The 64,541-nt window shown below is 28.1% G+C and overlaps 2 protein-coding genes, 2 long non-coding RNA genes and 1 other non-coding gene across 5 annotated transcripts; 1 reads left to right on the forward strand and 4 right to left on the reverse strand.

Annotated features, from left to right (window-relative positions):
- Window positions 1-30,269: 30,269 nt before the first annotated feature.
- Window positions 30,270-30,363, forward strand: Trnai-uau (transfer RNA isoleucine (anticodon UAU)). The gene is made up of 2 exons: window positions 30,270-30,307; window positions 30,328-30,363. It is a non-coding gene; the product is annotated as a tRNA-Ile (tRNA).
- An 8,632-nt stretch (window positions 30,364-38,995) lies between these two features.
- On the reverse strand, window positions 38,996-43,149 carry LOC129907876 (uncharacterized). Its single transcript, XR_008771194.1, has 3 exons — window positions 43,030-43,149; window positions 39,226-39,378; window positions 38,996-39,150 (listed from the first exon to the last, which is right to left on the reverse strand). It is a non-coding gene; the product is annotated as an uncharacterized LOC129907876 (long non-coding RNA).
- Window positions 43,150-44,228: 1,079 nt separating this feature from the next.
- Window positions 44,229-45,756, reverse strand: LOC129907875 (uncharacterized). Its single transcript, XR_008771193.1, has 4 exons — window positions 45,665-45,756; window positions 44,809-44,961; window positions 44,567-44,740; window positions 44,229-44,502 (listed from the first exon to the last, which is right to left on the reverse strand). It is a non-coding gene; the product is annotated as an uncharacterized LOC129907875 (long non-coding RNA).
- Window positions 45,757-53,470: 7,714 nt separating this feature from the next.
- LOC129911178 (uncharacterized) lies at window positions 53,471-54,475 on the reverse strand. Its single transcript, XM_055988890.1, has 4 exons — window positions 54,416-54,475; window positions 53,985-54,137; window positions 53,751-53,921; window positions 53,471-53,680 (listed from the first exon to the last, which is right to left on the reverse strand). The coding sequence occupies exons 1-4, from the start codon at window positions 54,473-54,475 to the stop codon at window positions 53,510-53,512; spliced, it is 555 nt and encodes a 184-aa protein (XP_055844865.1). The 3' UTR covers window positions 53,471-53,509.
- A 4,400-nt stretch (window positions 54,476-58,875) lies between these two features.
- Window positions 58,876-59,703, reverse strand: LOC129907825 (uncharacterized). Its single transcript, XM_055984203.1, has 4 exons — window positions 59,615-59,703; window positions 59,400-59,555; window positions 59,157-59,324; window positions 58,876-59,087 (listed from the first exon to the last, which is right to left on the reverse strand). The coding sequence occupies exons 1-4, from the start codon at window positions 59,696-59,698 to the stop codon at window positions 58,914-58,916; spliced, it is 582 nt and encodes a 193-aa protein (XP_055840178.1). The 5' UTR covers window positions 59,699-59,703; the 3' UTR covers window positions 58,876-58,913.
- Between the last annotated feature and the right edge of the window lie 4,838 nt (window positions 59,704-64,541).

The following is a 64,541-nucleotide window of genomic DNA, read 5'->3' on the forward strand; positions in this document are numbered from 1 at the left end:
TATATTCTCAGCTAGCCGATAGTGGTATAATCCGGTTTTTCGATTTTTTTCAAAATTCCGAGAAAATCGCGTTTGAAAGTTGGGGTAAAATTTTTTTTTGAAAAATCCCCGAATCTTTGAACGCTCCTGGAAGCTAAACCGCTTGAGATCAATTTTTGGGAGTGATGCCAAATGATAGCTTGTGTAATGGGCCTGCGCTTTGCACATTGTCAGATTTTTAAAAAATCGCCTTCCATGTTAAACCGCCACATCATGCCTATTTTTTCAGAATCGTGCCTATTTTTTTTTTACTTTTAAGTTCTCCCGGTTTGAGAACGCGTGGACCTACAGGAATGAGAGTTGTACCCAAATGTAGGTTAGAGTCCCCGTTACCTTTTGGCATCAAAAAATTTTTTTCATTTTTTTCAAAATTTTGAGATATAGGCGTTGGAAGTTGGGGCGCTCACTTTCAGCTCAGCTCACTTTCAGCTCAGCTGAAATGAGCTAAGCTATGGTACCTAGCTCAAATTTGAGCTGAGCTGTGAGCTGAGCTGAAATGTGAGTTTTTTGCAACCCTGGCACCTTGCTACATGGAAATTAAAACATGCAACTTGCCACATGTAACTTGCCACATGCAACTTGCCACACGCAACTTGCCACATACAACTTGCCACATGCAACTTGCCACATGAAACATGTAATTTGCAACGTGTTGTGTGTTTTATGTTTGCCGTACTGCGGCGTACTGCATTTTTAAATACTAAAGTACTGCCTACTCTAAAGGTGAAACGACAGCCCTGCTACCCAGGGTGATCGCGTCATAATCCCTTTGACATTCTTGTCAAAAAGTAAATTTTCATACCCACCCTCCCATAAGAAGTATAACTTCAAAAAAAAAAAAAAATAGTTTTTAATTAAATAAAAAATCTGTCAAAAGAAATTTTCAATAGTTTATAAGAATTAAATTCTTAAGGAGTGTTATCTTATGAGTCATCGTATTTTCATATTTTGATTTCTACCTATCTATAGCAAAACATTTGATTAAGATAAGAAATTTACAATAACTTTGAAATCAACATAGAAATCAACATTTTACCTATACTACGACACGATTTAGCAAATTTCCAAAGTTTAACATTAAATATTTCATCATCCAAAAAGCCTAATAATGACAACACACAACAATAATAAATATACCATCATCACTTTCACTTCTATAATTCAATCTACAACACGAAAATATTTTTGTTTACTTACCTTAATATCAATAATAAACAAACAAATTCCCCACTCTTCCAAATCATGATATTTTTATTTTGTCTATATAGGTATTAAAATAAAGTAAGGGTAAGTATTTTAACAAACATTTTTAACCTGATGCGTCTTCTAATCAAATGAATTTTTTTTTTTTAAATAAATTTATAATCAGGCGAGACATCAAAATATTTACTCAATACAAAATATTCAATGGAAACAATTCAAGGATAACATTTTGAACTCTATAACCAAAGAGGTGAAGTACTTTCGTACACATATTTGCCATATACCTATCGACGAATTTTCTTAGAAATTTCAAAAAAAAAAAAAAAAATAGATATAATGGCTTATGGCAAGTTAGGTAAACATTTAGATCTCAAAAACGTATTTACAAAGAAAAATAAAATTTTTAAATAATCCATTTATGTATAAATTTTGAAATTTGTATATTTTCGAGGTCAGTTTAAAAGCAAAAAAAGAAAAAAAAAATGCTTCGTCATTTTTAAATTTGCCCCGAATTTGCTAAAAGTGGACTTATCTTTTAGCAACAAAGTTGAAGGTATTTACAGTAAAAATACTGATAACCAGGAGTCAGCAATATAAATAATTATTATTACACATTTTATTACGATTTCTTATCTCAAAAAACCATTTCACCAACTTTTTTTGATAACAGAAAAATTATTTAAAAAAAAAAGTATATTACGACAGGAAGATAATGCATTTTCAAATATTTGTGAAAATCAAAATAATAAATCAAAAACAATATAAAAACAAAAAAACTTACACCTGCATCAATTTCATCATGGCATCGCTGCCGCCAGCAATTTTTTTTTGTTGTTGTTCTGTGATCAATCATTGATTGCGGTTCAATGGCCTTTTTGATGGCCGAACAAAACCGAAAATTGATTGCCATCTTACCTATAATTATATCGAACGATATCGATATAAATGCACTACAAAAAACATCGCACTACACTTCACTACCTAGCCTATACCAATTCCAATACCTACCTTGTCATTATGTTGATTATTTTTTGTAGATACGACGAGTACGAGAATACGCAGTGCAAAAACCTTACTCAATGTCAATGTCATTACGAACTTCGAGCGAAACTGCTCTCTCTTTCTCTCTTTTAGATTTTGACGTGTTAGCGGTAAACAAAACGAAAATCGATTTTAACGGAATGTGAAATTTACGTACTAGAGGTAGGTAGGCATGTTTTAAAAACAAGATTGAAAACAAAAATAAAAAAAAATAAACCTCTTCCCCCTCAAAAAAAAAAACACCCTTTTGTATATCTCAAAAATTGAGAGAATTATTAAGATTGAAATGTTTATTTATTTTTGGTATAGAAATAAATTCAGATACAGATTTATATACGAACTTGTTTAATCAATTAACGCAATACCATTTTTGCTACAGGTTAATGGCTTATCAGATGATTGTTCAATACATTTTTTTTTTGTTTTATTTTTTGTTCGATAAAGTTAAAAAAGATAAGGCCTTGTTTTGCATATAACTTGTAGGAAGTTAAATTAAACGTTACAAGACAATTATGAGAAAGGAAAAGCTTGAAAATTGATATTTCGAGCGAATGTTTTAAAAGAATGAAACTAGGAATATAATGAACATTATACATGCATTTTTTACAATTTTTTTTTTGTAGTTTCAAGTAACATTATTTAGTTATGTTGGTTTCAAGGGCGGATCCAGGATTTTTTTCTGGGGGGGGGGCACAAGAGACGGATTGGCAAAAAATCAGCAATAACAGTTAGAAATAAAGTGAAGTATCATACGACTGACTGACAAGCAGCGAATTTTAACGACGCATAGTGCGGTATTTTAGTCTAAAACCTGGCCAAAAATATTTGGGCACATTTTCCACATCAAATAGGTACCAAATGACAAAAAAAATATTCGGAAGGAAAGATTTGCATTTTCATACTACAGTAAAAGCCACTTAAGTGCTTACCCACTTCCCTCCCAATTAGCCGGGAGAAAAAAAAATATTAAAAATCATAAAATGCACGTATAACCCTGTGCTATAACTTTTCTTAAAGTTAGTTATTTATTTTATTTTTTGAGTCAAGTTGTTTCATTAAATAGTTTTTGAGAAATTAAGTTTTAAAGATGAAATGATAATTGATTTTGTATAAAATTTTGCAATATTATGGACATATTTAATACCATTTTTTAATGACCTCGTAGTTTTTAGTCAAATATTAAAGACTTCATTCTAATAAAAAATATTAAAGTTCCTAAGATTAAAAAAAAAACTGAAACATAGGTAGGTACTTTTTTTCTGGGAAACCCAGTTTTGTTGTTTTTATTTGCAATGATTTTTTTTATATCTCAAGAATATTGTGTTCAAATTGTATTTTAGCCAAATTGACCAAGTTATGAGTATTTTAATACTTCGCTTACGAACGTTTTAGTCCAGGGTTCAAAACTTTAAATCGTTCTCCCCACAACTAATGTTTTCAAGTCGGTGCCCTTTACATACAATTCATACCTTAATTCTTTGATGCCGGGTACAAATGGTCAAAAAAGTCAAGTCAAAGTCAAAAAAATCGATTTTCGGATTTTTATTGGACTTCAGTCAGTTTTTTTTTCTCTTTCGTTTGGTCCTATCGCCATAGCTCTAGCATATCTCCTTCCGTTAAAAATGATTCGGTACAAAGGGTTGAAGTCAAAATTTTTTTAAATTGTATGGTACTAAGGGAGTAAGTTGACTTAACTCCTTTGTTTTTGCATTCATTTTAAATTTGATCCTAAAGCGTTAAGTCAAGAGGAAGAAAAAAAAAACGAAAAGCGATTTTTCTACTGTTTTATATTATTTCAAAAAGATTTTTCACATTTGGTAATTAATCACATTAATATTTCCAACTTTCTTTTATAAATTAAACCTTGTTATCAATGTAAACAAAGATTTTTCATGACTTAACACCTTTGGACCAAGTTTATTTTTGAAGACTAAATGGCTCTAAAGTGTTAAGTCAACACAATTTTTTTTTAAAAGGTCATTTTCTGGTCAACAGCATATGGATATTAAAATAGATCTTATAAATGCGTTATTACTTTTTTAAAATAATAATATTCAGATTTACAAACAAAAATTGAAACTTCAATTTCATTTTCCTCAAAACTACATTTTCTGACTTAACACCTTAGTACACGGCGCCAAAGAATTGTCGATGTCCATATCCATTTTCACCGGAATCACTTTGAAGTTAAAAAAAAAAAACACTTAAAAATTCACTTTTTTTTAAATCGAAAAAAAAAATTCGTGTTTACCCAACAAATAGTGGTGAGGTGGATCAACAAACAATAAAATTCGCATTTTCAGCCAGAAATAGACAAGAGTTTCACTCAAGTTGTTTCTGTTATTATTTCATATATTTTAACAACTCTTATAATTTGATTTGCTTTAAGTATGAACCAGTTCTGGGGGGGGCACGTGCCTCCGTGCCCCCATCCTGAATCCGCCGGTGGTTGGTTTAGTAGTTTGTTGATAAATTGCCAAAAAAGTTGGATGGTTTTTCGTCTGCTAAAATTACACTGTGTTACAAAATAAAAATCATGTCAATTATTTTGGAAATGACCTAGCAGAGGTTGTAGGTATTACTGAGTACATCAAATTTTTCGTAGACCCTCAAAATTTCAAGTTATCGTCAAAAAACCGTTTTTTAATGTTTTCAGATTTCAACGATTTTTTACTCAGCCATTTGTCGGTCAATTTCAGATTTTTTTACAGTTCTAAACAGAAGAAAACTTGTTCTTTTTTAAAAATATTTTTTTATTATGCTCAAACACCAAATTGGGTGTAGATTTTATGGGCTGAATCTCAAAGTACACCGTTTTTTACAGTTCAGAGACCGTTTTAAGCTACATTTTGTATTTTGGAAATTTTTGTTCATAAACAGTTTTATTGCTATTAATGCTGAATCAAGAAAGCTTTTACTCATTAAAAACAGTTAGAAATTGTGGAAGTTATGGTTTTTTTTTACTCGAGAAAGAAATTTCAATTTATTGAAATTTTAATTTTTTTTATTTTTTTTTTTTGAAATTTTATCAAAATTTTGAGGTTGTTTGGGCAAAATTGACTTCAGATTCGGATTCAACACGTCAAAATACTATATAGGCAGGTCCGGTCAAAAGTATTGGCACTTTTTTTTTTTGGCTTGTGTTATCCTGGGCAAGAAAAAATGAACAGTATTTAAAATGAACAGTATTTAAAAATCGATATCGAAATTTTTTAAACGTAGTTACAAAGAATAACATTTTTCTAAAAACTAAGACCATACAAAATTTTCTAATATTATTATGAACAGAAAAATAAATTTTTCATTTCTTTCATTTTCCAAAAAAATTGAAATTTCTTGCTCGAGTACAAAAATCACAAATTCCACAATATCTAACTAATTTTGATGAATTAAACCTTTTTTATTCAGCTTAAATAGAAAAATATAATTGTTTATGAAAACATTGAAAAACGGTTGTTTGACGATAACTTGAAATTTTGAGGGTCTATGAAAAATTTCAAGTGCCGAAATATGATGTACTCAGTAATACCTACATTCCTACAACCTCTGCTATGTCATTTCCAAAGTAATTGACATGATTTTTATTTTGTAACACAGTGTTATATTTCATAGACATAAAAAGGTTGATTTGCAGAAAGTGCGATAAATAATTAAAGTAAATTTTAATTGAATACATTTTTTAATTTAAATTATAAATTTTTGTTGTAGTCCAAGAAAGATACAAAATCTAGTTTCGAGGTGCTTAAAAACTTTCATTAACGAAAATTTCACGTTTCATAACAAAATAACTCAATTGACTTTCTTACTTGTGCTCTATAGGGATTCAAACAAAAATTTCGAGGTTTTTATAACAACCAATTTTACAATGATGTAGAAGTGTTTGGGCAGTATTTACAATGGATTTAATTAGTTTTACTTAGTTTTATTTAGTTTTTGAAATATATTTTATAAGTTATTTAAGTGATTATTTTTAAGGCATTTTCATTTCAACTACATGCTACTAACCTCTAAATTTTAACTTTCTGTAGGACAAGACCAAATCTTAAAAACGAGTTGAGGATATGTATTTTGTATGATTTGAAGACAAACCAATTTTTCATTAAAATTATAAATGATTTAAAGTACAAAATTAAGTTTTTTTGACTCAAACCTTGAACTACACGAAGGAAGCAAAGTTGAAGCAATCACGCTTTCTTCAAGAAGAGCCATGAAGCTTAGCGAAAAAATAGTTTTACACTTCTTAGTAGCACCCAAACATTATTTAAGCTTTAGCAAAGACGAAAAACCGAACCGTTACAAATATTTTAGCTTTTTGATTTTCAATATTTGTTATTACCTAAAAACTATTTGGAAGAGGGCGGACAGGGTCGACACTACTTTTTTTGTTTTAAGTACCTAATATTCTTAAGATTTATTGAAATTGTGGAAACCAATTTTAGATAAAGATATTTAATAAACAATTGTTGGCGTGGCAAAGGACTTGAAAACTTCGTTATAATGTATTTTGAAAATCTTGTTTTATTACATTTACACCAAATTTTTGTTTGCAAAGTCAACATAGTTTTGGAATATTGATTTTTGCTCACCATTCAATCGACGCCGACGCACTGTTAACAGAACTTCGAGCTAGAGTCTAAATAGACGGAGGGATTCTTACACGCCAAAATCATTTGTACCAAAAAACCTCCCATTTAACGTTTTCAAGCTTCAAGGTATTGATATTTACTCGAAAATAGTGTTAACATTGTAAATTAATTAAACTCAAGTGCTATTTTTTTAATTTCTGACTTTCTTCTAAACAACAAGTTTATTTTCAACGAAATTTATTACAAAAAAAAAATTCGACATCAGGATGCAATTTTTTAAGAAAAAAAAATACTTTTCGTTATTTCTTGGGAAAAAACAACTGTAATCGGATTTTGATATAAACCGTTTATTATTGCGGAAACTTTGACGAGTAAAACCTCATTTTAAAATTTTGATTCTATCAAAAAATATTCAACAAAGCCAAAGAAAAACTTAGATTTTTGTTGCAGAGGTAAAAACAATTGCATTAATTTTCGAATTTTAAACTTAAGCGTTCACTGTGGTGTATGCGTAACATTTAAAAACAATATTTGATTAAGTAAATTTTTTTTTCGCTGAAGACAATAATGAAACAAGCAACGCGTAATTGCGTTGGTAAAAAAAAGAAATTTTTTTTCGAATGCTTAATTTTAAGTAACATAATTTAATTTTACAGTTTTTGTTACCAAATATTAATTTTTGTACAAAAGGACCCCGCACATTTTGTATGGAAAGTGACCCTCGGTGAAATTTTAGTATGTTATTCTGTTGAAGCTCCTGATCAAAAGCCGATGTGCGCAGAAAGTCGAAAAATGGACATTTTTAAGATAACGGGTTTTTTCCGATGACTATCTCAAACCTTTTACAAGGTATAGTAACTCTCTATTTTGTGTTTTGGGCTATTTTTTAGTGGAATCCATAAGTTTTTAGGGTCGCTGAAACTGAAGCCGAAGTCCATTCTGCCCCATCACGCCAGGTTTTCAAGAAAACCTCAAAAATTTTTTTTTTTAAATCAGGGAGTGCGGACATGTTAACTATATGTTTTTTGGGTCGCTGAAGCCAGATTCGAAGTCTATTTTGCTCTATCACGTCAGGTTTCCGCGATAACCTACAAAAATGTGTTCGTTTCTTTTTTGAGGTAATCTCGAAAACCTGACGTGATAGAGCAAAATAGACTTCGAATCTTGCTTCAGCAACCCGAAAAACATATAGTAAACACATTCGCACTCCCAGATTTAAAAACAAAAATTTTTCGAGTATAACATTTTTTGACGTTATCTTGAAAACCTGACGTGATGGGGCAGAATAGACTTCGGATTCAGTTTCAGCGACCCTAAAAACCTTAGGATTCCACTAAAAAATAGCCCAAAACACAATATAGAAAAAAGTGCCAGATTTTCTGGAAATATTCCCAAAAAAGTTTTGCACTGTATGCGTAGGAAAAAAAGCAAGATTTGGTAAGAAAATTTTTCCTATCGCGTAATTTCCGGGAGCCAATTTTATGTTATGATTACGGTGACCATATTTCTAGGAGCAAAACCCGGGACAGATAAAAATTCGTTGAAAATCTCGATTTTTCAAAAAAAAAATTGTTTTTAAATGAATTTTTCCTTTTTTGAAGTCTAGGTTTCGATAACGATATTTTGTCGGTCTCATAAGAAATCCTTGTAACTCCACTTTTTTTCCAAAAATGACTTTTGAATGCCATTCTTTAGAAAATATGACAGCGGAGCAACAAAAAATTTAGGGTCATTCCGAAAACTCTAAATAGACTTAAATTCAAATTTTGCACAGCGCGTTTCTTCCCAACTACTCTGTTGTTTGTTTACTCTTTCGTCTCTCCTGTAAAATTTTGATTTTGGGAGTTACGAGGTTTTCTCATGAGGCCGACGATTTATGGAAAATTTTCTTTGAAATCATTGAAACGTTTACAAGGAAGTCAGAAATGAAGAATACGGTTTTATAACAGGTTCTGTTAATAACTTCTAAAAAATATTTTTAATGCTCCGGAAAATAAGATAAACTTTTATTTTCCAACCGCTGTTTTCTTGTTTTCCTTACAAAGTAATTCAAATTTTGAATAAAAAAATCAGGGAATTTGCAAATACGGGACAATCACGGGACAAATTTCAAAATACGGGACACTTATACGTCCCGGGTTTCATAAATAAAAACCCGGGACAAGCTAAAGAAATACGGGACAGTCCCGGGTAAACCGGGACGGATGGTCACCGTAGTTATGATAGTCTTCTTAAAATGTTTCGAATGAATTAAATAGAATTGTGATTTATAAATAAATGATAAGAATTTGTGAATGCAATTATTCCTAAAAAGCATATTATCAATATAGTAAAATTCTACAAACAAATAATTTTCACTTTTTTTTGGAACTTTTTTATTTTTTTTATCATTAAGCTAATTTCTTCGTTTCCTAAAATTTGTATGTAATTAATTAATTAAAAAAAAAATCATGTGTGCAATTCACACGTGGTTGAAGTGAAACCTTAAAAATCATTTTTCTTGCAAAAAAAAAAATCGAAAAAATATAACTTTTTTTTATGTCATCAATTTTTTTCAATGACAACCTATAAAATTTTGTACCATCTAAAAGCTTATTGTCCTATCTCAAAATATATATATCGATCAAGTCTCGGAGACACCTACAAAAAGAGCTAGAGTATTTTAACTCAAACTATTTTCATAAAAAAAAGCAAAAAAAAACATGTATTTTTATGTTCTCATGCTATGGAACCAATTTTTTTCAATGACAACCTATATTAAATTTTATATCCTGTGAAAGCTTATTATTTCACCTTTCACATGAAGTTTCAATCTTATTTCTGTGATGCCTACAAGAAAAGCCAGAATTTTTAACGCCAACCATGTCGAAATTCCAAACTCAGATTACGGTACTTCCTACACTGGTCGCTGGTCATCGACAACAGATCTTCACAGGTGTTTTCAGGTATTTTTCAAGTTTTTCAATTAAAGATTATATGACTAAGTTAAATAAATTTGTTATGTGCTCTAGATCAAAAGATATAACGTTTTTAGAAAAAGAACATCTTTTCACCGTTATCTCAGAATTTTGAATATGAAATTAATTGAAATTTTGCACAATTATAATTTATTTAATTACCTATCTATTGTTTAAATTGCATTCATCTATCTATTAAATAAGATTGCATGAGTTTCAAAACTTTGAAGCCATTTTTCTCAAAACTACAATTTTTAGATCGCAGTATTCAATATTCTTGTCAATATTACTTGTTCAAAAAACTTTTTTTTAAATACAAAATATAAACCCAATTCTAGATTGAGATTCTCCTATCCAATGTCTCAAAACCAAGACCAAAACAAACGACTAAAATAAACACGATCACAAAATGTTTTTTTTTTTTTTTCTTCATTTAAGTAAACTCCTTTTGTAGCAATCAAGAAAATAAGGAAACCCCACCATCATGAATCCGCATCGACCGACAGCAACACCATAGGAAACAAAACACAAAACCAGCTTTGGTTCTTTCAAATTCAAGTGGAACCAGTTTTTTACCTAACTTTTCCTTATCCGAGATGCAAGACTTACGATTAACCTATCTGCCTCTAAAGTTGTTGTATCTACCTTCAAGTCTTTTGCAGATTTTGCAGAAAAAAAAGCAACAACAGAAAAACAAAAAAAACAGCAGATGCAACACAACACACGACACTCATCATGATCAAACCAGTTTAACCAGATATTAAAATGAGTCTGTGACTGAAGCTGGAAACTCCTGAGATGGAAACTATAGAATCCCCCCCAAAACACACTGCAGAGAGTTCATCGAAGATCTCCCACTCCACACATCACATGCATACAAAAACTGTTGCTGTTGCTGCACTTCATCGATTGATTGCAGACTCTAGTATCGCCAGAGTTTGCTCCGAGTTTATGAGCCCAGCTGGCTCGAAATTGCAAGAGTCTTACTGCTTCCAGTCAGCTGTTTCCAAAGCTGGCTTTTTCTCATATGTAACCATCATCACAGAAAAGGAACTCTTTGGCCAGGGCTTTTCATTTCATCCACATCAGCCATTTCCAGTTGCAGTTTCGTTTTCACACATCGATCGCAGCATAACGCTTAAATGGGCAAACCAGAAATACTGCCCCATGATGGTTGGCGCGATGGAGAGTTCATGCACTCCAAAGAAACCTGTAGTCTATGTAGGCCAGGGGCCTCCTAACCAGACCAATGTAACAACATCTAGTCGACTTGTATACACAAAACATGGAACTCTTGTGGGTAAGTTGTTGAATCAGACGGACGCAGGAAAACGGAAAAACTTACCGTCCGGCCAGCATAAGTCGCGCGCATGTTTTGTTTTGGATTTGGAGGAGTTTGTTATGATTCACGCTCTGCATGTTGGCTGATGGCAGAGTTGATGCAGAATTCTTCTTATGTTTATGTTTTGGTGTTTGGTGGTTATTTGAGAATTTTTTTTTTTCTCTTATCTACGAATCCATGTGAGTGTCTTTTGATTGGGTGTTTTGTTTGGGTTTTTAGCAGAATGTCTGCAAAAGATTTTGGTCAAACTGGTTTGAAAGATGGATACTGTTTATGTTTACGTTTAGTTGAAAAAAGACTTTATGTTAACATTGTAGCCAGGGTATATGTCGAATGTAGCTCAAAATTTGGTAGATCATAGTTTGAAAGAGGAGTTTTGAATTCTTTATAGATTGATTTAAGCATCTCATACATTTTTAAAGCCATTTTGGATATCAACGTTATCGACTTTATTTCTAAAAATTGTGAAAAAATATACCCTATTAAAATGTATGTTTGTATTCGAACATTTTTGCATAAGAGGGTGGTTTGGTTTTCACTGTATAATAGTCCAGTAATTTTAGGTTTTATCTGCGGAAAAATTTGTACTGGGCTGAATTTTGGTAGTTAATAAAGTTAATAAAATTGGTAGTTAATAAAGTTAATAAAACAAAAAAAAAATTAAGCTACTTCGATAAAAACCTCAAAAATCGAGCAAAATAAATCAAAAATATGTATTTTTTCGTATGTGAGTGCAATCTAGTCACCTTCTCTGCGCTCTACTCGCGAAACGGTTCATCTTGCAGAAAAATGTGCTAGGCTTATGTTGTAGATAATTTCACGGCCATCAATTTTTATGCAACCTCTGATGACCTCCGATCAATAGGTCGCGAGATATTTGCGAAAAACTTTTCGTGACCTTTTGACCCCTATAACTCTTAACGCGGACACGATATCAATGTCGACTTTTCACATCTTCATAACAAAGCCGTCATTAAGCTGTATACCAAAATTCAGCCCAGTAGGAATTTTTCCGCAGATTGGGCTTAAAAATGACTAAAATGACTGGGCTATAACTCGTTTAAGATTTATTTCAATACAAAAACATTATTTACAAAAGTTATGAATAATAGAAATTTCTATTAAATTCAATAACTAGTTCTTTACGTTGCACGTTGATTCGAATTAAAGTTAATTTGGACGCTTCTCGGTCGAGTTTTGGACACAACTCGGTTGAATCTTGGACGCGTCTTGGTCGCGTCTTGGCAAATTTTGGGATCGCAAGAAATCGAACTGCGATACAATGGATTTTTTATTTAACTTGAAAAATTTTCAAAAAAATTAATTTTGACTTTAAAAATATATTAATTGTTTTTTTTTTTTGAAAATTTGTATTTATAAAAGTCTTTTAAAAAAATACTCACCAACAATTTAGAACATTTTTACTTGCGATCTATGTAGGTACTATACCAAGTTATGCATTCGTACAAAAAAAAGTTGAGACAACAATTTTCCATGCTATTACGATTATAGAGAATGCAAAAAAAGTGGGTCCCAGAAGTCCGTCTGTCTGTCTGTATAATTAGCTATACAGCCTAAACGGATGGACAGAGTGACTTCAAACTTGGTATGTAGCATTTTTTGGAGACCTGTCATATAAAAGATTCGGAAAAGTTTGATTTCTCGAAAACGGCAACGAGTTTGTAAAAAAAATTCAGATTTTAGTTTTTTGGCAAGGTCTTTCTTATGATGAAAAAGTTTTTTTTCGGACATCATTACTAACGGTACCTGTCATAGAACGGTTTTTTTTTCAAATCTGATTTTCTGCCAAACTCTTTATTCAATTTCAATGAAATTTTTAATAAAAAAGCATTTCTATAGTTTTAATATAAATCGGAAATAAAATTTGAAAAAAAAAATTAATTTTTAAATTAAAAAAAATTGAAAATTTTGTTTTGAAAAATCAAATTTTTGAAAACGGGACATTGAATTTTTTGAAATTTTGGTTGTAGAATGAAGGTGTTGATAAGTGATTTCTACAAAATGGTATACCAATTTTATTTTAAAAATTTTTTTCCAAAAAAATATTCATAAAAAATTAGTTTTTTTAAAAAACGTATCTAACGATTTTGAAAATTTGTTTTCTGAAAATGTATCTTAATACATAATCCAATAAAACTGCATACTAATTTTGGAGGGCGATTTTGTTTTATTTTTATATACATATGTATGTAGGGGAAGGTGGCCTAAAATGGCCCCCTTAAGGAAAATGTCCTATATCTCGAAAAACAGTAACTTTCAAACTTAAATGCTATAAACTTTTCAAAGTTTAATATATTCCTCTCACATATTTTTCTCTTGCGAGTTAAAAAAATTGCAAAAATTATTTAATTTTTTTAATTTTCAAGACGTCTACAAATTTCACTGATCAAATTTACCCGGGTAAAATGGCACACTGTCCAAATCTACGTGATTTTAAATGCAAAATTGAGTCAAAGGGCTCCTTTTCCATTTTCTTGGAACAAGTGGTGCTTAGTCCCCCCAGATCTTTCTGCGAGTCATTCAAAACCCAGTTCATGTTGGTTGCTTGTCTCGTTACTGTAGTTTTTGCAATTTTGAATGTTTTTGATCCTTTTTTTTAGGTTTTTGACATAATCAAGGGCTTTCCGCTAATCTCTGTACATCTTTTATATTTAGCAACTATTTTCACTTTAAAAAAATTAAAAAGTGCAAGAAAGTATAAAATAGCATGTGAAAGTAAGTATGCCATTTTACCCGAGGACTAAGTGGGCCATTTTGCCCATTTTGAGTTTTTTCAATTTAATTTTTACACTAAAAAAATTAAAATCGTTTTAAACCACTTATTTCAGTAAATAAATAAGAAATACTTCATGCTTACATACATTAACTTCTTTTTCCAAAATACAATGTTTTTCACACTTTTTTTTGCAAAAAAAATTTCACAAAACTTTAACGGGTGTACTTTTTGAGGTGGATAGAGACAGTTTGACATGGCAAATTTCAAATAATGGCTTGAAGTTTCTGAAATTTCATATATGTTGGTTTTGGTAGATAAACTAAAGAATTGCGTTCACAAAACTTTCTAATTATTTTCGATTCTACGATTTCTAGCAAGGGGGCCATTTTACCTTGGGGTGCCATTTTAGGCCACTTTCCCCTACCTACCAACGTTTCTATAAAAAAAAGTTTCAAAAGTTAACCTACCAAATATTTCAGTCACTTAACCACCTACGTGCGGTCCAGGAGACCGCTACAGAATTTCACCTCTACCTCGAGAATTCTGGTATTCATTTTTTTTTTTAAATCAATAATATTATTAAAGACTAAAATAACATAAATTTAATTCATATTTTGTGATTTTTTCAAAAGCTTCATATATTGGCGCTTTTAGAGCAAAACATTACTGTGCTCATGAATTTTATTTTTTTTTCGAACAATTTTTTTTCATAAAATTGAATACTTGGTTTTGAGTTGAAAACCAGTTTCAAAGATGTTTTTGTACTTATAAAAACAAATTTTATGTTTTTAATGAAATTTATAAAATTAAATTGAAAATATATGTAGGTAACATAAATCCTAGTATACGCAGATCGAGCTAATTGTTTATATTTGTTTAAAAATAAATAAGAGCATGGAATTTGGAAAACTAAATTAGTACTTTAAACAATTTCGAAAAATTTAATTCGAATTTTTTGAAAACTTCTTTAGTAGTAATTTGAAACAAGATGAAACGAAAAAGCGACACGAAAAATCAATTGATCATAACTTTTGTTCTAATAGATAAATGAATGCAATTTATACAGAAGATAGGTAATTAAATAAATTATGATTGTGCAAGATTTCAATTAATTTCATATTCAAAATTCTGAGATAACGGTGAAAAGATGTTCTTTTTCTAAACACGTTATATCTTTTGATCTAGAGCACATAACAAATTTATTTAACTTTAATACGTATGCTGATAATATTACCTTTCATTTAATATATCACACATAACGGTACGTGCTCTACAAGTTATATAATCTTTAATTGAAAAACTTGAAAAATACCTCAAAACACCTGTGCAGATTTGTTGCCGATGACCAGCCAGCAGTAGGGGAGTACCGTAATCTCAGTTTGAAATTTCGACATGGTTGGCTTTAAAAAATTCTTATTTTTTTTTGTAGGCATGGTAGAAATATGTTTGAAACGTCATATAAACGGTAAAATAATAATGATATACAATTCATTATAGGTTGTCTTTTAGAAAATGGATTTAATGGCGTTAGAAGAGAAAAGAGATTGATTGTTTTGCTATTTTTATAAAAACTAATTGGGTTAAAAAAAATTCTATCTCTTTTTGTAGATGTTGTATAGATATGGTCGATATAAATATTTTGAGCTGAAACAATAAGCTTTCAGATGGTATAAAATTTATTGTAGGTTGTCATATAAAAAAAGTGATGTAATAAAAAAAAGATATATTTTTTCGATTTTTTTAAAATGATTTTTAAAGATTCACTTCAACCACGGGTGAATTGCATACATGATTTTTTTTTTTATTTTTTCTAAAAATGTTTGATATTAGTTTGATTTTTAAACCAAATAGAAGACGTGTTTTGAGTTACAAAAAGGTAGCACGTTATTGTTGGTGTAACTGTTGATTTTTAATAATATTTTTTCCAAACTAAGTTTGTTATTTTTTTTTTTTTAAATTGCTCCTCCTGGCTAAACGGTCGAATAGACCCCCCCCACTCCCATACAATTATTTTCTTCTCTCGTGCGAACCTACACGCTTTGGCATATTCCTCCTGAATCACCCTATTTAAAAATATCTATTATACTTTCCCACCGTTACTTCAGTGTTATCAATCAAACACTTTTTTTGTGTTACATCACATTAATTATATCAGTAGTAACTCAACAAAGTTTATTTTTCAAATATAAAATGCATACATCAATAACATTTCAGCCACACCCAACGTCCTTGACCCTGCCTTTCAAAGCAAAAGTCCATCAACACAAACTCAAACCCTTTCTGTCTCAAACTTTCTCCTAACCAAAAAGCAAACACAACCCTGGTGTAGTGTATAGACCTGTAAAAGGAAATATTTATTTTGTTGTTTGTTTTTTTTTTTTTTCAAACCACCAAACTTTGAGTTTTTATCCGATTCTACGACTTACTTTTAAAACATTAGGAACAAGAAAAAAATTTACCATCTTCCGACACAATAACTTTGGAATCTACTTAAACCATTGTGATCTTTATACAAATATAATAAAAAAAATAAAAAAACAGAAGGCAAAACAACACAAAATCCCATTACGGATTCCTTTGCCGAAGTCATCAGCTTTTCTACCAAAAAAAAAAAAGAATCTTTCGTGAACCCCAAAGAGTGTGTAGAGTAGACTTTCCCTGTTTAACTGTTAAATTGATAAAAAAAGAAGAAACAAAAAAGAAAAAAGAACTTTTTCAAACGGACAGAAAAAAAAGGACGAAATACGACTAAGTGAAGCATTTAAAGGTGCTCCAGCTTCATCCGAGGTGAATCACCTCAAAAGGAGCAAAAAAAAAAAAGAAGAGATATAATAAGTACCCCCAAACACAGATCAGCAGGGTTGTTGTTTCAATGCTTTTGAAATACATGCAACTTATAAAAACAACGTGCCAATGAATATGTGAATTTTTCCAGTTGAATAGTTTAGTTAATAATTTCACCTTAAAACACAAGATTTTAAATAACAAAATGTTGTCATGTTAATCTTACATAATATCGTTTTAAAATTTTCTACGTAACTTTAGCCGTTCAGAAGTTACAGCAGTTTAAAGTTTTAGTTACAACCCTAAAAGTATGCAATATTTTTTTATATTTGTGTTTTATAACCAAAATTATTTGTTTTTAATATTTTGAAACTGAAAAAAGTATTAAACACATTTAAGATAAATAATTTTGATTATAAGACAACAAAATAACAAAAAATATTGCATACTTTTGGGTAAAACTAAAACTTTAAACTGCTGTAACTTCTAAACGGTTAACGTTATGAGGAAAATTCTTCCTCTCAGTTTTGCCAAACTGGGCTCTTGTTGAAATTCATCTTCAATTCAGGATTTTATGATAAAGTGTATTTTGATTTTGGACAGAGAGCAGTGCAAAGGCCCAAAGACCGTAACGAGGACGACTACGATACGACTACGACGACGGAACGGAATACCAAAAAATATATAAAAACCCCTCTTGGGAGGGAGAAATTCGAAAATCTTTTGGGGTTATACCTAAGAGTAGGTATATTCTGTCTAAGCAGATCGAAGGGGGCTGCATTTTTTTTTTTTGAGAAGGGTCCTTTCCTTCAATTGCTATCCAGAGAGCAATATGTACAAACATATAGCTAGAATATAGATGATTATGATGTTTTGGGGATTTGGTTTGGGATGCTCGTGGCAGAGCAAAAAGGTCGTTAGACGCATTGATAAAATTTGACTGTGTGTGTGTGTGTGTGTTAAAAATTGTAGATATACTTGTATTTTGGTTGATTTGAAGTGAAAAGTTTCATTCAACTCTTAAAAGGCTAAATGGGGGAAAGTGTATATGAGAACGACACACACACACTCGTATACACATCTTCTCATCTGTGGATGTGGAAATTACGTCGTTATTTTCATTGCCAAATAAAATGTGAACCCTAAAGAAAGTATGTATACTTACATTGTAATACAGATATGTACGTATGTAGTAGAACACAAGGAATGGAAAGTGCATGTTTCCTATTACATATACCTACCAAAAAATACCAAACTACTATACAACTTTGGTCGGGTGAATGTTAATGTTTAATTGAAAGGAAGGCATTTTAGGTTAGGGTCTGTTTCCGAAAACATATGGTAAAATGGGCGAGTATTAAAGACAATCAAAATGGATAAAGGAAGAAATACGGTTACTCCTCTACTATTTTCCCTGAATCGTAAGATTTGAAATGTAGGGAAATAAATATGTACCAAAAATACCTTATGTTAGTTTTAGTTTTTTTAAATACGTACATAATGTATGTTTGGGATGAACTAAAATTGATTCCGTTTTATTAGAATTTAATTGAACTCCCCAAAGTAAATTTCTATAGTTGGGACTTTTGAAAGAATATCTGGTTAATTTTTAGATATTTAAAGTTTAAACTAGATAGTTAAAAAAAGTAGTAATTTCCCTGTTTTTCAATGACGAGAATCAAGTGTATACGACTTCATGATAAAAATTGATAAGACCTCCAAGGCTCCATCAGTAAGATTGTCATGAAAAAAAAAAAAAAAAAAAAAAACAAAGGTATATTGTAGGTCCCTTCCATTCTTGCGAATTAATTTCACGCATATACGATTGGTTGTTATTTCATTTTAAAGTAAAAAATATGGGTCGAAATAAGTAAAAAAAAACAATAACAACAATAAATTCAGAAACCCTAAAAAGGCAATGTCTTTTTTTTAATTTTTAAGAAACTATTTGTTTTATTCTGATTTTCAAGAATTAAGCATCGAAAATTTTATATGGGGAGCTATCAAATTAATGTACAAATTAAAAAAAGTTTTATATAAGATTGGACAGTTTTATATAATTCAGTAAATCTATGTTAGGAGAAGAAGATTGAATTCATTTTTCAAAAGAAAAACAAAAAGAATATATTAAATGAATTTGAGCTCCATAAAAGTAGGTACCTATGCAATTTTATTTTATAACGATTTATCGTTAAATCCGTTTCCTTAAAACAATTGTACAAATAATTAAAAAAAAAATACATAATAATTACTAATTATACCTTACTTAATTACTTAAACCAAAATTTCAAAAAAAAAAAACTCAAAAATTTGATTTTGCACATGAAAAAATAATTTTTTGCAGAAATCTATTTTTTCGGAATTTTATTTTTGATTTAGATTATTAGATTTGATTAGATACTTCCTTTATTCATTAGATAAATTACAATTTATTCGATTGGAAATACGGACATGACAATGTTGCCGTCTGCCGGAAATGACATTTCAGTAAAATAAAATTACTATAATTATAAAAAGAGAAGATGAATCAAAAATATTTACTTACAAAAGATTTGATATATTGAATTGCTAAAAATAAGTAGTATGCAAAATATTATACAAAAGTTTATATTAACATAATATGAGAAAAAATTTTATACTTAATTTTAAAATTTTTTAATTTTTCAAAATTTTAAATTAAAATTTTTTTTGAACAAATTGAACTTTTCAAAAATTAGGATATAGGAGGTACACTGAAAATAATAAATTTCGTAAAATTACGAAAATTGTTTCATACACTACATTTTCGTTGGCCCAACGAAAATATGTAATTTTTCGTAATATGAAAACCTTCATCAATTAATGAAAACGTTTCATACACTTTTTCTCCCTTTTTAGTGCCAAAAAATCCAATTCAATGAAAAGATTCATCAATTAACGAAAAATTTCATACTCATTTTAAAGAATAAAAAAAAGAATTTTTTCCTTACTTTATTAAAGTTTTAATTAAGTAACGAAAAAATTCATTAACTTATGAAATTCAACATTAACTAACGAAAATCTTCATAAGCTTATGAAAATTCTTCATATACTAATGAAATATTACATTGGCTTATGAAATAAAATGCACGACTGGGTCGCACGTACTTGCTCTTGTAGTTCAAAGCATCTTTATCTTAAATATCTATTGGAAATTTAAGATTTTGTGAAGAAAAAAAAAATAAAAACAAAAAAAAAAATCGAAAGTTAAAAAAATTCAATTTTTTAAAATTTTTTTGAAAAACTTTTTTTTTAATTTTTTTTTACATTTTACACTTCAATACCTATGATGTCTGTAAATTTTGAAAAAATTGACTTATGCTTTGATGAAATATATGGACTTAAAAAACATGTCAATTTTTGAAAAACGGCAACGCCATATTTCCGCTCTTGGCATTTTTTGAGAAAAACTAAAAACGCAGTTTTGTTGGAATCAATAAGAGTACTGCGCACACCAAATTTAAACGAAATCGTTAGAGCCGTTTTCGAGAAATTTGAAATACCTCGAAAACGTTATATGGGAGATATGCGTTAAATTGGAGATATTAAAAAAATAAAAAAAACGAACCTAGGGAATTACGTAAAAATCATCTGTACCAAGTTTCAAGCAAATCCATCCACCCGTTTAGGCCCTAGCTGATGTACAGATGGACGCACAGACGCACAGACGCACACACGCACAGACCGACGGACGGCATGACGAAAACCACTTTTTTGATCTTCTCCATCATCGTAATGTTGGTTTTGATTAAAACCTCGATTTTTGTTTTCTACACGAAACCAATACTTGCCCTATAGAGCAAGTAAAAATACATCAGTTAACGAAAAAAATCGTTGCCTTACAAAAAAAAACGTAGACTTGGGTGCATTTCTGTTTTAATGGTTAAAAATTGAATCTTGCTTTATATAGTTCACATTAGGCTTTTGTTTAAAAATCTATGTAAGTTAAGCTGAATATAAAAGATATTTGCGTATTGACAAGGTGTCTCACGATAAGTCGGACTCATCAGTTGACTTAAGTGAGCTCCACCGGGTCGAAACGCCAATTTTTGGTTTTGGACTATATTAAATTAATAATTTAACAAGTCCAATAAAAAAATACAATTAATACAACGAAAAGTTTCTTTAGCTAACAAATATTTTTTCGTAATTTAATTAAAATCTTCATTAAATTTACGAAAAAATTCGTTAGCTAACGAAAGTTCTTTCATAAATTAATCAAAAAATACATTGACTAACGAAAAATATCACCGTGGTTAATTAAATTTTACGTTAACCGATGAAAAATTTCGTAAAGTGATGTAAAAATTCATTAACTCTCGATCAAAAATTTTTATGAAAAATTTCATTAAAATACTACAGTTTTCGTTGATTGATGAAGTTCTTCATTAACGTATGAAAGCCATTTCGTTGAGCCAATTAAATTTTTCATCGGCTGAAAATTAATTAAATTTTCGTTGGCTCAACGAATTTTTTCGTTGTATTTACGTAAGGATTTGGTTCAGTGTATACTGCTATTTTTGGTCCTAAAAAATTAATTCCAAAAACTCCACATTGCTTGCATCTATCGTAATGTCATGTCAGATTGTTATCTCATCTTTTTTTTTCGAATGCATAGCTTGATATGCTATAGTACCTGCCTATATCGCAAGAAAAAAATTGTTTTTAAAATTACAAAAACGTCTTTTTAAACGACTCTTACTCCCTAACGAAGTATCGATCATTTGATTTTTGATATATTTAATAAAAATATATAGAAAAGAACACAATAATATTTTAAAATCATATTTTCTTACACACAACATTTTTTAAATATTTTTCAAGAAAAAGTTATTTATTGCTCAGTTTTCAAACAATTGATTTTTCAAAAAAAAAAAAAAAATCATTGTACATAAAAGACATTTTTATGAAATAAAAGCTTTTCCATTTTAGCCATAAGCAGTAACACAAGTAGATACTGCAATTTGGGGTTCTAAAAAAATTTATTTTCCCTTCTGTGGTTTCTGCCGTAGGTTGAGATAGAGCCAAGCTGACTTATTTTGTTAGATGAAACCCTAACGCTTCAGCTTAAATTTGTTTGGTATTTAAGAATCTAACTTTAGTATATTCTAAACATTTCGGTTGAAAACGAGTGTTTTTGTTGTTTTTCAGCATTTTAAATACGTTTGCCAAGCACTTGCTCGATCTACAAAAAATGTAGTCCTATATCTTTTAAACAGAAGAAAGTCTCAGTTTTGACTCTATTTTTTTTTTAATTTTAGCCATTTTGTGTAGTGCTTTTTTCATTTGAAAAGGCAATAGGGTAACCATATTTGAAGACTTATTTCAAGATGTTGTTGTTGTTGTTCAAAGATTATAATGAAATTGACGGTATAAAATAGCAGCCAAACTGCAAGTATGGAAACATACGAAACTTAGACTTACTTTCTTTTTTAAATGATTTTATTATTTTTGTCACTACCTGGTCTTTCATTTTGCATTTTGAACTTTTTTCGAAATTTTTGTATTACGCCATTAAAATTATTTTTAAATTTATTTATTTTATTTTAAATATAATTTTAGCATGAATTTTATAAGAAATGTAAAAAAAAAAAATAAAAAAGGTTTTTTAATGAAAACAGCAACACATTTCTTTTTCTTTTTTTAGTAAAATTTTACAAACATTTTCCAAAGATAAATTTGATACGTCATTCAGAAAAAATATTAATGCGCACATTTAAAAATCCTAGAAAGTTATTTTTTTTTTTTTTGTAATCTATAGAAATAATTTTTTTTTTAATTTTTCATTATTCTAAAGTTAGGGATATTTAAACTTTTTCTTAAAAAAAAAATGCTGAAATTATTTTAATCTTTTACGATACAGTAAGAAATTAAGTAAAATGGTTATAGCTTTAATAACAGTTCAAAAAATATCTTTGCATTTCTGAAAAGGATTAAATAAAACACTTTTTTTTTAATTTTGTAGAAACTTTCAAAATCATTAGAGCTCTTTTCATCACTGCAATGTCTTGCCAAAATGAAGAATATAGTATCATATAGATTTTTTTAATTAAAGTAGTAGGTACTTTTAACACCCATTTTGCGTTATAAGCTAAGTAACGTAATTACTTAACCATTAATTGTTAAAAAGGTATTTTGCTATCAAAAAATTTGCTCTTGAACTTAAAAGATCAATAAATGTTTAAGGGTCAAACCTTTTTATAGTTTTAAAAATCAAATAAATTCACCGAAATCATAAATCGATTCTGACACCCTGCCCTTTTTTGAGTTATTGTTAATGAACATGAATTTGTAAAATAAGGAAGTAAATTAATATACCTAATAACCTTGCGCTCAATTTTTTGTTTAAGTTTATTCGATGTACACCCTTATTTGTTTGATTGAATAGTAATAAAAATTAAATTTTGATAGATCACCTTTAGTTTATCAAGGTCTTAAATAAGGTGGGTTCATAAAATTTCGTATATTTATTTTAACGTTAAACAAATAAAGGTTATGCTTTGTTACAGGGTGTTCTCTTGAAAGATAAGGAAAATTTAAAGGTGGTACAAAACTGTTCTATGTAAGAACCCATGTAAAGGTCAACAGTATAAAAGAAATATAACTTCTAAACTGTTTTTCAGCCTTTCAAAAAATCAGGACGTAGTACATTCAAATTTGTTCTCAAAGCTTAAACAAAACTGCATAGCCGAAGGTATCACTCAATCAAATATGCATCATCTGCCTATCATTGAACTCAAACAACACAAACATTTACAAATCAAACTATTTCTATGCCTGAACGATTTCTTTAAACCACAAAACATCTTCTTCAGAAGCATATTCAATACTCACGAAAGGAAGAAAGGGTTTTACTCAAGTCCACAAATCTTCATAGATTCTAATCAACTGAACCCCTGCAAAGATTAACAAACAACGTAATAGCCCAGGTCCATTCATACCCTTTCAATATCAAAGAAAGATTTTTGGTAAATGACGATACAAACAACACGTTCACTCAGTAGTTGTTCAATGTTCAAATGTTCACCCCCAATATACTATACGACGCATAAGTTACAATTCGATTCCAACCCTCTTTGAAGCTATAGCCAGGAACACACATACAGAATAGGAAATTTTCTCTAGAAAATCACTTTTGTGCTATGTGCAGCCTCAAATCTACGATCAAACGATAAAATATACTGAATCACAGGACTACCAACCAAGTCGTATCAGAAAGGATGTTAAGGATAATATAATGTTATGCATAACCAGAGTCACTACCTACCATATCAACCTACCTATCACGCACGATTGCGTTCTTCCTTGAAATCACCTTTTCTTTTTTTTTTTTAAGTTCATTCAGAAATAGCTACTGTTTCATATTTCAGGAATCAGGAATTGAGACGTAGTTTCTTCTTAATGGCATCAAAATAAGGGTGTTGTAATGCATGGAAGTAACGTGTGGAGTTTTTGTATTTTTTTTTATTTTATGAAAGGTATTATGACTAATGACGTAAAATATGATTTAGGAAAACTAATAACTTTGTGTATACTCGTACAAAGACGTCAAACTTTTATAAACTCTGATTTAATTGATTTTTGTTTGTGTTGAAAAGTCAGCCAGCAGAAGGTTTCTTTAAGAGGATAATTTTATTAAAGGTCGATGACGTGAAAAATGTATGGCTTTAAATTGGAAAAGGTTGAATTGAACATTTTTAAGTTGGACGTTTTTTTAAAAATTGTAGATTTTTTTATTTAAAACATTATTTCTTTAATATCTAAATGAATTTCGAATGAAAACTTCTTAGTGTCTAAATTATATACATGAACATCTAACCGATACATTCCAGTTGGCCAAATTGATGGTAAATATTGTGGATCTCCTGGAAAATCCTTTACAATAAGTTCTCCCTGAAATAAAAAAAAAATTGTATTAAATTTTTGTATCGATTCATAAAAACTGTGATTTTACGAACAACATATGGACAAGAATGATTTAAATTTGAATACGGCGCAAACATTAGATACATCATTCTTAAATAAATACTGCCTCGGTTATTTTCAAAAAAATCACAATAGTCTTCTCTAACATTCACAAGAAATGGACGAAATTTGACATCAGTTTTTTTATATAGTTGAAAGTAAACCTATAAAATATAATTACTGTGGATGAACAAATTTTTTAAAATTTTAAGAAATATTAACGCTTACAAAAACATTGGTTAAAAGTTTTGTTACAAAAACCCTCAAATTACCAACTGCGTGGGTACGATTAATTGAATTAGCAAAACAAGAAACATTTGTAACATCTTGACTATTGTGGGGGACATGACATATGTATGAATTTTGTAACTCTTATTGAATTGTGCCTCTTAAAAAAAAAAATAAGTATTAAATTAAATTTAAATTAATATTTAAAATTTTAATTTCTTACATCTCCAAATATTATTATTACGTTAGTAAACACTAAAAAGGTTATTAAAGTAGTCTGCATTGAGCTGCAATAAATAGACTAGTAGTACTTATTTAACAACTTATTGAGTGATTTATATTGATGAAGAGACTAATTATTCTGGTAAATGCATTCCAAAGTTTTGATTGGATTATAATTGCTAGTGAGTAATAAAAAAAATGTTTAAATTTACTTTGTTTTTATTCTGTCGAACAAGGCTAATGAATGGCACTCATTTTTTATATATTTTTTTAACAGTATTATTTTTTATTTTACTGTGATAACATTACTCACAATTTTGTTTTAAACAAATCAAGGGGCACGGTAGTGCCCAGCCAAGTTCTCTAGCAACTTTGGCACTACACCCTTATTTACAGGAAACAACTCAGGCCATTTTCGACCCCCCTCTAACTTCCACACCAAAGATGCTAGAAATTTCAAACTCACTACATTTGTTGAGCTCGTAAAAACCAAACTCCTCACAAAATTTCAGCCTCCTACGATGAGTAGTTTCTGAGATATAGGGCTTCAAAAATCGCAAAAACCGTAACTGACTCACTGACTCACTGACTCACTGACTCACTGACTCACTGACTCACTGACAGATCATCAAAATTATGGAGAACTTCCCGATATCGTAGAAACTTGAAATTTTACACGGTGATAGGACTTGTGGTGTATACAAAAGAAAAAATCGAAAATTTGAGATTTTCAATTCAGGGGGCGTGGCATCCGCCCATTTCCGCTGAATTTTCATCATATATTATAGAGCACTTCTGATTATCGTAGAATCTTGAAATTTGGTAGAATAGTAGAGCTGGTAGTTAATACAAAGGAAAAAATTTAAAACTTGAGAATTTCAGCCAGGGGGCGTGGCAACCGCCCATTTCCGCTGAATTTTCATAAATTATTATAGAGCACTTCTGAATGTCGTAGAATCTTGAAATTTGGTAGAATAATAGAGCTAGTAGTTTATACAAAGGAAAAAATTTAAAACTTGAGAATTTCAGCCAGGGGGCGTGGCAACCGCCCATTTCCGCTGAATTTTCATAAATTATTATAGAGCACTTCTGAATGTCGTAGAATCTTGAAATTTGGTAGAATAATAGAGCTAGTAGTTTATACAAAGGAAAAAATTTAAAACTTGAGAATTTCAGCCAGGGGTAGTGGCAACCGCCCATTTCCGCTGAATTTTCATAAATTATTATAGAGCACTTCTGATTGTCGTAGAATCTTGAAATTTGGTAGAATGGTAGAGCTGGTAGTTTATACTAAGGAAAAAATTTAAAATTTGAGAATTTCAGCCAGGGGGCGTGGCAACCGCCCATTTCCGCTGAATTTTCATAAATTATTATAGAGCACTTCTGATTGTCGTAGAATCTTGAAATTTGGTAGAATAGTAGAGCTGGTAGTTTATACAAAGGAATAAATTTAAAATTTGAGAATTTCAGCCAGGGGGCGTGGCAACCGCAGATTTCCGCTGAATTTTCATAAATTATTATAGAGCACTTCTGATTGTCGTAGAATCTTGAAATTTGGTAGAATGGTAGAGCTGGTAGTTTATACAAAGGAAAAAATTTAAAATTTGAGAATTTCAGCCAGGGGGCGTGGCAACCGCCCATTTCCGCTGAATTTTCATAAATTATTATAGAGCACTTCTGATTGTCGTAGAATCTTGAAATTTGGTAGAATGGTAGAGCTGGTAGTTTACACAAAGGAAAAAATTTAAAATTTGAGAATTTAAAATTTGAGAATTTCAGCCAGGGGGCGTGGCAACCGCAGATTTCCGCTGAATTTTCATAAATTATTATAGAGCACTTCTGATTGTCGTAGAATCTTGAAATTTGGTAGAATGGTGGAGCTGGTAGTTTACACAAAGGAAAAAATTTAAAGTTTGAGAATTTCAGGCAGGGGGCGTGGCAACCACCCATTTTCACTGAATTTTCATCAAATATAGAGATTTTATATTCTACAGCCATACCTTGCAAAAAGTAGTGAAATCACAACAAAAACATTACTGTTAAAAAAAGAGCCAAGTTCTCTTATATTGAAATTATGCTGGCACAAAAAGTACTGAGATGTAAAAGTGTACCAAGTTCTAAAGTTTGGGTTCAAATTCGTATCAATCAAATTTTGATTGTTTACTTGGCAATTTTTGAAATAACTTTAAAAATCGATAATTAAGAAAAATTGTCAAGAGAACAATCAAAATTTTATTGATACGAATTTGAACCCAAACTTTAGAACTTGGTACACTTTTACATCTCAGTACTTTTTGTGCCAGCATAATTTCAATATAAGAGAACTTGGCTCTTTTTTTAACAGTAATGTTTTTGTTGTGATTAACCTAAATTTTATAGGTACTATTTTGTAACAAAAAAAAAAAAAAAAAAAAATGGCGCCCTTAAATCGTCTTTGTTCAGACGTCCTTTTGGGTTTAAGATGAAAATGAGTGATAAGTTCGTTTAAAAATTTTTAGAACTTGTTTGAACCGAATTTTATCTAAATTCTACTACACTTAAATCAATGAAAAAAAAAAATTATGTGTGCAATTCACACGTGGTTGAAGTGAAACCTTAAAAATCATTTAAAAAAAAAATCAAAAAATATAACTTTTTTTTATTCCATCACTTTTTTTTATATGACAACCTACAATAAATTTTATACCATCTGAAAGCTTATTGTTTCAGCTCAAAATATTTATATCGACCATGTCTATACAACATCTACAAAAAGAGCTAGAATTTTTTTTAACCCAATTAGTTTTCATAAAAAAAGCAAAACAATCAATCTCTTTTCTCTTCTAACGCCATTAAATCCATTATTTAAAAGACAACCTATAATAAATTTTATATTAATATCATTATTATTTCACCTTTTATATGACGCTTCAATCATATTTCTACCATGCCTACAAAAAAAGTTAGAATTTTTTAAAGCCAACCATGTCGAAATTTTAAACTGAGATTACGGTACTTCCTCTACTGCTGGCTGGTCATCGGCAACAAAAATCTTCACAGGTGTTTTTCAATTAAAGATTATATAACTTGTAGAGCACGTACCGTTATGTGTGATATATTAAATCAAAGGTAATATTATCAGCATGCGTATTAAAGTTAAATAAATTTGTTATGTGCTCTAGATCAAAAGATATAACGTGTTAAGAAAAAGAATATCTTTTCACCGTTATCTCAGAATTTTGAATATGAAATTAATTGAAATTTTGAACAATCTAATTTATTTAATTATTTATCTTCTGAATAAATTTCATTCATCTATCTATTAAAACAAAAAAGTTATGATCAATTGATTTTTCGTGTCGCTTTTTCGTTTTATCTTGTTTCAAATCACTACGATACTAAAGAAGTTGTCACTTCAAAAATTTTTGGATCTCTAATATAGTTTATTTTGAATTTCTATAATTGAAATTTATGCTACACAGCTAAAAATTTCAGGCGGAACGGGAGGAAATGGCGTCAATTTTTCGTGGATGCTGCCATAGTTTTAAAAATATTCTCGTCTAAGAGGAATATTTTTAAGAAAGTTGGGCACCTAGGTTTCTATAGATTTATTTTATACCACAAGTGTTTAAAAATTTTCATAAAATACTTTTTTACATTTTGCATCGAAAAACAGATTTCAAATTTTTTTAAGGAAAATGTACAATTATTAAATTATTGTAGAACATTATAAGAAAAAGAAATAAATAAAATTCATTCATTCGTGGTTGTAGTGAATGAAAACATAAGATGATAAAATTTAAAATACACTGAACGAAAAAAAGCCAATATTTTATGAACTGTTTTTGTTTTTAGAATAGGTAAGTGTAGCTATCAGCCGTCTTAGGGTTGTCCATTCTCTATCATACACCCTGAATTGTATTCGGATCTATTCTAAAACAAAAATTACCAATTAAATGGTTTCGGGAGAAGGGCCCCAATCGGAAAAATGGTGAAAATTTCTATTTTGTTTTTGCTTTCTATATATTCTTAAACATTGAAGAACGAAATTCAAGCTAAGAAATAATGAAATTTCAAGAACTTTTCATTTGAAAGTTTTTTTCAGAATAGGCCTGATTATGACGATTACAACTCAACTTCAACTTTTTGAATCGTTATACCTAAGAAACGGTGGGTATTAGGAAAAAAAGTGTCATGACATTTTTTATATATAATAATCTGGTCTACAATTTTTGCATTGAAAATTTTTTGATAAGACTTATCGTTTTGCTGAAAATCGTGAAAAACCAGTTTTTGTGACCTTTGACCCCAAGTAAATTTTTTTCCAGGTCTCGGATCGGTGAGGACTTTTAAGATTTAATTTATGATGGTGTCTCCAACAATCCTACCAATTTTCAGCTTGCTGGGAATTAATGTAACCTCGGATGTCTAAATTGACCGGACTAAGCTATTAAGCCTTTGAATGATTTGTCTTTTGCACCAGAGGTCTGAATTTAGAATCCCAAGACTGTCCAATACTTTTTTAGTTTTATATTTTGTTTTGCTTACACATAATTTTTAGTCTTTTTTTTTTTTTCTTAAGCACACAACTGTTTCCTTATGACTATATCACGTTAAATTATTATCCTCCGTAAACCGACTTTACAGACAACAAAATAATTTTTACTCTTTAATAAGTGGTCCAAGTCTGCCCCTTAGAGGTGTACCTTTGGACAACACTGGGGGCAGTTTTGGACATGCATAGAAAAAACGCATAATAGTGAATATATGATTTCCTACTAAACTATTCAATAACTTTACATAACCAAAAATAAGTCAAATGAAACTGTTTTTAAAGTTAATTTTCTAATTTGCATTTTCTAGTTTGCAAAAGTCTATGGATAAATCATAAAGATATGATGATCCTGAACTTTGCAGACAATTTGTCTGCTGAGGTTTGGACAGCCACCAAAGTCGCAAAACTCGTCTGATTTTGAAAAATTAAACAGCATTCGCTTCGTTAAATAAAAATCTAGGAACGATATTTTTTTTAGTTTTTTTTTATTTGTCTTAACAAAAGAGTTAAGACAAAAAGACAAATCATCATCGTGTGATTTTGTAAATTTGGTAAAAATGTTTTATTTTCGATGAAAAAAAAAGAATCTAATGAGTCCATAAAATGACCATATGCTCCAGTGGCGCAATTGGTTAGCGCACGGTACTTATAGACAGTATTTGATGTGAGCAATGCCGGGGTTGTGAGTTCGAGCCTCACCTGGAGCAGTTCTTTTTTTTTTTTACTAATTTCTTAGAGTTTTATATGACGTCAAAGTATTTATAAGATAAAGGATTCGGTATATAAGTTCCATATTTAAACTTGTCGTCAAGTAGTAAAACTTATTACTCAAATAAATTAAGGATACATTTTCTGGTGATAATAATTTTTTTTTTCTAAGAATTTTTACTATCAGTTATTTTATTTTGAAAAAAAAGTAATCATGAGAAATATTAAAAAAAATTAAATATTAGCACAGCAATAACATTTTTGAAAGTTATACCTCTTTTCCGACAGCACGCGTTTATGTGAGTGACATTAATTTTGTCATTTTTTCGCATACAAGAAGTATCACTCTTTGTCTTGAAATGGAATTTGTTCCTTTAACATTTTTTTTATTGTTTTGAAATACTAACAAGCACCCACGTATTTGAACTCATAACTACTTGAAAAAAATTAAAATTACTCTGCTCCTGAAATGCATATACATGATTCCTGGGAGTTTTTTCTATTTCTAAAATAAAATCGTCTCGAATTCTTCCTTTTTCTTTGTAGGAGGTGCATTGCACAAGATTGTGATTTAAATAACGTCAGTTGCTTTGAATAGGATTATATTTATTTAAAGCTTCTCAAGCAAAGGTATATTCACATGAAATAAAACCTAACAAAAAAAAATTGGTTGTTTCTAAGGTGATTTTCAAAGGTTGCCTTTAACGTCATTATCATTATTGCCATGAGATATGTAGGTTTGCAATGGACGTCAAACATTACATTGACGTAAATTTGATTACCTACTCACAAAAATCTTAAAATAAAGATTGTTCTTGCAAAATATATCTTATGGAACCATTTTTTTTTTCCTATAGACATTGAGGTGTCACAGAATATATTGACTATCAAAATTTCTTAAACTTCATTTTCATATAATTTATTTTTTTTAGTAGGTAAAGACTTTTGATTAAACAAAAATATTCACACTTTTCCATGCCTTTGGATCAGAACAGTTTGGGTATATGTGTGATTATTAATTTTAAAAAAAGTAGACACGTAGGCTCTGACGATTTTGATAAAAAAAAATGTATGTACTGTGCATAGCCGTATTTAGGGGGGGGGGGGGGGGGGTTTGGGTGTTTAACCCCCCCCCCCGAAATTTTTTTTCATAAAATCAAAAGATACCTATATTATAAACATATACAAGTCTAATATGTGCAGCACTAAATGATTTGTTTTTGTATTTTAGTGATTTGATTACCTATATGAAAATCTCCCTTAAAATCACTACCAATTTTGCATCGTTGCAGAAGCTGTCGATGAAGTTTGTATAAAGGAAAACAAAAATTGTTTGGTCCATCACAAAGAGTTTTTATCTCTTTGACCATTTCCTTAAGCACTATGTTAACACCTTAAAATGCTCTTTTAAGAACCCTTTAAATACCACAAGTACTTATGCAGGGTTTTTGGTGCCGAGACTAAACTATGCTTTTTCAAAGGGTTTCGGTGGCCGAACTCGAATCCAAGGACGGACTTATTCGATCACATCTCGTTTTTGACATATTACCCTTAAATCTATTTAAATCTTTCAGACATCTTTTCTACTGTCCGAGATATCTTCAGTTGCTTATTACCCACTTTTGTTCTATGTTAACCTTAAATCCAGTATGTAAGCGAAAATAAATGTATCGATTTTTTCAGAGACTGTAGTACCTACCAAGTTCTGAGTTCGGATTTGAGCTCAGCATATACAAAACCTTTAGAAAAGTATATCTTGGTTTCTGTAACAAAAACCTTATTGGCCATACTCAAAATAAAAAAAATGCAATTATACTTTTGCAATGAAAGAAAAACTTGTTTTTATTTCTAAAAATTATAAGAGGAAGTAACGGGACATTTTGTTCTTCTCAATATTCTTGTTTTTTGATCCCCTTTAATAAAAAAATAGTAGGGTGTCGCTGCAATACTCGGTTTTATATAAATAGCATTTTTATATGGTGCGATTATACTTTTGCAAAGCACTGTATTTACAACATTTCGTTATTATTTTGTTTCAAATTATATATAGGTATTAAACAATTTCAGTTTATTGTTTAATTTCAAAGTGAAGTATAACAATGGTCAACAAAATTAAACTTCTTTTTTGTTACAGAAACCAGGGTATACTCTTCTATAGGTTTTTTGTGTGCTGAGCTCAAAACCGAAGTCAGAAAGATTCGATCACATCAAGTTTTTGAGATATTCCCGTTAGAAAATCGAAAATGCCGCTTTTTACCAGTTTTCAGGGTTATTTTTTAGCGTTTACTTATTTTTTTTAAAAATGAATTTGTAACAGTTTCTAAAAGAATTAAGTTTTGTCTCTCTAAATCCGTTTAAATCTTTTAAATATCTATTTTCTTCCTCGAGAAATCATAACTTGAAATCAAAGTCCTTGGGGCATCTCATATTTATTTGCTTTTAATAGCAAATATCGAAAAGTTCTGTACCAATCGCTTTCAAATTTTGACATAATTCTTTTAGAAACTGTTACAAATTTAATTTAAAAAAAAATAAGTAAACGCTAAAAAATAACTTTGAAAACTATTAAAAATCGGCATTTTCAATTTTCTAACGGGAATATCTCCAAAACGTGATGTGATAGAATTTTTCTGACTTCGGATTCGAGCTCAGCCTATAGAAAAGTATACCCTAGTTTCTGTAACAAAAACCTTGTTGACCAGTGTAATTAGCTCATGTCAAACAACTTGGATTATTTAAAATTTTGGTTTTTAAGTATTGCTAATTTCATTTAGAACTCAATAGATAGAATGTACCTGTCAATTTTCTGCTACAAAATTTCAGTGCAAGAAAAAGTACATTTTTCAATGTTTTATATATTAAATTGTACGTAATAATTTTTTTTATAAAGCCTTAGATTGGTTAAAATTTGTTTCTTAAAAAAAAATTTCTTGCTCGCTAACGCTCGCAATTTATATCAACCAACTTATCACTCTTTGCACCTACAAAACTAGAGATGCCGCTGAATATTCGGCCATTTTTAAATTACGTTTACCGTAAGCAGGGCTTTTTTTAAACTTTTAACTACGAATTCCTCTCCTAAAAATACTTAAAAAGGATATTGGCAAATTTTTCGCTTCTACACAGTTCAAATGACTATTTGATTTAGCGGGATTTAGAATCGACTGCAGTTACATATAGTTGATACAAAGTATTGTGATTTCGAAAAAAAATTTTGTTTGGTCTGAGCTAAATTTGTTATAAAATTAAGTTGAAAATATAGTAGATGATCAATAAAAACCAGACCTATTCACTATATCGAAATTTGTCACTATTTCGTTTGAGATACAATTTTATTTAATTTTAATTTATTTTTTTTTATTCTATAATTATTTAAATTAAGAAAACATAACAAATCTTGCAAGTTTTTTTAGCCAAAACATTTCATTTTAGAAAATTACCTAATATAATAATGCTTTCGTGACATTAAATTTATACATAAACTCAAAAATAGTAATTTAACTCAAAAAAGAAAACATTTTTCGTTTTAAATAATGTTTGTCTAAAATGTACACATGTGTGTGTCTCAGGAAGGGTTGTAAAAGTTATTAAAAAAAATGCATTTGAAATTTAAAAAAATTATTTACTGCAAATACAAAAAATTGCACTAAAAAAATATATTTATTGCAACTGAAAAAAAAAAATTGCGTTAAAATAAAGAATTTTCATTTGAACCGAAAAATGTTTGAAATAAATATTATATTATATAATATTTTGAAACAAATATTAATTCAAAATGTGTGCATTAAACACTGTTTTTTTATATATATTCTAAGAATTTCTTACAGTTTTAGCTATTCGACCATCAATTAGCTATTTGAATCATAACCGCAAGGCCAAAAAGTCAAAATTGAATGAAATTCGTCAAATATTAACAACAAAAAATATTTTAGTCAAAAACAAACTAATAATGAGATCTGGTAGTGACCCAAGTCAGAGAGAATTCATTTTCAATAAAATTGTATAGTCAAAAATTTTACTCAATTATTTTTTGTAATATATATTTAAAAACTAAAAACAAGTCTATCTCCCGATTCCGCAATATCCAAATAAATTTCAAATTTAAATTTTTTAACATTTAAATTATATATACTAACATCTAAACGATAATGTCCACCAGGCCAAATTGATGGTAAAAAACTTGGATCTGCTGGTACATCTTTTATAAAAAGTTCACCCTAACAAAAAAAAATTATTAATATTCTTAAGAAAAATTGTAATTAATATAATTTTACTTACAACATATGGACAAGAATGATTTAAATTTGAATATGGACCATACATTGGATACATAAATTTCAAATAAGCACTGCCTTTGTTAGTTTTAAAAAATTCACAATAATCTTCTTTGATATTAATAATAAATGGTCTATAAGTGACGTCAGTTTTTTTAAACAATTGAAAGTGTACCTTGTGGAGTAAAAATTTTATAAAAATGCTTTTTTCTTCTTTAAAAAATATCTTACCACGACATTGTTAAAAGGTTTCACTATAAAAAACCGTATATTTCCCACCGATTGTAAACGATTTATTGGCTTTGCCCAACAGGATGCATTCACAATGTCTGTACAATTCGGTGGGATATAACAATTTACTCTTGTTATTCTCAAGTCATTGTGGATCTTTGGAGTTAAAAAGCACAAAATAAGAAAATTTCTTATTTACAATTAAAACAGGGGTCTTACATTTCCATTTACAACTGTTACGATTGTTACAACAAAGACTATTAAAGTCTTCATTTTTAGTTGATTAGTTGTACTAAATTCAACACTGAAATTCAAAAAAACTAATGGTATGATTTTGAATCAAATACAAATTTAATGGAACCGTAACAAGTTCAACTATAGTTTTGATTGAATTATAATTACTGTTGATTTAGTTGATTATTATTTTTTTATTTGTTACAAATTGGGTCTAAAAAGGTATTAATGACTCAATTTTATTTTCTTTTAAACAAAAAAAAAATCATGTTTCCATGAATTTTAAATATTTTTATGAAAAAAAGTCAAAATCTTCTATTTTTCAGTTTTTTATTTTTTCACTATTTCTTTTTCAAAATCCAAAAAAAAGTTTATCCGATTGTTCCTGAATGTCCATGTGCACTTCAAATGTGAACTTTTTAACATCGTCATCAAATACACTGACATCCAAACGATACAATCCAGATGGCCAAAGTGATGGCAAATATTGTGGATCGCCTGGAAAATCTTTCAGAATAATTTCTCCCTGAAATAAAGAACTTAATTCATTAAAACTATTCAAGTACATTTATAAAATTTATTTTTTACACTGTAAGGACATGAATGATTTAAGTTTGAATATGGAGCATACATTTGATACATCATCCTTAAATAAATACTGCCTCTGTTATTTTCAATGAAGTCACAATAATTTTCTTTGGTATTCATAAGAAATGGTCTAAATCGGACGTCAGTTCTTTTAAATAATTGAAAGTGAACCTGGAAAAATTATAAGGGTTATCTCTTATAAGAAAATCTTATTTATATTATTCAAGAAAAAAACTTACAATAACATTGTTAAGAGGTTTTGTTAGAAACATTCGAACATTGCCAACTGAATAGGTTCGATTGATTGCGTTAGCTCCACATGTAACATTGGTAACATCGACATTATTACGAGGAATGTGGCAGACCACTTTAACAACTTTGATCGTATTGTGTCGCTGGAAAAAATATTAATCTTTTGAATAAACAATTTACATTAAAGTAGAAATTATTCCTACATCTGCAAATGCAATCGGTGCAATTGTAACTAAAAGGAGTAATAAGATCTTCATATTAAAACACTTAAAGAATACAAAAATACTAATTTCAAAGCTGATTTTGTAGTTTTAACCCATCGCACACAAACTAATTTATTGATCGAATTATAATTACATTCCTACTACTTTTGATTTAGTTTACATTTTTTGTTGATTATATATAAATATCTAACAATAATGATCAATCTTAACTAGAGGTAGCTTTAGGTTTTCGCTTGTTAATTTTCCGTTGAAATAAATCGGTTTTGATATTTGTTCAATTTTTAACGTTTATGATCTTCTCATTCTTTAATATTTTATAATTTCAACAAAAAGAGATGCTTATACGTATTAATTGAAAAATGCTCAAAAAAGACTGTTTTAGCCGAAAAGTTGCAATTCTAATTTATTCTTTAAAAGTTTGTTTTTTTTTTTTTTTAATTAACATTAAGATTTTTGTGAACACTTTTATTTTATATAAATTAAATGAGATCTGTTTTCAAATTGTCTAGCTCTAGATTATTTAAGGAAATAATCCTTTGTAAGTGGGAAACATTTGCACTGCATGTTTCTCTTTCTTGATTTTTTTTCCGCTTTGAGATCTTCCCTCATAGACCCAGCATCTAGGGTTTTTCTCTTCGACCCTTCAAGCTTTAAGATTTCTTTTTTAAAACAGTAAAAAGAAAGAATTTTTTGATATCAAAAATCTGTTCAAGCTTGGATTTGCGTAAAAATAAAATGCACGACTGGGTCGCACGTACTTGCTCTTGGAATTCAAAATGTTAAAATTTTATACAAATTTGGTGAATTTAGTAGATACATATATGAAAATAAAAAAAATTAAAAAAAACATAAATTCGTTTTTCAAATGAAAATAATCTTTTCTATCAAAAAACAAAACCGACTTCCAAAACTAGGTTTTAATATTTTTCTAATACTTTCTATGGCCAGAACTGAACGAATTTGAAATGGGACCACATTTCAGCCACCAGCTTTCCAATAAAAAAAGAAGTATCAAAATTGGTTCAATCAGTCCAAAGTTATGAGGTAACAAACGCAACAAAAAAAAAAATAAAAAAATACAGACGAATATACCTCCTCCTTTTTGGAAGTCGGTAAAAAAAAAAAAACTTTTCAAATGAAATCAAGCTGCAAAAAAAGTAAGCATTTTTAGAAAAATTATTTTCAAAATTGTTAGACCCGTTTTTCAACAAACTAATTTTTTTAATAGGTAATTTTTTGAAAAAAAAAAAAAAAATTTAAAATAAAGTTGGTATGCCATTCAGTGGCAACTATTAATCAACACCTAAAAAAATTTCCAAAAATTATTTTTTTTCAAAATTTAATTTTTGATTTATATATAAATTATAAAAGTGCTTTTATTTAAATAATTTCGTTGAAATCAAGCAAATCGTCTGGGAGAAAATCAGATTAAAAAAAAAAAGCAGTTCTATGGGAGCTATCGCTATACCCTATACCGTTAATAACGATTTATGAAAAAAAAAAAAAAAAATTTTCATGAAAAGATAGACCTTGTCTAAGAACTTATACTCCAATTTTTTTATCAAATTCTTTGGAGCCATTTTTGAGAAAATTAAATTTTCCAAAATTGCTATATGACAGGCACTGTTATTTTTGGTAAAAAAAAAATAATTCCAAAAACTCCTCTGACCAGGAACTAAAAACTGCTACGTACCAAGTTTGAAGTAAATCGGTCCATCCGTTTAGGCTGCAGCTATTTATACAGACCGATAGACAGACTGACAGGCGGATTTTTGAGACCCACTTTTTCCACATTCTCTATCATCGTAATATCATGAAAAATTGTTATATCATCTTTCTTTTACGAATGCATTACTTGATATCTGTTAAACACACTTTAAGAGCTATTTATTCAGTATAATTTTTTAGTAAGGAACAATTTTGACAACTTTCTTATCAATTTTCTTTAAAAAAAATTGACTTTTTTGACGTTACATAGTTGCCAAATGTTTTTTAAAGTAATGTTTAAAAAAACATGTTATGATACAAAACTACAAACAAACACACTTTTTTGATGAATTTTGAATTCAAATCTGATGTCAAAAATTTGATGTGAAAAAAAATTCTATGTATGCCATCACACTTCGAAAAGAATGAGTGTGTGTACAATGTAAATTCACTCGGTCAACACTCGGTTAACATTAACAGCAAGCAAAACTGTTTAACAATAATTATGAAAGCTAGAGATTTTTAAGGTTTCTATAGTTAATCAATTTGACATTTTTGTCAAAAAGTAAATTTTTCACACTGTAAAGAAGTATAACTTAAAAAATAAACACATTTGGCAACTTAATATTCTCTATTTTTTTAATATAAATTGATAATGAATGTTGTCAAAATTGTTGCTTATTTAAAAAAAAAATAAATGTTTAAAAATCAAAGATCTAAATTTTTGTCATTTTTAGATTTTCGCAAAAAATCCAAAGGTGACCCCTTGCTGAAAAAATGCATTTTAGAAAATCTCCAAATCCATCGAGAGACACATTAAAAAAAGACTCTCTTAGCTCCATTAAGAAACATTTTTTAACAAAATTAAAAATTTAAACAAAAATAGTTGTTGTGATTTTATTTCTCCTTAATTTCAAAGTGAAATTCTATTGTAATTTTTTTTATCTCCAAATTGAATATATTTACATCTAAACGATAAGCGCCCGTTGGCCAAATAGATGGAAATAAATTAACATCCAGTGGAACATCCTTAATTACAATATCTCCCTAAAAAAAATTTACTAAAAATTGAAAAATTTAAAAAATAATATACAATTTTACTTACACTAAATGGACAAGAATGATTTAAATTTGAATTATGTTCGAACATTTTATAAATAATTCTCATGTATAAACTGCCTTTGTTTTGTGTAAAAAACGCACAATAATCTTCTCTGATGTTGATAAGAAATGGTCGGAATTTGACGTCAGTTTTTTTAAATAAATTAAAGTTTATCTGGAATTATTTGAAAACATATTATTAGATTGGTCTTAATCTAATAAAAGTAAAACTTTGCACCTTTTAACTTACAAAAACATTATTAAAAGATTTCATTACAGTAAATTTAACATTTGACACTGAATATGTTCGATTTAACGAAGTAGCCCAACACTTAACATTGGTAATTTCGTTTGGATCAAAAACTGTGCAGCGTGTTTTTAACATTCTTCCTGTATTTTTGACCTATGAAAGAAATAAGTACTTAAAACGTTAACATTAAATTAGGTTACAATTTGCTTACATCTCCTTGAGCAAAATAAAAAACTGTTATAAAAATAGTCAGATTTATTAAAGCTTTCATTTTAGCAATTTTTAAAATGATTTTACTATTTTTGACTTTAAATAATTCTCTTTTACTGTTAAACAAAAATATATTCTCTTGATTGAAATATAATTATTTTTGATGCAACTGATTATGTTGTATTGTTATAAGTTTTTTCATCAAAATTTATCTGTTGTTAACCTTTGCTAATGACTTAATCAATTTTGTGCGTATATGTAGTTAATTATTTTCAATAATAACTAACTGATGCATAAATATTCTCTTTCACTTGAGTAAAAAAATCACAACAACAAAATTTGTGCAGCTCGGGGACTGCCGCGGTAGAATTATTGCACATCATTTTTATCAACTTATGCTATTTTAACTGTTTATTTATTTTTCATTTTTATGCAGTATTTTTTTTTTAATAATAATTAAGTTTTTTCTTTGAGATTAATTCAAGTTACAATTATATATTATTATCAAAGAAAAAAAAAGTGGTTGTCTGTAAAATCGGTTTACAGACGATAAATTTACGTTCAAACGTAATAATTTATAATTTTTGAAGCAAAATACATATTACATTTAAAAAATTAATTAAATTAAAAAATAGCATTTCTCATATGCCAATTTTTTTAATATGAAAAATATACAAAATAAAATGCACGACTGGGGTCGTACGTCATCAAGTACGTGCGACCCCATTCGTGCATTTTATGGTAATAATAAGTCTTATATTAAAGCTTTTTATTCAAGAAAATTAGGAAAAATTTTAAATTTGATAATTTCAAGGAATTTCATAAGTAGAGTAAAAAAAATAAAATCGGTTTTAATAATTAATAAAACACCGTTTAAAATTATCTTTTACACTTTATTTATTGTATAAATACGAATTTTTAGAAAAAAAAATTCGAAAAACGGTAGAAAAACGTTTTAAAAGAAATAGATTTTTATTTATACAAATTTTATAGGTACCTACCATTTTTCAAAAAAAAAAAAAAAAATTGGTACCTATGCCATTTTGAAAAAAAAAATTAATCTACACATAAAAACGAAATTTTAAAATTTTTCAAGAACTTAATTTTTCAAAAAAAAAATTGGAAATACTTTTTAAAAATCCAAAAATGTGTTATTTAAAATTTTTCTAAAATTTTTTTACGAATCCTAAACTTGCCCTATAGTAATATATCGGAATTAAAAAATTATACCTTCAATAAGCCTTATATTTCTTCTAAGGAATTAAACCATAGCTAAAGCCGATTATGTTTTGAAAAAAAGCGAACAAAAATTGAGTTTTTTTTCTCCACACATCATATATTGTCAATATGTTTACATGGCAACCTACTACATGTTTTTCAATGCAATTAATTTTTATCAAAAAAATAAAAAAAAAATTTTCTTTCATCTTGATTTGTTTCATTCTTTTATTTTATAACTTATAATACATTTTATATAATTGAAAAGCTTTGCATTTCACCATTAAAAATATGCCTCAACCATATCTGTACGACAACTTCAAAAAAGTTAAAATTTTTTAAAGACAATAATGTCAAAATTAAAACTTCCACCCGAGTTAGTTATTTTTTTTTTCGTTGCGAAATACCTTTATTCGGTCCCCGCGCTCAAAGCCCGCTATAAAATCTATGCAACAGCTTAAAAACCCGTAATCTTTCATTGTGTGGACCACAAAATCAAATTACAATCAGAACACAGAAGTCATTCACTTATTCATTGATTTCATGTTAAAAAAGGCTACTTCTAGTTAAGTTTGATCAATTATTGTTAAAAAATTGTTAATATACAGTAACAGTTATCTAAAAAATCAAAAGTGGTATAGCTAGGTAATTATAATTCCATCAACAAAAGCTGGACTTAGTTTGTGATACTCAGTCAAAAGTACACAATTAACTTTGAAATCAGTTTTTATTCAAAAAGTGCTTTAATGAAGAACTTAATATATCTTTTAGTTATATTTGCAACAAATGCATTTGCAGATGTAAGGAAATGTCTACTTTAATATAAATTATATTTTTTTATTAATTTACTTATTATTATTTTCCCAATAGAAGCACAATACACTAAAAGTTGTTAAAGTGGTTTGCTACCTGCCCCCTTATAATGTAGAAGTTGCCAACAATTTTACTTGTGGGGCTAATACAATCAATAGAACACTTTCAGTTGGAAACGTTCAATTCTTTTTAACAAAACCTCTAAATAATGTGTTTGTAAGTTAAATTAATCTTTGAAGATAAAAATATGATTTTTCGTACATGAGTCTTTCCTCTAACAAAATCGTTCCAGATTTCCTTTAAAATGTTTAAAAAAACTGACGTCACATTTAGACCATTTCTTATTAGCACTAAAGAAAACTATTGTGACTTTTTTGAAAATAACAGAGGCAGCATTTACTTACGATTGTTGTATCAAATGTATGGACCTTATTCAAACTTAAATCACTCTTGTCCATATAGTGTAAAATTATATAATTTTATTTAAAGAATATTTTTAATAAATTGAGTTCTTTTTCTTCAGGGAGAAATTTTTCTCAAAGATTTTCCAATGGATCCACAATATTTACCATCACTTTGGCCAATTGGATTGTATCGTTTGGATGTCAGTATATTTAATGAGGATATTAAAAAATTCACAATTGAAGTCCACATGGACATTAACGAACGACCTGATCAACTTAATTTTCAATTTTGAAACAAATAAATGTTAAGACAAATATGTAAATAAATAAATAAAAACCACATATATCAGTGCAGTAAAATTTAGAAGTATCAGTAATACATTATAAAAATATCTATAGCGTCCTTAACAAGCTTTGCAAAGATGATTTCTTACAAAATAGTGTTTTATGCCTCTTTCATTCAAACCATCACAGAACTTTTCCTACACGAAAAATTTATTTTCAAAAAAAAATTAAAATACTTTAAGAAATTCCAGAAATATTTTTTGAAAACTTAAAAAAAATTGATATTAAAGTTTCTTAAGGGGTCTGGCCACCCTGAAATTTATACTTGTTCATATTTTTTTAAATTTATATTTCATTATCCCCTTAATTGTAATGAACATTTTAAGACCCATGGCGTATCGAAACATTCTCAATTGGCCAAGTTACAGGCATTTTTCGAAAGGAAAATCGACCCATTACGGTCGGTTGACTTAGGTACTTTCTTTTGCGTTAATCTCGAAGCTACATTTTTTTACCTTCGAGATCTCGGAAACTAATCATCTTACTGCTTTCAAATTTTTAATGAATATTCTTAAAAATAAAATCTACAATGTATCGTAGGATTTTTTTTGACATCTGGATTAGTTTTTTTTTTTTTTAAGATTTAGCTTGAAAAATGTTGGCAAAATATGAAAAAAGTGTTTGACGTCTCAGCATAATTTTTCTAATAAATAGAAAATGGCTATTTAAATATAACTTGATTTTGTATTTTTTTTGTTAAGATGTGCCATAACCGAGTACCAGATGGGACAAGGGCCGCGTGTGTCGTGTGTAGGCCTTTCGTGGCGACTATTATAACGGTGCTATTTATCAATATTTTCAACCAAAATCTTACCATGTTATTCTTGGAATGCTTTTTGACATTGAGTTAAAAAAATTCAAATTTGGTATGTAGCAGTTTTTGGATACTGTACGGAGGGGTTTTTGGAATTAATTTTTTTGGACTTTTTTGAATTTCAAACTATCTTCAAAATTTCTAGTTCAAATTTTGAAAAAAAAAAAAATAATTATTGAACTTTAAAAAAAAATTTCGAAACTTTTAAAAATTTAGTTTAACGTGTTTATTAAAAGGTTCTTAAAAAAGGTACTTATTTCAAATTTATTTAAAATTCTTTTTCAAAAAATTATTTCTAAGAAATTACTTTTTTAGAAAACAGCTCAAACGATTTTAAAATTTTTTTCTAAAAATGCGTCTTTATAAAACAAATTAAAATGCACATCTATTTTGGAGCTCAATTTCTTTTAAAGAGTTGTTTCTTACATTTGAAGAACGAATTTTAAGTTTTTTTTAAACATTTACCTACCAATTTTTTTTTGATTCAGTTTAGTCATTTAGGTGAAAATTAGAAATCAGGAAAACGGTTCTATGAAAAGTGACGGTTCAAAAATTATTATAAAAAGCAACATACTCATAGAAAGGGTACAAATGGCACGTCCGCATGGACAAAGATTGTCAGACGAATTTCTAGTCACACTGTCACCAAATATGTTTCTTTTGCTAATAACATTAAGTGATAACAATAAGGAACCCGATGAATTCGATGGACTCTAACATCTTATAAAGCACTTAGGCACAGAGTGATACGTTTCTTGCTTTTTTCGTCAAAAATGATTTGCGTGGTCATATCTTATCGAAAAGTGATAAACTTCGGTACACTGAAATAGGTATATTAGGCAGATTCCGAAAAATCTACCAATTTTTTTCATTCAAAATGGCGCATTGGTCCGAAGATATCTGTTTCCAAAATCCACATGGTAAAATGTAAAAAAAAATATATGTTTCGATGCAAATAACTTACCAACTAGACTCGCTGAAATTTTTTGTTTTCACTTGTTAATACAGCTCAAAGAGACCTTTTGTTTGATATCTCTTTGGATAGATTTGGAATGATCTTCTTTAAATGCATTTATTCGGCAAGGCGTAAACCTTGGACTTTTTTTTTTGAAAATTTGAAAATTTGAAAATTTGAAAAATAGAAGTTTGTAATTTTTGTACTAGAGGAGTTTTCGAAATGCTAAATGAAAAATTTTACATTTGACCCAATAAAAACATCATCAAAAAATTCTGAGTTTTATTTCACCATTACACAACAAATAATTATTATATGAAGTTTACAATTCGCTTGACTATTTGATTTGATCAAAATAGTTTTCCTCTGTTTTCCTTTACTTCAAAGAAAACCTGAATTGTGACTAAACGTCCTCGATTCTTTTCATATGCCAACAAATCCAATCGATAATTACCAGGTGGCCAAAAGTTTGGTAACTTTTCAGCATCGATAGGTAAATCCTCTAAAAATATGTGACCCTAATAAAAGATAAAAAAAACATTTAAATCATAATAATATTAACAAATTCAATAAATTTCTTACAGAATAAGGACAAGTGTGATTCATATTTGTGTAAGGCATATAAATTGGAGCAACAATTTTCATATAAGCTCCTCCTGCTGCTTTATTTGTAAAGTATTCACAATAATCGACAGTTACGTTTACAAGAAATGGTCGAAAACTTATTTCAGATTTCTTCCAAAGTTGCGCATTTATCTTTCAATGAAAAAAATATATTTTAATTTAACATAAAAAATCATAAAAATTGTTATGACTCTTCTTACAAACAAATTTGTCACATTTCGAATAAGAAAACCATTCAAGTTGACAGCGGTTGTAGTTCGACTTAACGGTTTTACAGTGCAATTTTCATTAATTATTGTTGTCCGATCATGAACATTGCAAATTATTTTATTAATACGAACTGCAATACTCGCCTAAAAAAAAATGATTTAAATTTAAGAAATTGTTTAAATGTAAATTTAAAAATATTTAAGAAAAAAAAATTATAAATTTAAATACATTAACGTAATAAAGAAAACCCAATGTTCCGATTAAAATTAAAACTTTTTTTAAGATCTTCATGTTTTGAGGATCGTTTCTGGATCACAACTAAAAGTGACATTTTTTGTACTGTTGGTAATTTATTAGAATTCAATTAAATATCAATTTTTGGCTATAAAATTTAATTGAAAGTTTTACTTTTATCAGAGAGTGTTAATCTAAAAACAAAACAAATAATTGATTTTTGTTTAACATTAAAGTGGAATTTAATTAAATGCCATTTGAAGGAAATGGAATATTAAACGTATTTAATTTGGAAAATTGGTTTATATTTTATGATGGGAGATATTTCATAGCAAGATAAAAGTTCAACATCATAGACGCAAAAGTACAATAGTATTTTTTTAAATGTACAAAGTCGAACGTACAAGTTCATATAGATTTCCTTTGAAAGTAATATTTATTTAATTGAAAAATTGAATTTAGTTCAAAACTAAGTTTCCATTCAATTTCAAACGTACTTCTTAGGAAAATAAGAAAAAAAAAATTCTTTGAATAGTTCAGAAGCAATAAATGAATTTTTTTACTTAACTTTTTAAATTACTTCCCAAGAAAATTTTATTATTCTAAACATACCTTTTGTTGCAGTATTTTTCAAAGATGATGGAAATATTTCATTTGCTTAAAATTCCACTTCAAAAAATGTTCTATTTATTAAAAAAAAAAAAAAAAAAATTACAAAGTGAACTCCAATCAATGTTTTTTTTAAAGAATTAATTGAACTCAAGCTCAAATTTAATACACACCCTATTTAGATTTAGTATAATATAGAAATAACCTATTACTACCTTGTCTTACATCATATATGGTGGTATCAAAATTTCTTCAAGACGTTTGTATACTAACCTTGGATTTACCACCCGAAAATTCGGACTTAACTTCAATAGAACATGCCTGGGAAATTCTGAAAAGATTTGTTCTCTTTTTTTTTCTTTTTTTCTACAAAAAATACAATTTATGAAAATATCAGGTCTGTTTAAAAGTGGAAAAAAAATTTGGTAACAACTTTACATTTGGGTATAATAGAATTCTGTGGATTGGTCTCAAAATGTCAACAATTCGTTTTGTTAGTTTATGAACTATACTAAAGTATCCCAGATAAACCAAAGAAAAATCAAACATTTTCAAAAAAAAAAAAAGAAAAAATATCCAAAAACGGTATGTTTTTTTTTTTTCAAAATTTAACTTTATTATGAAAACTTTGAAGTTTCTTATATCGTAAATTAATCGTCTGATCGGGGTATCATTTTGGTCTTAGGATTTTTGGAACTATTTCTTTAGCTTTTCTTTCTTTTTCACCTCCTATTATACTTATTTACTTATATGTATGACATGTGTAATACCTAGGCAAAATCATGAAAACAAAAATTTAAAAAAGTCCAAACTACCAGATAGGGGCTTTTTATAAACTACTGCTGGCAGCAAATAGACCAATTACATTTTTTAAAGCCCCTATGTGAGATTTAAGGCCTGTATTCCAATTTTTTCAAAATAAGTAATTTAAAAAAAAAATAATCGCGCGACTAAAATTGCATGTGTGCGCAAGGGTAACTTGCCGAAACATCGTAGTGCATTTTTCTTACACTACGGTTCATTGAAGTAGAGTCATGTAAAATTGTTTAGGACTTAGTTGGGCAAAAAAGTAATATTTACTTAAAAACTGATGCAGCTGAGTTAAAATTTTTGAATGTATTTGGTAGCAGGTTCCGTAACAAAAGAAAAAAAATAAGAAAAATTAAGATTTGTAGTCAAGGCACATGAAAAACCGTCACAAGGTGACCATTTTTCGATTTTTTTTCGAATGCCCATAACTCACAAAATACATGGATGCGATTTTTTTATAATTTTTTTGATAACTGTCATCACCTACCCTATCTACCGTTTTCGTTTCGACGTTAACTTTTGTGACACCCTGTATAAATTGTGATTTCCCTCGGACTTGACTTTTCTACATGTTCATATTGAGTTCTAAATAAGTTCTACAATAACTGCTTTTTACAGCATTTTTTTTTTTTTTTGAAGAACGAAATTAAAATTCAATTAACCTACCTACTAATGGTCTAATTTTAACTCATAAATTAAAATAATTTTTTTGCATGATTATAATGATAAGACTCTCATAACAAAATTAAATCGACATTTAATTCATTTTAAAAGCATTACAAATAAAATCAATGTTAGCATAGAAGAAGGAACCAGAGTCGAAAAATGAAAATCTTGAAAAAAGTTCTCATTTTTGTCGGAATAGTGGGGTTCATTTATTGTGTTAAAGTAAACCAATTTTTACTTAGTAATTTTTTTGAATTTTTGTCAAATAATATAAAATCAGTCCTTGTATTTAAACTTGTATTTTTCAGGCCAGTATATCAGCTCGTATTTCGAAGAATAATTGCATTATTGATGATCGATCAATTATTTCGAATGTACGCTGCTTTGTAAAGGCAATAAATCGTACAACAACGCTTGTCAACATAAATGTTCATTTTGTTCAAAATATTTCATCTTTGTTTGTAAGTTACTAATACCTAATTAAACTTTCAATGTTACATACATTTATTTCTTATTTTCGTCCTTTTTCAGATAAATGCACAACTTTGGAAAAAATCCGAAATAAGCTATCGACCTTTTCTGGTAAATGTATTCATCGATTATTGTAAATCTTTTACTCAGAAAGGAGCCTCTTTTGCATCTCCTTACATGAAAATGATAACACCTTTATATATGCCCTACGCGAATATGAATCACACTTGTCCTTATTTTGTATGAAATTTTAAAATTGATATAAATTTTAGTGCGCCCAAATAATTTAAATATTTTCTTTCTTATAACAGGGTAATGGAATTTTAAAAGATATGCCCATCGATGCTGATAAATTACCAAAATTTTGGCCAACTGGCAACTATCGATTGGATTTGATATGTTCTTCGGAGAAGAACAATTTTGGGCGTTTTTTCACAATGCAATTTTTCTTTGACATAAAAGAGTGGAAGTAAAATAATACACCTTGTTTTAAATTACCTAATTGTTACTTGAATTATTATTTTAGGGAAAAATTAACTGTTTCCAAAAAATCAAAATCCATTTCTAAATATTTTACAGTACTTATTTCAGCACATTTTCTTGCTTATTTGCAACTTTGTAGTTCAAAAGCTATATAACATACGTACATTTTGTCAATTCCTGTGAAAACACTTAAAATGAACAAAACTTAAAATTCGTGGCATCGTTGTATCTAAATTTTTCAATGCAATGCAATAGAAATCCATTTTTTTTTTTGTATTTAATAGTTGTCTACTTTAAATTTGTATTCTAATTCTAAAGTGCAAATGAAATATTGACATTTTAATAGATTTTCTATTTTTCAGACAATTTATGGATTAATTCGTAGATCAATTTTTGACCGTTTCAATGCAACTATGTCTATTTCTCTATTTAAATTGACTACAAATTCCTTTCATCATTTTTTTTATTTCCTTTCAATGAAACAATTACAAATAAATTTAGAAAAATATTTGAATAATTGCAAAATAATAATTTTGAATTTAGTAGCAATTTCATTCTAAATATTAAATTATGAAAACAAAAACATGACAACTTTAAAGTAACTAGTTGATTGATTCTCTGGATGTTCAAAAAAAACAACACAGAAAAAAATATAAAATCAAAAAAATCAATTAACAAAACCATTATTCATTTTGGCATACAAAATTTGTTTAAAAAGGTGAAACTATCATGTTTGAAAATCTATCGACATGCTTGCTTAACATAAATAATAATAATTGCTATCTTTTATAGCAATAAAAAAAAAATATATAACATACATAGAAATTTTAAACTTTGGCCTTTTTAGTTGGCTTCTTCACTTCATTTGAATTTGAACGTTTCTGTGTTAACAATACAATTACTGGTAAAAAATATTGTTGCTGTTTTAATTTAAATTTACGAACTTATTTTTTTTTTCTTTTATAGGATATGAAATAAGGATTAAGCTTGTTGTAAGAGTCGCATCAATCAATATCATCATTGAAACTGTAATAGTGGAGAACACTTCAAAGCTGCCCCCCAAAAATTCTGTAATATAATATCTATTATGTATATATTAAAGTTTGGTTTTGTGTACGTTCGCTAACCGGCCACACCGGCTGACTTATTTTCTTAATTTTTTTTTTTAAATCAAAGAGGTATAAGAGGAGAAGGTTTAAGGCAAAAAAAATTTAAGATTTTATAGGGTAAATAGAGGTAACACGACATTGAAAAAAGAGGCTATTTTCTAAACGGTAAGTTGTAAAGAGCTGACTTTTTTTTTTAATGATAGACAAATGTATTCAATAGTTAAAAAAGGTATTTAAAAAATTCAAAAAAATTTCAAAACCAAGTTGTGAAGGTTTTTTTGCAGTGATAGACCTTCGACAAAAGACTAATTAGAGGTCTGCAAAATTTTGCACAGAAATTTTAGTTACACCATGAGAAAGATATTAAAAAAAAAAACTAGGGGTCTTAAACGGATTTTTTTCATAGGCCCTGTATTTTGAAATAAAATTTTTTGAAAAACAACCTAATTTTAAGGGACATTTTTGAGTAGTCTTTTATTTTTTTGGAATTTTTCAAAGTCTGCAAAAAATCTCAAACTTATAGAAAATATAGGTTTCAATCATGCGCATGCATGTACAAAATTTTTTTTGTCCCATGTTTTTTGTGCGTTTTTAACAGTTTTTTATTTGTATCTTTTTTTCTTCAATAGATAAATGAATAAAATTTACAGTGTAGATAGATAATGGGCAAGACTATACATATTTGTACAAAGTTTCAATTAATTTTGTAATGACAAATTTGAAATAACGGTAAAATAAAACTCTATTTTTCAACATATTACATCTTTTGATCTGGAGCTTATAAAAATTTGATTTATCTTTATTGAGCATCCTGATAATATTACCTTTCATTTGATAACACGTGAGAAAATAAAATAACATGTTTTTTTTGCTTTTTATATATATTAAAGTTTGGTTTTTTGTACGTTCGCTAACCGGCCACACCGGGTAACTTATTTTGCTTATTTTTTTTTAAATCAAAGGGGAATAAGAGTAGAAGGTTTTAAGGTAAAAAATTAATGATTTTATAGGTTAAATAGGGGTAACAAAACATTGAAAATAGAGGCTATTTTCTAAATGGTAAGTTGTAGAGTTGAATTTTTTTTTTTAAATGATAAATAAATTTATTGTAAGGTTGAAAAAGGTATTGCAAAAATTCTAAAAAATTTCAAAACTAAGTTGTGAAGGTATTTGTGCAGTGAAAACATCTGGTAGAACTTCGACAAAAGGCTTATTAAAGGTAGGGAAAATTTTTTACGGAAACTTGAGTTACACGATTGGAAAGATACTAAGAAAAAAATTTAGGCGTCTTATACGGATTTTTTTCATAGGCCCTGGATTTTGAAATTTGAATTTTTGAAAAACAACCTAATTTTTAGGGACATTTTTGAGTAGTTTTTAATTTTTTTGCAATTTTTATAAGCCTCCAAAAAATCTCAAGCTTATAGGAAATATAGGCTTTAGTCATGCGCAAGCATTTACAAATTTTTAAATTTTAAAATGATTTTTGACCGAATAACGGGAAAAACAAGTTTTTTTGTCCCAAGTTTTTTGGCCGTTTTTAACATAGGCCATATTTTACATAGGCCACTTTTGCTAAAAGTTTAAAAGTGAATATTTTTAAACTCATTTTACGAACTTTTCAAGTTTTGATTCCCTTTTTCATTTAAAATGTTAACTAATTATATAGAGTCGAAAATTAAAAATAAAAAAAAAAAATGGCGGAACGAAGTCCGCCGGGTCAGCTAGTAGTATATAAAATTACAAAACACGTAAAAATTTTGTTTAATTTATTTTATTATGGTTTTCTTTACATATTTGACTTATTAAATATAATGGGCGTTGATATTTTACATGTTCATGTAAGATTTACTAAAAAGTGAAGGATTTCGATATTTCTGCTTTTTTTGTAAATCAGTATTTTAAAATATGAGTAAACATTAATGTAAAAGGATATAATTGGTGTCAATCGATAGGCCATATTACGAGGAATAAGTCCTCCAAATTTGAGCTCAATGCTACAAATAGTTTTAATTTTGCGCGAGTTCAAATGAATCTAAAAGGTTGATTTTTTAGAAACCACCGAAATTTTTCAAAAATCATTTTTACAAAAATGGTATCTGATAGAATTTTTCTGAAACCATATTTAGATTTAGAAAAGTCTAATTTTTTATAATATCAAAAAATTATTTGAAGGAGAAAAAAAAAGTTAAATTTTGCAGATCAGTGTATTCAGCGGGATCTTTAACTTAATTAGCTATCCCAATAAAACGTACGACATATCGCTGGCTGAGAATTATAAGGGTGTATTTCATACAAAATACAAAAAATGAGTTTTATACACCAAAATTTTCGTAATTTCAACGGCTTTTAGATAAAATTAAAAAAAAAATTAGAAAAAAATGAATGGCGACGGCACAGGTAAAAAAGACATACAACTTTCATGATTTCACATACATGTATTAATATAATAAGGTTCTATGTTATTCAAATTGCAACATAGAACCTTTTTACTGATTTTTTCAAACAAAAAAATACATTGATTTAAGTTACATAGAACTATTTTACGCAAATTTTTCAAAATGAAATCTTATGGAAACGATCTTTTTTCTAACTAAAGTAAAAATAAAAGATCTTTTGATGTTTTTGATGGTATTGAACAACAGGGATGGAGTCGGCTAACTTACTAGTCAATAAATGACAGTCAAAAACGACGATTTTGCTCCATAATTCGTCGTTTTTGACTATCAACTATCAAGTTAGCGGACGGGCTTTTGCTTAACAGCAAAGAATTTTTGTATCTCGTTCTGTACTCTTTAAACCAAAAAATTTGTACTATCCAACCTTAACTTTTGCAATAATTCATAACTTAGATATTCTTGCATCATAATTAAATTAAAATAATGTTTTTTGTGTGCCAAGAATTGGAAGTAATTTTTTTGAAAACTGTTTTTTCATAATCGAGGTTGGGAATTTTATAGTTCGTATTAATAAACCAAAAGTTAAAGAAACACTTAGATTCCTTAGCTTTAAATAAAAGAAGTCACCTTAGTACCCAAAAAACAAAAAAATTAACAAATTTTTAGTGGTATTTGGAAAATTGAGTATTTTTTTTTTTCAAAGGTCAAGATTTTACTTTTAACCGTAGTGAACTCTTCGTTATTCATCTTTATAATTATATTAGTTAATGTCTATTAATAGTTTCATCGAATAAAACTTTTTTTTTAACTTGAAGCAAATTTACTTACGTTATACATGGAGACAAATAAGCAACTTAGAATCAAGATGATACTCCTCTAAAATCCAATCCTCTTAAATTAATAAGATTTCTAATAAAAATAAGTAAAATTTGTTTAAACATTTTTAAAATCAAAGTGAACTTCATTTTAATAAAAATTTTCTTCTTAAGAAAATTTAAGTGTAGATACCTTCTAAGATTGAAATGATTTTTCATTAATTTTATGTACTTATTAAAATAAAAAGATTAAACAAACTTTAAATTTTTTTTGGCATAAATTTTGTACCGTAGATGATTGTTTTAAGACGACTGTCTTTCTGGCAAAAAAGCATGCAAAAATCCGATTGATTTAATACAAATTCTAAATGTTTTTAGCATGTCTTTTTCTGTGTACCTAATTCAACAAAAGTAGGAATTGTTGTTTTCTATAAATGCTACAACGTGATTTGTGGTATTTTGTTCTGTTATTTAAAATAGATTTTGACTGTTTTGTGCAAAACTTGAATAAAATTAAATTAAATCAAAGCCTATTTCACGATGAAGTCACTTTTTTCATATAAAATGCATTTATTACATGTAAGCTCTTTATAACTATAAGGTTTTATGTTGAACATAGAACCTTTTTCAAATATTTTTTACAAATTTTTTCATGAAAAGGTTCTATGTCATTTTTTAAAAATGCTCATAGAATCCTTTTTTGTGGTGAAATTAATGTTTTTTTCATGGTTTTATGATTTTTTTAGGGTCCTTTACAAGATTGCATCAATACTTCACTGCTATGTAACTATTTTATCCAAAAACCAGCCTTAAAAAACTTTGAAATCGATTTACTCAAAACTAAGGTGAGTTGACATACAACCCTATAATTCTCAGCCAGCGATATGGCACCTAATTATCGATGGAAGTTGTTCGTACAATGTGAGATCCTGCAAATTTTATTTCTCGTAATAAAAAATAATAATTTTATTACATAATTCATTATATTTCAGAGTTAACAATTAGAGAACTTCAAAAACAAATTTTATTTTCAAAAACAACAAATAGTTTACCCAACCTGATCTACTTGTTAAATTAACTATTTATGTGTATAAATTAAAAAATTGCACGTTGCTTAATTTCAAAATAAACATGTGATAAGAGTATTTTGTTGATTTTGGTGCCATTTTGTTCATAAAACAAAACGTCTAATAAAAATAATCCACTTGGCCATACAGCTGGTATTTTATCTTCATCGACTGGAAGGTTCTTGATATAATGGTAACCCTGTTTTTATAAAAAAAAAAAAACAAAATTACTATAACTCTTCTTCAATCAAACAAAAAAAAAAACTCACATAATAAGGACATGGATGATTCATATTTGTATAATCCACAATAATTGGCCAAACAATTTTCAAATAAGCTCCACCTTTATTTTTGGACATAAAATCACAATAATCATCGGTAACATTGACCAAAAATGGTCTATATTTGATTTCAGATTTTTTAAATAATTGTGAATTGATCTAAATATTTAATAAAATAAATGATATTGAATTTAAAAAAAAAAATTTTAAATACAAATATACCATAAAAGAATGCATTGGCCTTGTATAATTTCCTATAATATTCATTAAAGTTGTCGATCTGTTGATCGCCTTTACCGAACACAGTTCAATTTCAATCGCTGTAGGATCCTGAATATCGCATATAACTCTTTGAACGGTCAAAGCTATTCTACCCTGGAAAAATAGAAAAAAAAAATAGTAGCAACAAAATGCAAGAATAAGCTTTAATGAAAAAGTTATCAGGTTGTAACTTTCTCAATATCGATAATATCGAAAAAATTGTCAAGACATAAAATATAGAAAATTAAATTTACTATACTTATTGATATAAACAGTTTTTCTACGACCAAAAGAAACCGAGATTTTTGTTAAAAACTAAAATTCAAGATGGCGCCCAAAAGTTGAAACTCAAAGTTTTGTGTTTCCAAATTAAAAAAATTTAATATTTTTACCTTTGCATAAACTACTGCGACAAAAATAGTTGTAATTAAAAATACACTGTAGATCTTCATTTTACAAATGAAACTGAAGAATCACTATAAAATAAAAATTCGTTTTTGGAATAATTAGTAAGTAAAAAACAGTGTGAATATTGTGAATATTTTATTGAAAAGCAATTTAAGTTTTAGATTGATATTTTCCACAATTAAAATCAATTTTGTTAAACGCACAAACCTATCGATTAAAGACAGATCAGATTTTGTTTAATTGCTTGCATGAGACACGCAACATTTTACTTACGGGCAAATCAGTTTAGAAATTTTTTTTTTTATGTAATATTTGAGTGATTCAAAATACAAAATAGTGTGATTATGATGGTTTCTAGATACAAAAGTTATATAATCCGTCGAAACTATTCATTAGACCTTATTTTTTTCTACTCAGAACACTTCTAGTAAAAAGAATTGTTTGAATCGTCCCTTCATTATGCATCACTTTGAATTTCAAAGTTTTGCAATCTTATGGCTGTCCCACACCAACGATGACTGACAAAAAAAAAAAAAAAACGCAGGATTTACATTGAGCGATTTTTCCAGTGCAGATTTTTAGTAGGTATTCAAATTCAAACAGACCAAACTTCTTCCTAAAAGTCTCGATTTACATTGGATGATTTTATTCAGTGTAGATTTCTTGGAGATGAGGTTTCCAGTGAAATGAAATCTAATGCCGCATTTATACAATGAACAAATTTCATCATTTTTGTCACGTGTAAATGATAAAAAAATATTTGTTATTATTTTTGTCATTTAAAAAATGACGACAGAAAATATTAAATATTATAAATATTAAAAATATTGTCAATGGTGTCGTGTAAACGACAATAATGACAGTTAGTGAAATAGAATGAATATATGTCAATTATTTAGTATCAGTGAAAAAATTTAATAACAAAGTGTCAAAAAGTTATTATTTTATTGCATATTAACACGTCATAGCTGAAGTAGCCTGGACAATATGTCAAATTAAATGACATATTTTCATTCGTATAAATACGACACAGCGCATAAATTAACATTAACAAACTCTTTTCTTGCTCCGGTTTTACACTAAAAATAATAGGGTTGGGCTAAAAATTCTTTCAAAATTCAGCTCTTCATAATTCTGTTTTACAAAATTCTGCAAAATATTAAAAAAGGGGTTGGAAAATGTTAAACAGCGCTCGTTTTTTAACATTTTCCAAACACTTTTTTTAATATTATGCAGAATTCTGTGAAACCATCTTCTCGAAAAAATTTTCCGCTTATTTGATTAGGTACATTTTCTATGCACATTAATTTTTTTTTTTTTTAATATTAAATATTTTCGAAAAATAATTGCTTTGTTAATTTATCAAATATTAATATAGGATATATAAAAAATTGTATAAGAAAAGGAATATTTTGTATTATACAACATCGTTTCTAATAAGAATATAGAGATGTTAGTTGAAAAAAAGTCAGTCTATGCTTTAAAAAAAAAATTTTCGACAGTCAACAAAGGGTTAAAAAAGAAGAATTTTGAAAACCAGAACTTTGAAGTCAGAATTTTGGCCCGCTACCAAAAAGTACGTAGATAAAAATTTTAATAGCCAGTTTTTTTTTCTGAGAGAAGTTTTTGTAACTTTAAAAACAAATTTTATGTTTTTGTTTTAATTTTTAATAAATTTCTTATAAAATTAACTAATAGCCTGTTTGTAATGACATTGCATTTAGTGTAGTGAGAAAATTTCACAAATTACCTCATTTCGAAAATCAAATGAAATAATATTCTATAGGTACGATTTACATTCGAAATAAGATAATTTGAAAAATTTTGTTCATTTAGGATGTAGTAAAAACAAGTAATTTTATAAGAAATGTATTTAAAACTTAAAAACCAGAATAAAATTTTATTTTCAAATTACAAAAAAGCTCTTTTAGTGGAGTAACTAAAGCTCAAAAATTGGCAATATTAGGGAACCCGGCCAAACAGCTTAGATTTTGATGATCTTTTTTTTTAAACGTCGGTAATTAAAAATACGTTAAAGTCTATAGATTAAAATTTGCCGGTGTTGCCGTTTTGATTTTTTAAATTTAATTGAAGATTTTTGTGAACAAAAACAAATTTTTTTCAAAAATTTTTCTTAAATTTCATAAATTAATTGACGCCAAAAGATTGTCTAGGAAATTCAAGGAAAAAAAATTTATGGGGGTGAGGGACAATCTTCCATAGTTCAAGCGATAGATGCAATTTTCTTATTAATTGACTTCAAACACAAAAAAAAATATTTGAACACAACGGCAACACCTACAATATTTAAATGTACATTTTTAAAAAGCTAGAAGCTTAGTCATATTTGTAAAATTAAAATTAAGTTAATTGAATTAAGGGCTTTTGAAAGAATGGTAACTCAACTCAGATTTTGAAAAAAAAAAATTATTGAAAAAATTTTAACATGTGGTTTTTTAAAACTTGTTCGTAATATAAAATGCATTTATTTTCAATTTTTTTTGGCCACATTTATTATGATTTGAAATTATAAAAGGAAGTGTCAATATGTATACGGTTTATGAAAAAAATTAAAAAGTATTTCATTTTCGAAGAACTTTTTTGAATAGAAGTTTTGGAAAAAAATTTAACTTATTTTTTTTTTAAAGTTCAACTTCTAAATATAAAATTATTTTTTATTAATTTAATAACCCTTACTGTTGAAAGCTAAATAGCAAAAATTTTAAGTTCTTATTTACCAAAGTCTTTGAGAAAATCAATTATTTCAATGCAAAAATTCAGTTTTTATCAAAAAAACCCATTGAAATTGAAGTAATTTTTAATTTTTTTTTTAAACTGTAATATATATTACCTTTTCCTCTTCGGAATTCAACTGATAATATTAATGGCCAATATTTGTTTAAAAATAAATTCATATTTTATTAGAAAAAGTTTGGAAAAAAGTCATTTAAAATTTTTTTTTTAACATTTTTTTTTAAATTCCGAGTTTGAGGACCATTTTTTCAAAAACTCTTCATTAAATTTAGTGGATTTAAATTTAAGAGATAAGAATGAGCTTCTGGCTTTTTAAAAATGTATTTAAAAATATTGTAGGTGTTGCCGTTGTTTTCAAAATATTTTTTTTGTGTTTGAAGTCAGATTGTGAGAAAATTGCATTTATTTACGATTGCCCCTTACTCCTTTTTACTTTTTTTCCCTTAAATTACCTAGAGAATGTTTTGCTATCATTTGTTTTATGAAATTTAAGCAAAAAAAATGGTTTTGTTCAAAAAAAATTTAATTTTAATTTTAAAAAACAATACGGCAACACCGGCAACTTTTAATCTATAGACTTTAAAGTATTTTTAATTACCTACGTTTGAAAAAAAAGTCGTCAAAATCAGAGCTGTTCGGCCGGGTTCCCTAATAATTTGCTTTAGTTACTATACTATTTAAGTAGTTTTGACTTTCAAACGAAGTATGGAATTAAATGCTAAAAAATAAAAAAAATTAAAATAAATCATGTGTGCAATTAACACGTGGTAGAAGTGAAACCTTAAAAAATAATTTTTCTTGCAAAAAAAAATAAAATAGAAAAAATCTACCTATTTTTATTCTATCACCTTCAAATCCATGTTTTTTATAGAACAACCTATATAAATTTTATATCATCTGAAAGCTTTTTGTCTTAGCTCAAAATATATATATCGATCAAGTCTTTGAGACATCTACAAAAAGAGCTAGAATTTTTTAAACTCGATGAAATTTCATAAAAAAAAGCAAAAAAATATTTATTTTTATGTTCTCATGTTATTAAATCAATTTTTTTGTTTGACAACCTATAAAAAATTTTATACCATGTGAAAGCTTATTGTTTCACCTTGTATAATGATGCATAAATCTTATTTCAAAGATGTCTACAAGAGAAGTTAGAATATTTTAAAGTCAACCATGTCGATATTTCAAACTGAGATAACGGTACTTCCTACACTGGTAGCTGGTCATCGCCAACAGATCTCCACAAGTGTTTTGAGGTATTTTTAATTTTTTTTTTCAATTTAAGATTGTGTAACGTAGAGCACGTAACGTTATGTGTGATATATCAAATAAAAGGTTATGTTATCAGCATGCGTATTAAAGTTAAATCAAATTTGTATGTGCACTAGATCAAAAGATATAATAAAGATATAATGTGTGTTGGAAAAGAACATCTTTTTACTGTTATCTCCGAATTTTGAATATGAAATTAATTGAAATTTTGTACAATTATAATTTATTTAATTACCTATCTACAGTACAAATTTCATTCATCTATCTATTAAAACAAAAAAGTTATAACAAGTTGAAGTCGTGTCGCGTTTTCGTTTCATCTTGTTTCAAATCACTACGATACTAAAGAAGTTTTCACTTCAAACAAAAAATGATAAACTATTCTTTTATTTTAGTTATTATTCAATTTATTTCTACTGGGTTACTGATGAGTGATTACAAAACTCAAGATGTTTATCTTCTACCGATTCCTTCACCTAAACTTGCCGGCACATAAAATCCAAAACGAATTGTAAGCACACTTTTATGATTTCTAAAGAATCTAGAATCAAGGCGATACTCTCCAGCTGGCCACACCGAAGGTATTTTATTTAATTTAAGAGGCATGTCCTTAAATATTTGTTCTCCCTAAAAATAAAATACAAAAAAAAAAAATTAAAAAAAAAAAATGTATGTTAATTTTATTAGTCATCTTACCATTAATGGACACGATTTATTTACATTGGAATATGGAAAATACATATCACCAATAATTCTCATATAAACTGAGACATGTTTTTTTGAAAGAAAATCACAAAAATTCTCCTCAATATCGATCAGAAAAGGTTGAAAAGTGTTATTTTTCTTAAAAACTTTTATACGAACCTGAAATGATTTTTTTTTTTTTTCAAATGTTTAATTTTTTGGGCTGAGATTAGGTTACGACAAAAAAATATTTACGATTAAATTATCCGCTGGTTTAATTACCCAAAAATGCATATTTAAATGATACAAGTTGCGACTAATGGCCTTAACTCGACATGTTATATTATCAGCAAGTAATTCTGGATCACTGTCTGTACATTCGATTTTCCTGAATATAGCGTTTACATTTTCCTATTTATGTAGAAATAAATTATTAAAGTTGGAATATGAAATCTTTTCATGTAATTTACTCCTTGAACTAACAATCCGGCATATTGAAATAATTTTAGATGGAGTCCAAAGCTAAAGAAGAGCAATAACTTTTTTGAATGCATGTTTGTTGAATTTTTCACTGAATTTAAATTCATCATTAGTGACAGTGAGTCGATAAACTTTAATGTAATTTTGTTTCTAACTCGTGTACAATAATTATGTGATATTAGAATCTAGTTAATGATTTGCACTGTCGACTTAATGAGGTGTGAATATGGTTGGGTAGCCATTAGGTAAAATAATAAAACATTTCTTATATTGTTACCATTTTATGTTGATTTTGTCCAGGATTCGAAGCTTTTCACGTTAGTTAGCATTACTAAAAAAATTTGTAAAGAAAGAGTACTTTTTTAAGGCTTTACAGCATATACATAGCAGGGTTTTAAAAATAGTGTTTTTAATACATTATTTTCCATTACAAATTAAAAACAAAGTATTGCTATTAAAAATGTATTTATTAAAAAAACTATTGTCACTGAAAAAAGAGGTTATCTGTAAAGCCGGTTTACGGACGATGATTTTACGTGATAACGTCGTAAGAAAACAGGTTGTGTGCTTTTAAAATGAGTCAATTGAAGCGTTTATTTGTTTCAAACAATCATAATTTACAAGAAAAAGCTAAAAAAAATTACCTTTTTTCTTTTCTCATTATTTTATTTTTTTTTTAATTTTAAAAGCTTACAAAAAAAATTATACCATTAAAAAGCCAAATATTTCTTCATAATAATAAAACCATTTTTAAATTTTTACAATGAGCAAAAAGTATTTAAATAAATTATTAAAAACAATAATTTCTTATGAAAAAAGTGAAAAAAAAAAAATGCATTTTTTTGATATAACAACCTATAATAAATTTTATACCACCTGAAAGCTTATTGCTTCAATCAAAATATAAATATCGATCATGTCTAATAGGCATCTACAAAAAGAGCTAGAATTTTTTAAACTCGATCAATTTTCATCAAAAAAAGCAAAAAAAAAAACATATAATTTTATGTTCTCACGCTATTGAATCAATTTTTTTTAAACAACCTATAAAATGTAAAATATTATGTAAAAGCTTATAATTTCACCTTTCATATGACGTTTCAATCTTATTTCTGCGATGCCTAGAAAAAGAGTTAGAATTTTTTAAAGCCAACCATGTCGAAATTCCAAACTGAGATTACGGTACTTCCCACACTGGTGGCTGTTCATGATAAACAGATCTCCACAGATGTTTTGAGGTATTTCGCAAGTTTTTTAATTTAACATTGTGTAGCTTGTAGTGAATGTACAGTTATGTGTGATATACCAAATGAAAGGTAACATCATTAGGATGCTTAATAAAGTTAAATCAAATTTGTATTTGCTTTAGATCAAAAGATAGAACCTGTCGAATAATAAAACTTTATTTTACCGTTTTCTCGAAATTGTGACTACAAAATTGATTGAAATTTTGCACAGATATAGTTCAGTCTATTATCTATTAATAATATAAATTTCATTTATTTATCTGTTGAAGAAAAAAAGATGAAACTAAAAAACGGTTAAAAAAGGTAACAAAAACTTGGGGCAAAAAAACTTGTTTTTCCCATTATTCGGTCAAAAACTATTTTGAAATACCAATTCTTTGCACATGTATGCGCACAGTCATATACTACATGTTCTATAAGCTTGAGATTTTTTGAATGCTACAAAAATTTAAAAAAATAAAAACTCACCCAAAAATACATCAAAATAAGTAGGTGTTTTTCAAAAATTCATATTTTGAAACGCAGAGACTTAAAAAAATTCTGTATCAGACCCCTAACTTTTTTTTTATTATCTTTCGAATGACGTTTTTGAAATTTGCAAAAAAAAAATTTCCCTACCTATAATCACTACTTTGGCAAAGGTCTACCTCATGTTTTAGTTTTAAAAAACCATTAATAGCTTGGTTTTGAAATTTTTTAGAATTTTTCCAATACCATTGTCAGTCTTGCAATAAATTTATCTATTGATTAAAAAAAAAATCAACTCTGTACATTGTCGGGTTTAGAAAATAGACAATTTTTTGAAATTTTGTTTTACCCCTTTTTACCTTATTAAAAGATGGAATTTTTTAAAATCCTTCAAATGTATTTAACTTTAGGTTATTATCTATCAAAAAAGCTATAGAAGATTTATGTATCTCTAATAGGTAGTTTATTTTTAATTTTTAATTGAAATTTTTGTCGCACTGCGAAAGTGCGAGAGTGGAACGGGAGAAAATGGCATCACTTTTTTGTGGTGGCTGTCATGGTTCATCGATTTATAAGACGTTATCACGTCAAAAAAAAAAACATTTCGGAATCCTCTTAATTTAAAGTGGAATCCGCTTGTTTTTAGGTTGTCTTTTATCTCCGTTCAGTTATATCCTAATACAAGCTAATACACCGCACACTGGGGAAATTTGTATGGGAGTGCGGAAAAAATTAAATAAAAACTGAACCACTCAATAGATTTGGATGAAATTTTCAGGGATGACAGTTTTCGTCGTAAGAAATTATTATTATTCATTTCCGCCCACTGCCACGCCCTTTTAAAAAAATTTGTGAAAGTAATAAAGAATTCCGATTCTCAATTTACTTGTACCTACTTATAGCATTTTTTTTTAAATTTTTTTGTACTATTGGAACCATCTCACCGATTTTAAATACATTAAATGGAAAAGAATAACTCATAGTAGGTACTGTTGTCGAGGTCCACGTCCACGCAAAATAAAAAACCCAAATTATAGTTAAAAATTATTTAAAAAAAAACACTTTTTTCATTTTTTATACAAATTTTTCAAAAGTTTATTCTTTTAAGAGAGCCATTTTTTCCTCAATTAAATGACTCTGATTCTTCTTAATAAAGGAAGGGGTCAGATGATCTGTATTTTTCAATAATAATTTCAATTTCTGCTTGGATCTTCGCATGAAATGCTTAAAATTCCCAATATTAATAAAATGTATAATAATAAGACGCATAATCCCTTTTCACTCGTTTTTAATTTGAATAGTTCAATAGGTACATACATTTCAGTTACATATAACGAAAATTAATTTTTCTGAGCCAAGTTCAAAAAATCAAATGTAATTTTATTGTAGTACATAGATTTGTTAAAAAAATGTGTTACGAATTAATTTTATTTTCTATATTTGTCTTTTTGTCTTTCGGATAAGAATTTCAAGCTTGCAGCCAAAAAAAACAAAAATCTGACAAAAAGGAGATTTTTTACTTTTCAATTTTCTCGAAAACTAGAAGGCATAGAAACATATGGTTTTCAGTGTTTGGTAAGGAATTAATTAAGGCAGTGTTCTTTATCATTCAAATTGAATTCAAATCCCCAGCCTTGTCAAAAATAGTATTGGATATGTTTTTTTTATTTTTTTTTTTTTCAAAATTTTGACTTTGAAATCGATTATTTTAAAAACAATTCACTTAAAGATCTTAACTTAAAAGCTCAAATTAAGCCTAATATTTTGGCTTTTAAAAAAAGTATCATTTATAACTGTAAGTGTTACCATTGATTTTTAATATTTTTTTTTTGTTATTTTAAGTAATTTTTAAGAAAATGATTTTTGCGACCAAATGAAGTTTTCAATTGCCAATAAAAAACGCAGTGGCACCTGGTGGCACCCAAATTTGGCCTTCATCGAAAGGGAATTTCATAAGGAAAAAGTTTTTAATAGTCTCTAACTGTAGGCAAGTGTAGCTAAAATAATATATACAAAAATATGAAAAAATCAAGCCATTTTTTTCTCTTTTCTTTAAATAATTATATAAAATAATTAACATCTTTAAAATTAATAATTTCTTCGATTTACAATAGACAAACGATGGCTTCTTTACGGAAAAATAAAAGTGTATGAGTCGGCTCAAGCTAAAAAAAATTACACAGCTTTAATTTGAGGGTATTTTCACTTCGTTTTTTATACTTTCAACAACTTGTCCCTTTACAAAGCTCTAAAAAGTAAACTACAAGTCCGATTTTAGTAATTCTTTCTGATTTTGATTCAGATTTTATTCTAGAATTTAGAAATACTATTGAAATATTCTCCGAGGAACTTTAAATTTTGGACTTTTTTCCGCAAAATCCCCAGTGTGCACCGTTTTGACATGGCCAATTTTCTAGTTTATTTACTGTTTTTAAAATGAAAATTCTATTTTAACACTCATTCTGGTAGTATTTTTCATACTAATATCTATCAGTGTATCAAAAAAACTACCAAAGGCACTAACGTTCGCTATACTAAGTTCAAAAGATTCGATTGAAAGAAACTGCTAAATGCTTAACATTGTTTATTTTTTTATAAATTTATCTTCTGTTTCAAATAATAAAAACCCTGAATATCAAGATGTGATCATTGATGATCACTCATTAATCAATTAACCACGACACATGACACTATGACAATAACCTCATTATTCTTTGGCGACTAAACGTCTACACAATTACATTTAACTGACGTAGAAAATATAAAAATAAAGTAATATGACACTTTTCAGGTAAACCACAAATGTGGATATTTTGACGTCTCTTACTCACACACACACAGTAACATATTTGCAACTCATTGAAGAATTCAATACCAAAAAGCACCTGTAAAACTGCACGTTTTCAAATAAAAAAATACGATAGATTTTAATTGTTGTAGTTACTAAGCAATTATACAATAACAAAAATGACTACCATTGAAGAAAAACGACATTGAACAAGTTTGGACGAGATTCGGCAAGTAAATAGCTTCTCTGATGATTAAAAAATGATTGTGCGTTGACCAAGAATAAAATTATAACACTTTTTCAGTTGAAGCAAATTTTCTTATAAAAATCCTTTGTACATTTTTATACGACTTGTATCTGTGGTATAAGCAATCAAACAGATCTTAATTTAATACAATAAATGTACTAGATCAT

Source organism: Episyrphus balteatus, chromosome 1 (assembly GCF_945859705.1).
Source record: "Episyrphus balteatus chromosome 1, idEpiBalt1.1, whole genome shotgun sequence".
Classification (NCBI taxonomy): Eukaryota; Metazoa; Arthropoda; class Insecta; order Diptera; family Syrphidae; genus Episyrphus; species Episyrphus balteatus.

Coding starts and splice junctions, on each gene's coding strand:
- LOC129911178 (XM_055988890.1), bottom strand. CDS start 54,475: ATGAAGATCTACAGTGTATTTTTAATTACAACTATTTTTGTCGCAGTA. Junction 54,138..54,415: donor TCGCAGTAGTTTATGCAAAG/GTAAAAATATTA, acceptor CTATTTTTCCAG/GGTAGAATAGCTTTGACCGT. Junction 53,922..53,984: donor GGCCAATGCATTCTTTTATG/GTATATTTGTAT, acceptor TTAAATATTTAG/ATCAATTCACAATTATTTAA.
- LOC129907825 (XM_055984203.1), bottom strand. CDS start 59,698: ATGCATTCAAAAAAGTTATTGCTCTTCTTTAGCTTTGGACTCCATCTA. Junction 59,556..59,614: donor CCGGATTGTTAGTTCAAGGA/GTAAATTACATG, acceptor CTACATAAATAG/GAAAATGTAAACGCTATATT. Junction 59,088..59,156: donor ATAAATCGTGTCCATTAATG/GTAAGATGACTA, acceptor TTTTATTTTTAG/GGAGAACAAATATTTAAGGA.